Genomic DNA, 72,089 nt, shown 5'->3' with positions numbered 1-72,089 from the left:
GACACTGCTTTAGCCTGATATATCAGCGTCTTGATAAGAGAGGATGTCTGAGCTGGGTGATGATGTGATTCTGCATTCAAATAGCATCAGTGTGTGCGTTCGCTTTCTGTAAACGCTGTGTGCTATTTTACCATTTAGGCCATGTCCAAGCAAAATATCTAGGAACGGGAATGTGTTATTCACCTCCATTTCCATGGTGAACTGGATGGCCGGGTTTTGTGCATTGAGATGATTTAGAAAATCATTAAGTGTATCTTTACCATGTGGCCAGGCAACCAAAGTGTCATCCACATATCTAAACCAAAAACATGGTTTCAATGTGCTCGAGACAAGTGCTCTTGTTTCAGAGTTTTCCATGTGCATATTTGCTATAGCCGGAGATAAAGGAGAGCCCATTGCTGCTCCTTCCTTTTGTTTAAATAAATCACCTCCAAAAGAAGTAAGTGTTATTTAAACAATGATGAGCCAGTTTCAGAATATATTTTGGTAAACCTGTATTCTTTACTAGTGTATCAAGTAATTTAAGTGACTCGTTCACTGGAATCTTAGTGAATAGAGAAATCACATCAAAACTCACCAGAATATCATTAGGGTAAAGTTTAATATCTTTATTCACATTCACAAGATGTTCTGAATTTCTTATGTATGAAGATGTCCCCCGATGTAGGGATGTAATTGTTTAGTTATATATTTTGCTAATTTATATGTGGCAGAGCGAATTGTACTGACTATGGGTCGTAATGGGATGCCGATTTCATGAATCTTTGGTAGCCCATACAGTCTAGATGGTTTTGAGGCCCTTGGAATTATTCGGTATTGCTCATTCTTAGGGATTAATGAATTTGCAATTATTGCAGTAGTCTGACGTTCTAAAGTATTAATAGGATCTCGTTTAATTTTAATGTGGGTACTTTTCTCTAGTAAACCTTTAATTTTATTATCATAATTGGCTCGTGGCATCACCACAGTAGTGCGGCCTTCATCAGCTGCCAGGATTTTAAAATCTTTATTTAAATGAATCTCTCTTAAGGCTTTTGCTTCGTTCGAGGTAATATTTATTTTTGGTACTTTGCTATTTTCAATTATTTTGGCAACCTCGTGTCTAGTCATCTCTGCCTCATTATGTGGAAGGAGTCTAACTGCTGATTCTACCTCAGCAATTATCTCATCCACTGGAATTGTGCGTGGGGTAACGGCAAAGTTAAGGCCTTTAGAAAGGACAGAGATCATGTCACTGGTTAAAACAGTGTTAGTCAAGTTCATTACGGGTTTGTTTTTAAATTGTTCGTTTTTAGTGGGTATTTGTTTATTATGAAGTCTAGATAATGTATTCATTTGGCTAGTTTTGGTTAGATTAAACACATTATCAGCCGATTGTTGTGTTATGGTCTCGATTATATTCCAATAATGCATTGATCTACTTGCTGATATCTAAGTGCAACTGCCTTAGAGATTCTGAAATGTAAGATAATTCACTCCTGTTGTGCTGTATTCTCTCTATTAATAATCATTTGCTAGCTTTGTGTAGTATTTGGTTAGCTTTAGCAGACTTTGTGATGTGTTATTTTAACTGCGTTTGGTATTAACTTCGAATCTCTGCACCTTTTGAGGAACGTCAGTGAAGATATCAATTCCATCCGCTTGATGCGGAGCTTCTCCAACTTTCTGGTTTTAAGAAAAGTATCCTCCCCATAGAGGTTAGTCAGTTTAACACGTAGGCTTTCGCGACCAATATTATTCATAATAAACGTGTTTGGGTTAGATCGCGTTATTAATAAATGTGTCGTAACCCTCCACCACCCGACACGGCCAATCAGTAAAAAAGTGTCATGTTGACAAAAGACAAAATAGTTCACTACTTTAGCCCACTGGTGTGTTGAAGAGTGAATCCACAACATTTACAATTTTTTAGTATGACGTTTCGCTGGTAATTACATCCAGCATCATCGGGCAATTCGCCAGAATGGTGAAGCCCTCACTCACTCGCGGTCTTAAATAGAGCAGCAGGGTGACATCATTTAACTCATTCAGGTGCAGTGATTTGAGGCGGAGTGGGGGGTATTTTAATTATATAATAGATTAGTAATCAGTCAAATGTTATGATCAGTAATAAGTTGTAGATTAGTAATTAGGTGTAATGTGTATTATTGTAATTATATACTACGTTAGTAATCAGTTAATTAGTATGTTTCCCCACAACGAGGGTATACAGCTGCTCTGACATGGGACGACCCTGTCGTACACCTCTTCTGAAGCTGACAGGGGCAGTGAGCGTACCGTTGACTTTGATTAGACACTGGACTTCAGTGTAGAGCAGGCGGTTCAGTCCCAGGAAGCTGGTCCCAAAACCAAACGCCCTCGGTGGTCCCATTAGGTACCCGTGGTCAAACGCCTTCTCTTGGTCGAGGGAGAGAAGCGCGAGTGGGAGCCCCCTTTCTCTCGAAGAGGGTGCTGAGGTCTCTGACGAGGAAGACGCCATCATGAATTGTTCTCACTGGGACCGTGTGGGCCTGGTCACTGCCCACCACCTGAGCCAATACAGTCTTCATCTTGGAGAATAGCGCTTTGGCCAGAATTCTTCTCTCCTTATAAACGTCTATGCCTGCCCAAGATGAAATCTGGAGAGACCTACCGCGCAGTCAGGGCCGCAGTCGCGACAGCAGCTCCCTGCGTCCCGGGAGCCGGTGCGGGTTGCCGGACCGCGTCACCGGCGCCGTTCGGAGCGCCGCGGGCGCTGTGTCGGGCGGAGTGGCGCAGCGCGTGCCCGTGGTGCCGTCGCCGGGCATTGCGCGCAAGCAGCATCACGTGTCGTGCAGTCAGGGCGGCATGGGTCGGTGGGTGGGTGTGTGGGTCGGTTTGGGTGGGTGGGTCGGTTTGGGTGGGTGGGTCGGTTTGGGTCAGTGGGTGGATGGGTGGGTCGGTGTGGGTGGGTGGGTCGGTTTGGGTCGGTGGGTGGGTTGGTCGGTCGGTGTGTGGGTCGGTGGGTGGGTGGGTCGGTCGATGGGTGGGTGGCCACTCACATTGATTGACAAACATAGAAGCTGCAACCAATATCGGTGACTCTCATGTGGCCGGCCTGAGAGAGCATCACGTTGTCCTGGACGCACACGGGGAGGCAAGGGGAGGTCACGCTCAGAGGCTGCCCTGTGAGCGGTCAGCCAGCAGTGGATCGACCCACGAACAACGACAATTACAAAGGTCCCCTCGTGTAGCCGCTAGCAGGCTGTAGGGCCAAGTGCTGTTAGAAGTAGCTAGTAGCAGCACTGCCTATGCAAGCTGACAATGTGGCACACACAGAGGGAGTGGGTGGCCAGTACCACGGCCGGCCGCCTTTGTCTCCCCCATTGGGCGATGTTTACTACACACCACCGCTACAACAGGAGCGAGCGCGAGTGCGTCGTGGGGAGCGTGCGCGCCCCCAGAGTGCCCTCCGCTATCACCGGCTTTGATGACCGCGTGGACGATGCCGCGGGACTTGGTCTGGGCCAGGAAGCGGACGATTCCACTGGTGTATGACCTCAACGCGGCGTCGTTGATGCGCCAGATCACCGCTCGCTTGCTCAAGTCGTAGAGGCAATCCCGGCGGCGGCAGCAGCAGCAACGACGACGATAGCGATGATGACGGTAATGAAGATGATGATGACGATGATGATAATGACGATAATGATGACAATGACGATGGTGATAATCACGATGACGATGGTGATGATGACGATAGTGATAATGACGATAATGATGACGATAATAACAATGGTGATGATGCGTACTTCAACAGCTGCAGCACGAGGCAGTTGTGTCCGCGGAAGTGGAACGAGTGCAGGACGCGGATGACGCCGTGCAGCTCAGCACTGCCCTCCCCTGCAGCTCCGTGATCACCTTCAGCTCCATCCTCTGCATCTCCATCTTGGTAGGGCTGCGTGCACACAGCAAGTCTGTGGGTCTCTGGGTCTCTGTGGGTCTCTTTGGGTTTCTACGTGTGTCTATGGATCTCTATGGGTGTTTGGGGGTCATAGTAGTTTTACGGAGGTTATTATTATTTTTTACTATTTTACTCATTATTTTGTAACCATGTATTTACTTCCATTATCTATTATTTTCTTCATTTATAATTATTACGACTGCGGCCGCTTTGTTAAGACCACCACCACCCACACCATTTCCAACCACACCAAAACACCACCACCCACCCACACCACCATCCCCATCACCCCCGCAACAACCCACTTGATGGGCAGTGCCAGCATCTTCACAGCCACCAGGAATCCCATCTTGTGGTCCACACACCGCAGCACTACTCCCTGCCCTTCCTCGCCAAATTATTCTCTCGCACCTCGAAGTGGTATTGGAGCTGCTCCTGGGGAATATAAAATGGAGCAGATGAGGCAGCAGCGCCGCCACAAGCCAGTCAGTCACAATCACGATGTGAATGTTTAATGCTTAGTGGTAGGAGCAGCAGTGGTAGTAGTGGTTAGTAGTAGCAGTAGTGTGTGTGTGTCTGTATGTATGTGCGAGTCTCACAGGGATATAGTTGTGGGTCTCTGTGGGTGTCTCTGTGTCTGTGCGTCTCACTGGGATGTAGCTGTGGGTCTCTATTGGTGCCTCTTTGAGTCTCAATGGGTATCTGTAGATCTCTATGGGTGTCTGTGAGTCTCACAGGGATGTAGTTGTGGGTCGTTATGGGTGTATCTATGGGTGTCTCAATGGGTGTCTCAATGAGTGTGTCTATGAGTGTCTGTCTTTGTGAGCCTCACAGGAATATATTTGTGTTCTTGGTTGTCGTAGCCATCGTTGTTGATGCAACCGCGGGATTTGCCCTCGTCCATAGAGACAAAACAAACTTGACAGACGTCGGCCAGCTCCTCCTGTCGCTCGGTCAGGCGAGGCAGGAAGAGTGCCAGGATCACTGCACACCTGACAACAACTATGGGTTTTTTTTCTTTACCGACAGAACCAGAGTGTTTCTTACACACCAATAAGCCCAGTAAATTGGCACAGTAGGGGGCACAGGTGGTGCATCAGCCACTCGTCTCAGTCGGTCGACCCGTGGCACCTGTTGGGTCTGCCCCGTGACCTCCTGCCAGCGGGAGTTCGACACTTCACTTGGCTTAAAAGTGCACATAGCCTGGCACAAGCGTCGTTATGATGTCACCGCCACTTAGTGGCGAATGGCGGTTGTTGTGTGTGTGTGTATATTCAATCAGGCCAAGAATGTGTGCACCACAGAGTGAATCTCACTGCGGTACAGTGGACAGGCCATGCCGCGCCGCTGCAACTCGAAGATGCAGCGGCGGCACGTGGCAAGGTGGCCGCCGTCGCCGTGAACCAACGTGCAGCTACGCGGCTCACACTGGCACACCACGCACCCACCCACAACACCACCACTACCCACACCACAACCACCACCCACAACACCACCACCACCCACAACACCACGCACCCACCCACAAGACCACCACCATCAGCCACACCAACACCACCCACACCACCAACACCACCAACCACACTTCCAGCACCACCACCCATGCCACCACCACCTATACCAACACCCGCACCAAAACCACCCACACCACCAGCACCACCCACAACAACACCACCACCCACAACACCACCACCACCCACACCACCACCCACACCAACGCCACCCGCACCACCAACACCACCAACCACACTACCAGCAGCACTACCCAGGCCACAACCACCCATGCCACCACTACCTACATCACCACCACCCACACCACCACCACCAACCACACCACCACCACCACCCACACCACGCACCCACCCACAACACCACCACCCACACCATCACCACCACCCACACCACCACCGCTACCGGCTGGAGTGTAAGAAGGAGAGGCAGTGGTGGAGGTGGTGTTGACGCTGGCACCTGCTCGCCTGTTGTCGGCTGTCACTACGGAGAATATCTTCATGAGCAGCGCTAATACTGAGTGTCTGAGATCTCTGAGTGAGAATCCCTCCACACCAAACACCTCCCCCAGGGGGTCCCCCGCCACACCTCACCAGGTACTGCCTCTCTTCATCGTAAAGTCGCCTCCGCTTGATGTACTGTTCCACGTAGTGGAACACCTGCTCCACAGTGAATGTGTCGCCCTCGGCACCGACCGACTGCAGCAGTGGAAGCATCCGAGGCACCGGCTTCAGGAGTGTTCCTCCGAGCTTGTCAGAGACATGGACAATTCCATGCACTGTATGTGTTCTGTATTTGTACGTGGATAGTAACGACAGTGGATGTACATTCACTCCGAGTCTTTACTGGGTCGTTAAACAGCATGGGGTACACAATGACGTGAAACTTCACATCTACCCTACCTCCGTGCTCCATGCCGAAAAGCCACTGCAGTGGTAATAAAACTGCAACGTATTTTATTCATCAACCTGCATTTTCTTATTTTTCCCAAATTTTAACCCGGGTTGGGCTGTCGCCATCCTGCCCTGGAACCAATTATTCATTCGTGTCTCTAGCAGACCATTGCAAGCCTTGTGTTAGAGAATGGCTCACTGAAGCTGATATCACAGAGCTACTTCTGAGTACCCTTCAAGTGCCCTCTGGTCCACAGTAAAGAGCAGCACCCTCCCACCTGTCCTTTAAGTAGGAGTAACGTTGGTCATAACAATGTTCTTTTCGTTGAAATTTATCCAAATTAAGTGCAGAACCACATTGCAGCAATGTGATGGTTTATTTTGTGCTGTCAATGACGACAAGGCTGAGATCATTTACTCGCTAGACTTGAGAACCCGTTTTAATCACTTGCGGGTGCCTGTATTCAAACCCAAGTACTCCGTGGTGCCAGTTCCGTGCTATGACCTCTTGGCCACTGGGCCGCCTCTAAACACCCCCCATGTCAAATACATAAGCAGCAACCTGTACCGTGAGCAGCAGCATTCTTTGAATACTCTGCCAAAATAATTTTTATCGTGGAGTGCTGACACAATTCCTCTCCTCAGTGGGCGTCCCCAGCCCAAATGCTCGCAGGAAGCGTCCCCAGCCTCCCTGCTCGACGAGCCAGTTCCCGCACGCGTTCACCAGCAGGGCGGCCACCGCGTCCGTCACGGCCGACGTCTCCTCCGCGTTGCTCAGACGTACGCATTCCACCAGCCTCTTCGCGAGGGAGGAGCGAGCAGACCACCACCAGGACCACCACGCGGCCCCAGCTCGCGGAGCCATCGCGGAGGACCTCCCAGGCCACGTCCACGAGCAGCCGGCGGGGCCCTCGGTGCTCCACCCGCTCCTCCGTGTAGCTCACCAAGTCCAGAACGGAGTCTCTGAACCGCGCGAGGGACAGGTCTCCCAGGCAGTTGACCACCTCCTGCACCAGCTGCGTTGGCTGAACCTCCTGCAGCTGCTGAACCTTCTGCACCTTCTGCAGCTGCTCCTGCACCTGCAGCCACTCCGTCTGTGTCGCTAGGTGAGCCATGAAGCCGGCGACCAGATTCGCTGGCAAGACGGTCAGCAGCTGCAGCGCCTCCTTCTCTTCCTCCCCCTCGTCTTCCTCCTCCACCTCATCATCTTCCTCCTCCCCCTCCTTAGACTCCTTCTCCTCTGTCTCCCTCTAACTCCCTGTGTGACCCTCCTCCCCCGGTCTCCTTCCTCGTCCCCGTGCGTCCCTCCTCCTTCCCCCGTCTCCCTCTTCCCTGTGTCTCCCTCTTTTTTCTTTTTGCTGATGAAGTTTTTTTTTTATTTCCACAAGGTGTAAACGCCGTATCCCTTATTTTGTAATTGTAATTCTGGGCCAAAGAGGTCCCACAAACGTAAACGTTTTGTATTTAAAATATAACACAACAACAATGAATGGCTTAGTGGGTAAAGTAAGACGCACGCCAAAACGGGTGAGTTAAATAAATCCAATCTCTCCTACCGGATTATAGGACGCAAACCAAACTTTGTTGTAACAAGAACATAAAAAAACTGATTCTCTTAATCAGGTGAATACGGTAAAGGGGCTGAGTCTGTGGTTGCCGGTGTGGTGAGTCTGTGGGTCTCTGTGTGGTGACGATGTCTATGGGTCTCTGTGGTGATGGCAATGTCGGGTGGTGGCGGGTTTAACCACACAACATTTATATATTCACGCGATCTAACCCAAACAAAACCTGTACTACGGAGTCAACAACAACGACGTGAGGGCTCTCCGACGCGCGTCTCGGTTGGGGTGAGGGTGCTTTCTGTTGTATATGTAGGTTATGAAAATTTGATGTAAATAATAAAAATTAAATGAAATTTGCATAATAATCCGACATTATGCTAATTGATGTAAGTGCATAGACTATGCTAATTCGAGAGATAATCGTATTAATTTATGCTAGTGTATGTGTGATTATGCTACTGCGAGCCGTTATGATAATTAGGCCCCGCCTCGTTGACGAGGGTCGTTTATCAATCGGGATAATGCAATTAATCGTATGCAGTTATGCAGGTACTGTGAGCATGTCACATTAAACTCGGCTGTGTTGTTTAACTTCGTATTATCGATGGGTATAATACAATTATTCTCGCTTTACCATTTACTGAGTATGTGTTAGTGTGTTCAGCCAGGTCTCCAAGTTCAGATCTCAGCACAGAATACAGTTCTTATGCATAAATTTCAGGAAAGAACACACAACACTTCCGTGTTAATCAATTTTAATGACGATAGTGATAATGACGATAATGATGACGATGGTGATAATGATGACGATGGTGATAATGATGACGATAATAACAATGGTGATGATGCGTACTTCAACAGCTCCAGCACGAGACAGTTGTGTCCGCGGAAGTGGAACGAGTGCAGGACGCGGATGACGCCGTGCAGCTCAGCACTGCCCTCCCCCTGCAGCTCCGTGATCACCTTCAGCTCCATCCTCTGCATCTCCATCTTGGTAGGGCTGCGTGCACACAGCAATTCTTTGGGTCAGTTTAACACGTAGACTTTCGCGACCAATATCATTCATAATAAAGGTTTTTGGGTTAGATCGCGTTTATTTATAAATGTGTCGCAACCCTCCACCACCCGACACGGCCAATCAGCAAAAAAGTGTCACGTTGACAAAAGACAAACAATTCACTACTTCAGCCCACCGGTGTGTTGAAGAGTCAATCCACATTTACAGTTTGAGTACGACGTTTCGCTGGTAAATACATCCAGCATCATCAAGCAATTGATGATGCTGGATGTATTTACCATCATCAAGCAATTGATGATGCTGGATGTATTTACCAGCGAAACGTCGTACTCAAACTGTAAATGTGGATTGACTCTTCAACACACCGGTGGGCTGAAGTAGTGAATTGTTTGTCTTTTGTCAACGTGACACTTTTTTGCTGATTGGCCGTGTCGGGTGGTGGAGGGTTGCGACACATTTATAAATAAACGCGATCTAACCCAAACACCTTTATTATGAATTATTTGGGTCTCTGTGGGTCTCTATGAGTGTCTAAGGGTGTCTATGGATCTCTATGGTTGTCTCTAGTTTATAGTAGTCTTAAGAGGGTTATTATTTTAGTGAGATAGTTTCAGTTTATATTTAGAGAGTTTTACGGAGGTTATTATCATTGCTGTTTACTATTATACTCATTATTTTGTAACCATGTTGTATTTACTACCATTTATGATCTATTATTATTTTATTCATGTATAATTATTACGACTGCTCCCACTGTGTTAAGACCACCACCACCCACACCATTTCCAACCACGCCACATCACCACTACCCACCCACCCCCCCACCAACCCCATCACCCCTGCCCCAACCCACTTTCCGTGCAGTACCAGCATCTTGACAGCCACCAGGAATCCCATCTTGTGGTCCACGCACTGCAGCACCACACCCTGTCCTCTCTAGCCAATCTTCTCTTGCACCTCGAAGCCCTATTGGTGCTGATCCTGGGGTATCTAAAAAGCAGCCGAAGCAGCAGCAGCGCCGCCACAGCCAGTCAGAGTCACAATCACGATGGGAATATTTAACGCTTAGTGGTAGGAGCAGCAGTGGTCGTAGTGGTTAGTAGTTAGTAGTAGCAGTAGTGCCTGTGTGTCTGTGTGCCTTTGTGTGTGTGTGCCTGTGTTTGTGTGTCTGTCTGTGCGAGTCTCACAGGGACATAGTTGTGGGTCTCTGTGGGTATCTCTGTGTCTGTGCATCTCACTGATATATAGCTGTGGGTCTCGATTGGTGCCTCTGTGAGTCTCTATGAGTGTCTCTGTGGATCTCTATGGGTGTCTGAATGGGCTCTGTGGGTGTCTCTGTGAGCCTCACAGGGATGTAGTTGTGGGTCGTTATGGGTGTTATCTATGGGTCTCTATAGGTGTCTCAATGGGTGTATCTATGGATGTCTGGGTCTCTGTGAGCCTCACAGGGATGTATTTGTTTTCTTGGTCGTCGTAGCCATCGTTGCAGATGCCACCGCGGGATTTGCCCTCGTCCATAGAGAAAAACCAAACTTGACAGACGTCGGCCAGCTCCTCCTCCTGGCGCTCGGTCAGGCGAGGCTCGAAGAGAGCCAGGATCGCTGCAGACGTGACAACAACAACTTAAATCATTAACTATGTTTTTTTTCTTTACCGAAACAACCAAAGAGTGTTTTTACACACACCAAAAAGCCCAGCAAGTTGGCGGTTGTTGTGTGTCTGTGTGTGTGTCTGTGTGTGTGTTCTGTAGCGGTTAGCGCGCTGCGCTATGAACCTGGCGACCCGGGTTTGATTCCCGCTCACGGCCAACACCAGTGACGATTTTCTGAACCGGTCCCGGGCTTCCCCTAGGTCGACTCAGCCTCAAATGAGTACCTGGTGCGGTGTGTAAACATTGCCACTGGGGAGACAAAGGCGGTCGGGCGTGGTGCTGGCCACCCACCCCCTCGTGTACCGTTCCGGCCTTCATAGGTGCTCGCTAACAGCACTTGCCCCTACAGTCTGTTAAGGCTATATGGGGGATCTTTATCTTTGTGTTCTGTCAGACCAGGAATGTGTGCACCACAGAGTGAATCTCCCTGCGGCACAGGGGACAGGCCATGCCGCGCCGCTGCAACTCGAAGACGCAGTGGCGGCATGTGGCAAGGTTTTCGCTGTCGCCGTGAACCAACGTGCAGCTACGTGGCTCACACCGGCACACCACGCACCCACCCACAACACCACCACCACCCACAACACCACCCACAACACCACCAGCACCACCACCCATGCCACCACTACCTACACCACCACCAACCACACCACCCACACCATCACCATCCACCACCGCTACCGGCTGGAGTGTAAGAAGGAGAGGCAGTGGTGGAGGTGGTGTTGACGCTGGCACCGGCTCGCCTGTTGTCGGCCGTCACTACGGAGAATAACTTAATGAGCAGCGCTGCCACCGAGTGTCTGAGATCTCTGAGTGAGAATCCCTCCAGACAAAACACCTCCTCCAGGGGGTCCCTGCCACACCTCACCAGGTACTGCCTCTCTTCATCGTAAAGTCGCCTCCGCTTGATGTACTGTTCCACGTAGTGGAACACCTGTACCACCGTGAATGTGTCGCCCTAGGCACCGACCGAATGCAGCAGAGGAATCATCCGAGGCACCGGCTTCAGGAGAATGTTCCTGCGAGCTTGTCAGAGACATGGACAATTCCATGCACTGTATGTGTTCTGTATTTGTACGTGGATAGTAACGAGAGTGGATGTGCATTCACTCCGAGTCTTTACTGTGTCGTTAAACAGCATGGGGTACACAATGACGTGAAACTTTACATCTACCCTACCTCTGTGCTCCATGCCGAAAAGCCACTGCAGTGGTAATAAAACTGCAACGCATTTTATTCATCAACCTGCATTTTCTTATTTTTCCCAAATTTTAACCTGGGTTGGGCTGTCGCCATCCTGCCCTGGAACCAATTATTAATTCGTGTCTCTAGCAGACCATTGCAGGCCTTGTGTTAGAGAATGGCTCACTGAAGCTGATATCACAGAGCTACTTCTAATTACCCTTCAAACGCCCTCTGGTCCACAGTAAAGAGCAGCACCCTCCCACCTGTCCTTTAAGTAGGAGTAACGTTGGTCATAACAACGTTCTTTTCGATGAAATTTATCCAAATTAAGTGCAGAACCACATTGCAGCCATGTAATGGTTTATTTTGTGCTGTCAATGACGACTGGGCTGAGATCATTAGCTCGCTAGAATTGAGAACCTGCTTTGATCACAGGCGGTGTGGATTCAAACCCAAGTACTCCGTGGTGCCTGGTCAGTGCTATGACCTCTGGGTCACTTAGCCGCCTCCAAACACCCCCCATGTCAAATACATAAGCAGCAACCTGTATCGTGGGCAGCAGCATTCTTTGAATACTCTGTCAAAAAATGTTTATTGTGGAGTGGTGGCACAATTCCGCAATTGCTTTCTCATACCTCTGGTGACAGGAAGAATTTCTACAAGACGGAGTTCTAGAGAACCCCTTTACTCGATGTTTTGGTCTACTCTTCCACACTGGGCAGATGAAGAGGAAGTAGTACCTACACTTTAACACACCGCATCCGCAGCCCCTCTCCTAAGTGGGCGTCCCCAGCCCGAATGCTCGCAGGAAGCCCTCCTAGCCTCCCTGCTCGACGAGCCAGGCCCCGCACGCGTTCACCAGCAGGGCGTCCACCGCGTCCATCACGGCCGCCGTCTTCTCCGCGTCGCGCAGACGTATGCAGTCGACCAGCCTCTTTGCGAGGGAGGAGCGAGCAGAGCACCACCAGGACCACCACGCGGCTCCGGCTCGCAGAGCCGTCGTGGAGGACTTCCCAGGCCACGTCCACGAGCAGCCGGCGGGGCCCTCGGTGCTCCACCCGCTCCTCCGCGTGGCTCACCAGAACGGAGTTTCTGAACCGCGCGAGGAACAGGTCTCCCAGGCAGTTGACCACCTCCTGCGCCAGCTGTGCTGGCTGAACCTTCTGCAGCTGCTGGAGCTGCAGCTGCTCCTGCACCTGCAGCTACTCCTGCACCTACATCTACTCCGTCTGTGTCGCCATGTGAGCCATGTAGCCGGCGATCAGATTCGCTATCAAGACGCTCAACAGCTGCAGCGCCTCCTTCTTTTCCTCACCTTCCTCCTCCCCCTCGTTTTCCTCCTCCCCCGCCTCCTCCTCCTCCCCCTCCTCCTCCACTTTCAAAACAAAGAGTGAGGACATAATATCAATAACCCGGGAATTTTATAGTGACCTCTTCTTTCCTGATAAAACGTCTATGCCTGCCCAGAATTTCCTAAAGAGCTCGGTGAAAGTACTGTCCTCCAGCAGGGCGTTGTTGAAGTGCCAGTAGGCCTCACCACTTGGTGTTGCACGCAGCCTGAGGTCCAGCAGGATTAGGCTGTGGTCTGTTAGTGATGCAGCCCCTGATGTCAGCAGTCAGAATGCTCGAGACAAGACTTCTGGAGATGTAGAAACGGTCGATCCTGGACTGTGTAGCTGGTTCATTGCCCCGTGTCCGCGTGAAGGTGAAGCTTCGCCGCCTAGGGTGGTGAAGCCGCCACACGTCCACCAGATCGGAGGCGTCCAGAAGGGCTTGGAGCTCTCCCCGGAGATTGGCGTTGCAGTGCCCCTTCCCTGTGTGGTCGAGAGCATCCAGCGTGCAGTTGTAGTCACCTCCCGTGACCACAAACTTGTCCCCTGGAATGCCACCGAGGTGGTTCCGCAGAAGTTGCAGGAACCCGGGTCTCTCACTGTCAGTGGTGGGAGCGTACACGTTGACGAGGTGGATGGCGGTGACGCCGACCTGCACCGTGAGGTCCAGGATCCTCCCCTTGATCACCTCCACCTGGCTGACGGTGTCGGGGGAAAAGTTTGGTGACAGCACGGTTGCTACTCCTGAGGAGGTGTTGCTGAAGTGGCTGATGAAGGGCTTCGCTCTCCACTCCGTCCTCCAGGCAACGTCATTGTCCATGGCGAGATGGGTCTCCTGCACGAACAGCACGGAGACCTTATGCTGCTTTGCAAGGTATCCTACGTAGTATATTCTCAGCGCCCCTCTGCACCCATTCATGTTCAGGGAGGCGTTGCGCAACGTCATTGTGAGTGAGTCGCCCGCCTGTTCCAATGAGTCACCTTGCTGAGGAGGCTCCTTACCCTGGACGTCTCCAGGTCTCTCGATTGTTTTCCTTCCTGCTGGAGCTCTGTGAGGATGCGTCAGAGGGAGACCTCTATGGCGTCTGGCTCGCCATCTTGTCAAGGCCTCCATCACCTTGTTTGGTTTCCTGGGGGTCTCTTTGAAGAATCTCCACAGGTCTTCCTGGCAGAAGATGGGTGCCCGCGAAGATGACCTCTTTGAGACCTGGTTGGTTTCGCTACCCACACGGAGGTCATCATCCGAGTCCCCCTTCTTGCTTCCATGCCCTGCATGTGGGGGCCAAGAGTCGGGGGCCCATGGTTGGCTCCATGTGGCCTCCCCCAGGGGCCATGGCAGGTGGAATGCTACCGCACGCCTCTTCCACATTAGCAGGGCACTCTGCGAGGCTTGCAGGGTGTCCTTATTCTGTCTTTTTAATTCTGGGCCAAAGAGGTCCCATAAACGTAAACGTGTTGTATTTAAAATATAACACAAACAACAGCAATGAATGGCTTAGTGGGTAAAGTAAGACGGACCCCAAAACCGGTGAGTTAAATAAATCTGATCTTTCCTATTACCGGATGATAGGACGCAAACCAAACTTTGTTGTAACAAGAACATAGAAAAAACTGAGTCTCTTAATCAGGTGAATACGGTAAAGGGGCTGAGTCTGTGGGTGTCAGTGTGGTGAGTCTGTGGGTCTCTGTGTGGTGAGTCTGTGGGTCTCTGTGTGGTGATGGCCATGTCGGGTGGTGGCGGGTTTAACGACACAAAATTAATATATTCACGCGATCTAACCCAAACAAAGCCTGTACTACGGATTCAACAACAATGACATGAGGGTTCTCCGACGCGCGTCTCGGTTGGGGTGAGGGTGCGGTCGCGCCGTCTCCTCCGTACGGATTGTTTCTTCCTTTCCCAACTGCGATGTTCTCGCTCTCTCCTCTCTTTTTGTCTCCACCGTCGCCAACCGTCGGAGCTCGGCATCCGCGGCCCCTCTCCTAGGTGGGCGTCCCCAGCCCGAATTCTCGCAGGAAGCCCTCCCAGCCTCCCTGCTCGACGAACCAGGCCCAGCACGCGTTCACCAGCAGGGCGGCCACCACGTCCGTCACTGCCGCCGTCTTCTCCGCGTCACTCAGACGTACGCAGTCCACCAGCCTCTTCGCGAGGGAGGAGCGAGCAGAGCACCACCAGGACCACCACGCGGCCCCAGCTCGCGAAGACGTCACGGAGGACCTCCCAGGCCACGTCCACGAGCAGCCGGCGGGGCCCTCGGTGCTCCACGCGCTCCTCCGCGTGGCTCACCAGAACAGAGTCTCTGAACCGCGCGAGGAACAGGTCCCCAGGCAGTTGACCACCTCCTGCACCAGCTGTGCTGGCTGAACCTTCTGCAGCTGCTGGACCTGCAGCTGCTCCTGCACCTGCAGCTACTCTGTCTGTTTCGCTAGGTGAGCCATGAAGCCCGCGATCAGATTCGCTGTCAAGACAGTCAACAGCTGCAGCGCCTCCTTTTTCTTCCTCCCCCTCACCTTCTTCTTCCTCCTCCTCCACTCATAAAACAAAGAGTGAGGACATAATATCAATAACCTGGGAATTTTATAGTGACCTCTTCTCTCCTGATAAAACGTCTATGCCTGCCCAGAATTTCCTAAAGAGGTCGGTGAACGTACTGTCCTCCAGCAGGGCGTTGTTGAAGTGCCAGTAGGCCGCAGCACTTGGTGTTCCACGCAGCCTAAGGTCCAGCAGGATCAGGCTGTGGTCTGTTAGTGGTGCAGCCCTGATGTCAGCAGGCAGAATGCTCGAGACAAGACTTCTGGAGATATAGAAGCGGTCGATCCTGGACTGCGTAGCTGGTTCATTGCCCCTTGTCCTCGTGTAGGTGAAGCTTCGCCGCCTCGGGTGGTGAAGCTGCCACACGTCCACCAGATCGGAGGGGTCCAGAAGGGCTTGGAGCTCTCCCCAGAGCTTGGCGTTGCAGTGACCCTTCCCTGTACGGTCGAGAGCATCCAGCGTGCAGTTGTAGTCACCTCCCATGGCCACAAACTCGTCCTCTGGAATGCCACCGAGGTGGTTCCGCAGAAGTTGCAGGAACCCGGGTCTCTCACTGTCAGTGGTGGGAGCGTACACGTTGACGAGGTGGATGGCGGTGTTGCCGACCTGCGCCCGGACGTCCAGGACCCTCCCCTTGATCACCTCCACCTGGCTGACGGTGTCAGGAGTGAAGTTTGGTGACAGCACGGTTGCTACTCCTGAGGAGGTGTTGCTGAAGTGGCTGAAAAAAGGCTCCCATTTTCCACTCCGTCCTCCAGGCAACCTCATCGTCCATGGCGAGATGGGTCTCCTGCACGAACAGCACAGAGACATTATGCTGCTTTGCAAGGGACGCTGCGTAGTATCTTCTCAGCGCCTCTCGGCACCCATTCATGTTCAGGGAGGCGATGCGCAGTGTCATTGTGAGCGAGTGGCCCGCCTGTTCCAATCAGTCACCTTGCTGAGAAGGCTCCTTACCCTGGACCTCTCCAGGTCTCTCGATTGTTGTCCTTCCTGCTGGAGCTCCCCTAGGATGCGTCTGAGGGAGACTTCTATGGCGTCTGGCTCGCCATCCTGACAAGGCCTCCATCACCTTGTTTGGTTTCCTGTGGGTCTCTTCGAAGAATCTCCACAGGTCTTCCTGGCAGAAGATGGTGCCGGCGAAGATGACCTCTTTGAGACCTGGCTGGTTTCGCTACCCACACGGAGGTCATAATCCGAGTCCCCCTTCTTGCTTCCATGCCCTGCATGTGGGGGCCAAGAGTCGGGTGCCCATGGTTGGCTCCATGTGGCCTCTGTTGTATATGTGGGTGTGTGAAAATTGATGAAAAATAATTAAAATTAAATGAAATTCGAAATTTGCATAATTAATCCGAAATTATGCTAATTTGTGTACTTATGCGTGTAACTATGCTAATTAGAGAGGTAATCGTATTAATTTATACGAGTGGGTGTGGCTGTGTTAATGATAGCCTTGATGATAATCAGGCCCCGCCTTCTTGACGAGGTTGGGTTATCAATCAGGATAACGCAATCAATCGTGTGCCGTTACGCTAGTGTCAATTCGGCCTCGTTGTCTAACTTCGTATTATTGATCAGCATAATACAATGATTCTCGCTTTAACAATCCCCGAGTGTTCATATTTTAGGTCCCATGTTCACATCGTTCGTTTTAGTTTAATGAGTGTGGATTGGTGTGTTTATAGTTTAGGTTCCCGAGTTCATATATCGTCGCAGGATACAGATCTTATGCAAAAACTTCAGGAAAGAATCACACGACCACTTCTGTATTAATCAATTTATTTTCTAATTAAACCTTAACTATAATATGTATGTGACTCTCAATCTCGGAACTTCAAAACGGTATCCACAAGGTATCAAGACAGTATCATCAACGACTGTACGATTTCACTTTGATAACACATGGACCCCGCATAAAGCGATTGCTGTTAGTGAGAGAGAGAGTCAGAATATGCAAATGCTATGTTACACAAAAGCTTATACATTATAATATGAACGATCATTATGCTTGAAATGGTCAGCACATTATGACAGGCGACTGATTAACATGCAACGGTATTCATATAAAAAAGACAATCAAACAGTTATTATTTCCAAAGGCATGAATGTAACAACAGATCCACCGGACAGACTATAAGATTATCGAAATGGCTTAGTGTGAGGGTATGCGGCGGAATGTGTTATCTCACGGGAGATTAATTAATTAATTCGTGAATAAGAATGTATGATCAGAAAATCGGTTTAGCACGATTCCTCCCCGGGAGCGTAGCTCCGTGGCGAAGGTGCCAAGGGATAATTCGTATTGATGGATCGGTTGGTAACTTATGCGATTAGAAGTACAGTCCAAAACAAAATATTAAAGAGGGAAATTATGAATATACTTATAAATGACGGACTGTTATCACACGATCGATGCTTCCACAGCCAGATGGTTCACGGACTTGAGTGTTCGCTTCTGGTTAAGGACCTGTGTATGTTTGAGTGATATGAATTGTTTTGAATAGTCAGTGTTTGGAATTAATTATTTGCGTTGCCATATGCTGAAGTTGGCATCGCTTGTAGGAGAAGTAGCCTCGCTCCCTTTAGAGCGGTGAGGTGTGTGGGAGTGCATCATACGAATCGCCGCCCTCCTCCACGCAGCAGCCAGCCTCTGTCCACGGGGGAGAGTTGCTTGATCGCTCTCAGTTCTGCTCAGTGGACACCTCTCTCCACTGCTGGATGAGCTGCGCGATCACGCTCGTGCTGGTTCGCTGACAGCAGTTTCTCTCCGCTGTTGGATGAGCTGCATCGGCACGCTCCCTCTCTCTGGGTGGAGAACTCGAACGTGCTCGTTGCTGGTTTGCTGAAAGCAGGTTTTTCTCCACTGCTGGATGACTCAAGTCGCACGTGCTCTTGCTCTGGTTTGCAGAAGCTCTTGCTTGGTGCGTCGGTCGCTCTGCAGCTGGACTCAATGTAGAATAATCTTTCAGCAATACTCTGTCTTTCAGCTCTTGGAAATCACACTAGGTGACGCCTCACTACCTTGCGAGTCTTGCCAACGTCAGTGGGTAGCGACGGGGCCACTTTGGCTTCTGCTCGCCGCCTCCTGCTCTGCAGCTCGCCGGCTGGCGACCTGTTGCTTTCGTTCCCGATTGGAACTGCTCCTGAGCCGGCCCACTGGTCGAACTCCCCGCGTTCCGACCTCCTCCGATTCGAACTCCCCGAGTTCCGATCCCCCTGGTAGAACTCCCCGAGTTCCGACCCCTCCGAGTCGAACTGTCTCCCGAGAGTCGACCCCCCCCGGTCGAACTCTGGTGAGCCGACCCCCCCCGGGTCGAACTCTTCCGAGTTGCTCCTCCGAGGCGAACTGTCTCCCGAGAGTCGACCCCCCGGTCGAACTCTGGTGAGCCGACCCCCCCCCCACCCCCCCCCCCAGTCGAACTGAGGTTTCAATGCTCAGGATCCTCTTTTTATGCCCAAAAATCCTGCCCACAAGGCGAGGTTTCTTTCGATTTTTGCTGTGTCAGGGTTTGTCCGTATGTATCTGCGTCCGTGTGTGTGTCCGTACATGTGTCAGTGTGTGTCCTTGTGTGGATCACCCACGGTATATTCCGTTGTCATACTCCTACCATAAAACCCACAATTAAAACAATCAAATGTTATAAATTGTCTCGAAGGCGCCTCTCTGTCTGGGTGCACAACCTGAGGGAGGGGCGATATTCCCTCCGACTTTCACCGACGCACAAAGAAATGGTTAAAAAGTGTTAAGTTAACATTTCATTTCATCAGAGTTCCATAGTTATGATTCTGTATTAATCCAAGGTCTGAGTCAGCTTCTCGTTGTGGTGTTTGACTCGTGTTTCCCCAAGCGTATACACACTCCTACCCCGCGCTGCAGGGATACAAAGACGGTCGGGATTTGTCTTTCTCTCCGACCCTGGGTTTAACATCACCCTTTGCTTACGTTGCAGTTTTGCTGTGCGCTTGCATTTCTTTTCCTCTCTACTCTTACTTTAACCCTGCATATTATTTGCGTATGGGTGGAGGCTAGAGCATTTATGTTGACTTAGGAAAACCTGATTGTTATAGGCTTCGGGTCAAGTCGTATAGACATTATTAAAATATGGAAATACATTTCATATTAAATTAATAGACGGGTGATGGTTACATTGACGTAGCTTGTGGCAGGGTTCAATTGAAGTGGGTGTGAAGATCAATAACTTTAGCCTACCCTGTCGTTAAATTCCGACTTTAAGTTACTTTAATAGTAATGCAGAACCAATTAGCTTTTTTTGACTTAACTAGATCTAGGCTAACGCAACCTCCCAGTGACCCTGGCTTTGTGTTTACGTCAGCCCTTTGCAATCCACTGCGCTCTGCTCTCTATCTGCTCCCTCTGACCCTGGGAGGGCTCTGAACGTCAAAATTGTGTTAGTGGGTCAAGGTAAATATGACCCCACATGCCATGCTGAGGCCTGGTTTGGTGTTTTTATTCATTATTAAAATTAAAAGAAACAATAGAAATATGTATCTATATGTATTGAAAAATTACTTGTTAATATTAAGATGGAAAAGGTGCCTAGATACAACATTCCGCCCTTTTAAAAATGATCGGTGGTCAATTGGCCACGGGTCATTTTTAAAACAAAGAATCTATGCACTTTTCCATCATGAATCATCAATATTACTCAAGTAATTTTTCCTTACAACGCGCGCACGTCACAACTTATGATTACATTTGAAATAAGAAAAGAAATACTAAAAGGAAGGTAAAACAAGGGGAAATTGTTTAACTGGCTACATGTTATAGGAGATGTCGTTATTCCATGTACCCACGTTCAATACTGTCCGCAATCGAAATACATTTTCGGGTTTGACCAGTGGGAAATTCAACAAAAATCCCACCTGTCCGGTCTGGGAGTCCCCATGTATGGGTGTGGCTGTACCCATTTTAAAGTCAATTTGTACCTGTGTTGTACTGATTGTTTCCAGGGATGCTAATGGTATCACATTTTTTTTTAGTGTTGGGGTTACCAGATATGAAGGAAATTGTCCTTGGAGAAGATCACTGATGCTGCCGCTGGTGCAATGCAACAAGTCTTTGGATCAACTATTGAATTTGCTGTCGAGTATTCTCTTCTTCGTACAGATCTCGGATTGCGAAACCCAATTCTTGGATTGTTAAGTTAACCATGGCGGAGTGCAGGTTAACGAGAACCACGGTGTCTCTCTGACTTTCTCATGTTACCTCTCTGCCACCTTGTACCAAGTCATTGATAACCTGACTGACTCTTTTAGTCACGAGTGTATCATATCTCTCATGGCCAGGTATCTTAGAGTTACCGATGACCCTTCCATGCAACATCATCACATCATCGTCCCGGCTCATCGTCGTGATGGCTTTGGCCTAATGAACATGGCTCACTGGTTCGTATCGGTAATTTATTTTATCACTCCCTTTCCATGTGAGATTGTGTGGCGTGAAGTTATGCTGTGCGTAACCAGGATCAACATACACCACGAGTTTCCGTACTCGACTGTTGGGGTCATTTGTATTCTCCGCAGCCCTGTGCACATCTGCTGCCTCTGGGAGTCGATTTGACTCTGGGCCACGATTCCCTTCTGCGCTACGATTCGATTCCGTGCCACGATTCGATTCTGGGTCACGATTCGATTCCGTGCTTTTGAGTATGCTGTGTTTCAACACAATTCCCGATCCGTCACGGATATTCTTCTCCTCCACTTCAACACTCTGATCTCCATCCCTCCTTAGTGTGCCCGAGCACAATTTAACATCCAAAGGCTGATGTCTGCATTCATCTGCCTCTTCCACAGTACACTCACGCACTTCCGCGACACAAGGGATGGCATTTATATTTACCAGACAATCAGGTTTTCCTTCCCCTCCCTGCGGTTGGTTATCATCTCCTGTAGGATCACACTTTAATGCAGTTATGTTTCCCTGCTCGATAGGTGTGTCAATTACGGGAGCAACACTTGCGCTCTCCACCACATTATCAGAACTGGTGCCCGACGCATTTATTGTTTCCCAATCATTGGGACCCTCCTGGTTTACCTTGTCAACCGCAGCCTGCTTAATTTTTTTAACGGGTCCATAATTTCCCTGCAGCTCCACGGACACCACTCTCACTGAAAGCTCCCTCTCAACCAATGTGATTGATTCATCACGTGCCCGTGTCATTTTTTGTGTCTCAGCCAAGCTCACGCCTGTCTCCCTATTCCTCATGCCTCTGCTCTCTCCTGGTAAAACTGGTGGGGGAATCGATCGGAAGTGGGCCGATTGTGTTTGATCCCTCGTGTGTCGTGGCATTGGGACCCGGCATGATTCTGCTCTTGGTCTACACACACCGCGATTCTCGCAAATATGCGTCCCTGCACACTGCGATCGCTCCCAGCCTGCGGGCCATTGCCTCGCTGGTGGTGCTGTGTTTCTGCTCACGTGATTTTTATTTCCCTCTGAAACGCTGGTTACATCATCCCTCTCTCTGGGTGTCGTAGAACTATTGTCTTTAGCTCTGTACAGCCAAGCTCTGTGCGCCTTATCCTCTATATGGTGTAAGGAGGCTGTTTCTGGATTCAATACCATTCCCACAATTTCTGTAATCTCTGGACTCAAAGACCCGAAAAACATAACTTTGAACCTTTTGTCACCTTCGTGATACTGATCCACATCACCCGCGTAGTACGCTCTTTTAAACCGTAGGAGGTAATCTCGCGGATCCTCGTCTGCGCACTGGGTCATAGATTTTGCAGCATTAAATCCCTCAGACCATGTTAAATATTCTCCAAACTTCCGGCTCACTGCCAGGCTCAGCTTTTTGAAATCGTTCCGAACCTTGTATGAAAGCGACTTTACCCATGGTATAGACTGCTCGTGCAAGCTTCGTCTCAGTAAACTGGCTTTCTCATTCGTTTTCCTCAAACCCCTGATCACTGCTTCTGCTTCTGCTTCTACCGTTGCGATGTGAGCGTGTATGTCTCTGTTCCTATCGTGTGGATCAAAGTAGGGAATTCTGACGAGAGCCTTGTCCATCAATTTCAGAGTTTTACTACTGAATGAGTATTCGGACAGTTGATCATCGTCAGAGGCGTCTGTTCCTGAGGAGTGCTCACTCGAGCTGTCACCATCACGGTGGCGCTGCTTAACATAACTTTTGTAGTGCCTTTTGCACCTGTAACGTGAGTCAACTTTGCTCGGTGACTCCTGCTTATCCCATGGCTCATGCTTGTGTGATGTGCGTCTTTCTGGAAAGTAATCTCTGCCATAGGTTCCACGTCGGTCGTGCTTGCGTGGAATGTGTCTACCAAATGAGCTGTCTCTGTCATGTCGCTCGTCTTGCCCCAGCTCCGCCCTTTTTTGCTCGATCAGTACAGAATATCCTGCTGACTTAGTGTTAATATTTTTTTCCTCTCTACCCTCGAAGTTGTCAGTCCTATGTTTTCCTATTTTCATCCGTATCTCTCCCTCCCCTCTCTCGAGTCGCGAGGGGGAATCTCTGTCAAAACCACTTTGATTGGTAGCCACACCTCCTGTGTGACCTGTCTCTGGTTTACGTCCGCGTGGCTCGGAGTGTGGTAAACTGTTACTCCCGTATGTGTTATGTGTATCAACATCTGGGGGTTTCGCTGGTGCATTCAGCGCCGACTCTTTTTCTCTCACGAGGGCGTGCAGACGCTCAACATCCTCTATTAGGGACAGTTTCTCCTTCCTTTCCCTGTCAAATTTTTCCCCAGTCCATAATCTTTCTCTGTATGTCTGTGTGAGGAGATACGAGCCTAACCTTGCTATTTCTGCAATTTTTACGTCACGTTTGTCTTTGCTACATTTCATCACATCCTTAAGTAGTTTCCTCCTATGTGCCTTAACATCTTCTATATGTCTCCCCTCCCATACGTCTCTCTGCTCTGTCTGCTGTCTAGCAGTCCGTCCAGTACGTTTTAACACAAATTCACGATATTGTTTTTCCATAGATTCTATCTCCTCCTCGGAGGTCCATTCTGTATCAGTGTTATGTGTTGGGATGTCACCCTCAGAACGTTGCGGGTCATGTGCCATCTCTATTACGTAGTGTAGTTAATAGACCTAAGAGTGTATCTTAACTCTAGTCTCTTATGTGTGGCGTGAGTTACTCTGGAATTCCACTTCAGAGTACATATAAAAACATTCGTATCACAGGATGTGTTGGTTCAACTCGAGCAAATAATCTTACCCCCACTGTCTTTGTTATCCACTGCTACTCTGGTATTTTCCTTCAGAGTGCGTTTTTTTGTTTGTTTACACCGTTTACAGTCACAGGGCAATGTTAGTTCACAATACCTTGATTAATACAACAGTGATTCGTTCCTTAATTTAAGCATAAACTGTCTGCGAGAGATCCCGGATACGAGCCCCCAATTTGTTGTATATGTGGGTGTGTGAAAATTGATGAAAAATAATTAAAATTAAATGAAATTCGAAATTTGCATAATGAATCCGAAATTATGCTAATTTGTGTACTTATGCGTGTAACTATGCTAATTAGAGAGGTAATCGTATTAATTTATACGAGTGGGTGTGGTTGTGTTAATGATAGCCTTTATGATAATCAGGCCCCGTCTCGTTGACGAGGTGGGGTTATCAATCAGGATAACGCAATCAATCGTGTGCCGTTACGCTAGTGTCAATTCGGCCTCGTTGTCTAACTTCGTATTATTGATCAGCATAATACAATGATTCTCGCTTTAACACTCCCCGAGTGTTCATATTTTAGGTCCCATGTTCACATCGTTCGCATTAGTTTAATGAGTGTGGATTGGTGTGTTTATAGTTTAGGTTCCCGAGTTCATATCTCGTCGCAGGATACAGATCTTATGCAAAAACTTCAGGAAAGAATCACACGACCACTTCTGTATTAATCAATTTATTTTCTAATTAAACCTTAACTATAATATGTATGTGACTCTCAATCTCGGAACTTCAACACGGTATCCACACGGTATCAAGACAGTATCATCAACGACTGTACGATTTCACTTTGATAACACATGGACCCCGCATAAAGCGATTGCTGTTAGTGAGAGAGAGAGTCAGAACATGCAAATGCTATGTTACACAAAAGCTTATACATTATAATATGAACGATCATTATGCTTGAAATGGTCAGCACATTATCACAGGCGACTGATTAACATGCAACGGTATTCATATAAAAAGACAATCAAACAGTTATTATTTCCAAAGGCATAAATGTAACAACAGATCCACCGGACAGACTATAAGATTACCGAAATGGCTTAGTGTGAGGGTATGCGGCGGAACGTGTTATCTCACGGGAGATTAATTAATTAATTAATTCGTGAATAAGAATGTATGATCAGAAAATCGGTTTAGCACGATTCCTCCCCGGGACCGTAGCTCCGTGGCGAAGGTGCCAAGGGTTAATTCGTATTGATAGATCGGTTGGTAACTTATGCGATTAGAAGTACAGTCCAAAACAAAATATTAAAGAGGGAAATTATGAATATACTTATAAATGACGGACTGTTATCACACGATCGATGCTTCCACAGCCAGATGGTTCACGGACTTGAGTGTTCGCTTCTGGTTAAGGACCTGTGTATGTTTGAGTGATATGAATTGTTTTGAATAGTCAGTGTTTGGAATTAATTATTTGCGTTGCCATATGCTGAAGTTGGCATCGCTTGTAGGAGAAGTAGCCTCGCTCCCTTTAGAGCGGTGAGGTGTGTGGGAGTGCATCATACGAATCGCCGCCCTCCTCCACGCAGCAGCCAGCCTCTGTCCACGGGGGAGAGTTGCTTGATCGCTCTCAGTTCTGCTCAGTGGACACCTCTCTCCACTGCTGGATGAGCTGCGCGATCACGCTCGTGCTGGTTCGCTGACAGCAGTTTCTCTCCGCTGTTGGATGAGCTGCATCGGCACGCTCCCTCTCTCTGGGTGGAGAACTCGAACGTGCTCGTTGCTGGTTTGCTGAAAGCAGGTTTTTCTCCACTGCTCGATGACTCAAGTCGCACGTGCTCTTGCTCTGGTTTGCAGAAGCTCTTGCTTGGTGCGTCGGTCGCTCTGCAGCTGGACTCAATGTAGAATAATCTTTCAGCAATACTCTGTCTTTCAGCTCTTGGAAATCACACTAGGTGACGCCTCACTACCTTGCGAGTCTTGCCAACGTCAGTGGGTAGCGACGGGGCCACTTTGGCTTCTGCTCGCCGCCTCCTGCTCTGCAGCTCGCCGGCTGGCGACCTGTTGCTCTCGTTCCCGATTGGAACTGCTCCTGAGCCGGCCCACTGGTCGAACTCCCCGCGTTCCGACCTCCTCCGATTCGAACTCCCCGAGTTCCGATCCCCCTGGTAGAACTCCCCGAGTTCCGACCCCTCCGAGTCGAACTGTCTCCCGAGAGTCGACCCCCCCCGGTCGAACTCTGCGTGACTCACGTACGTAAACAAATGGGTACGGTGCGCCGACGCGTGATTTCAGTTCGTAAACAAATGGGTACGGTATGCTGACACATGACTCCCTCACACACACGCTCTACGCGCCTAGGCAATAACAAACCCAACACCGCTACCTGCCCAGCCCCATACACCAATCACACGCGAGGGAGTTGGGTTCGGGGGTGAGAGGGCAGGGGTGTCTGCCGTGCGCGCGCCGCTTATTGGAGGGAGTCACTCCGCTCTGATTTAAAAGGGCCGTTTAAACAGCCGCGCGTGTACGCGCACACCAGGCGCTTAGCTCTCTGCTTCGCTAGAAACAACCGCGCATGCACGCGACCGCAAGACACTCCCGTAAATAGTCGCCCAGGTATGCGAACGCTAAGCACTCCCGTAAACAGTCGCACAGGTACGCAAGCGCTAAGCACTCCCGTAAACAATCGCCCAGGTACGTGAACGCTAAGCGCTCCCGTAAACAGCCGCACGGGCACGCGAATGCTAAGCACTCCCGTAAACAGTCGCCCAGGTACGCGAACGATAAGCACTCCCGTAAACAGTCGCCCAGGCACGCGAACGCTAAGCACTCCCGTAAACAGTCGCCCAGGTACGCGAACGCTAAGCACTCCGGTAAACAGTCGCCCAGGTACGCAAACGCTAAGCACTCCCGTAAACAGTCGCCCAGGTACGCAAACGCTAAGCACTCCGGTAAACAGCCGCACGGGCACGCGAACGCTAAGCACTCCCGTAAACAGTCGCCCAGGTACGCAAACGCTAAGCACTCCGGTAAACAGCCGCACGGGCACGCGAATGCTAAGCACTCCGCCTTCCTCTTCACACTCACAAAGACCACACGACACAGTTTATCCCCCTACTAGCTATTTTATTCACCGCGAGTAACCCGCTAAACTACTCGTGATTGTGTGGGTCAGCAGACTTTAGCTTATCCCTCGGGGATCCTGGGCTGAACTTATCCTGCCTGCCTCTCCGCTTTCTTCCCTCTGATCAATTAGCCCGCACTCACCTTAGTCCCAATCTGATGCTGCAGAAGCTGTGGAACGGTGATGTTCCCGCACCCCGTGCCCCCCTGTCCAATCAGAGGTCTGGATTTTCCCGCCCTCGGATCACCGCTCTGGTGACGTCACCGCAGTGGTTTATTGGACGTCCGCTTTCCGTTCTTCCCGCTATCCGCCCACTGACTCGTGTTTGTGTGTGTGTGGTTCCACTCGCGGTGGCTAAACAGCCCCTGCCATGACCATGCCATTACAATCCCAGGTCACAGCACCGCGGTGCTCTTCAGCCTCGGGGGTAGGTCGCCCAATTTCCCGGCTGCAGGAAACCATGAAGCTTGATCTCATTAGGGGCTTCTGGATAAAAACCTGTTGGCCAGGTGACCTTCCCTCCCGGCTCTACGTGGGGTGTGTGTGCATTCGTGTGATGGGCGCGCCACGTCGGCGCCGTCACTCCCCGGTGGCTGCGTCACGGCGGTGGGCACGGCCCCGATGGAGCGGCTCCGCTGCCGCGGCACCACAACCTCTGGGTCACTGAGCCGCTTCCAAACACCCCCCATGTCAAATACATAAGCAGGAACCTGTATCGTGAGCAGCAGCATTATTTGAATACTCTGCCAAAACAATTTGAATTGTGGAGTGGTGGCACAATTCCGCAATAGCTTTATCATATCTCTGGTGATAGGAAGAATTTCTACAAGACCGAGTTCTAGAGAACCCCTTTACGCGATGTTTTGGTCTACTCTTCCACACTGGGCAGATATTTCAGTAGAGGAAGGAGTACCCACAATTTAACACACCGCATCCACGGCCCCTCTCCTAAGTGGGCGTCCCCAGCCCGAATGCTCGCAGGAAGCCCTCCCAGCCTCCCTGCTCGACGAACCAGGCCCCGCACACGTTCACCAACAAGGCGGCCACCACGTCCTTCACGGCCGACTTCTCCGCGTCGCTCAGACGTACGCAGTCCACCAGCCTCTTCGCGAGGGAGGAGCGAGCAGAGCACCACCAGGACCACCACGCGGCCCCAGCTCGCAGAGCCATCGCGGATGACTTCCCAGGCCACGTCCATGAGCAGCCGGCGGTGCCCTCGGTGCTCCACCCACTCCGTGTGAGGAACAGGTCCCCCAGGCAGTTGACCACCTCCTGCACCAGCTGTGCTGGCTAAACCTTCTGCAGCTGCTGGACCTGCAGCTGCTCCTGCACCTGCAGCTACTCCGTCTGTGTCACCAGGTGAGCCATGTAGCCGACGATCAGATCCGCTGTCAAGACGGTCAGCAGCTGCAGCACCTCCTTTTCCTCCCCCTCATCTTCTTCCTCCTCCTGCCCGTGTCTCATTCCTCCTCCCCGTGTCCCACTCCCTCCCCCTGTCTCCCTCCACCTCCCTGTGTCTCCCTCCTACTGTAATGTTTTGCTTTTGCAAAACACGTACTAATTTGTCAGTTACTCCCGAGATATATGGTATTTTAATTGTTTTAACAATCTTATCGATTTCAGCATTGTTGCTTTGCCATCGTGATTTGGCATTCAATGCTCTGTTAATTTGAGCATTATTGTAGCCATTCTGTCGTAGTGCTTCTTTAACGTGTTTAATCTCTCTCACGAGACTTTCACCATCTGACACTGCTTTAGCCTGATATATCAGCGTCTTGATAAGAGAGGATGTCTGAGCTGGGTGATGATGTGATTCTGCATTCAAATAGCATCAGTGTGTGCGTTCGCTTTCTGTAAACGCTGTGTGCTATTTTACCATTTAGGCCATGTCCAAGCAAAATATCTAGGAACGGGAATGTGTTATTCACCTCCATTTCCATGGTGAACTGGATGGCCGGGTTTTGTGCATTGAGATGATTTAGAAAATCATTAAGTGTATCTTTACCATGTGGCCAGGCAACCAAAGTGTCATCCACATATCTAAACCAAAAACATGGTTTCAATGTGCTCGAGACAAGTGCTCTTGTTTCAGAGTTTTCCATGTGCATATTTGCTATAGCCGGAGATAAAGGAGAGCCCATTGCTGCTCCTTCCTTTTGTTTAAATAAATCACCTCCAAAAGAAGTAAGTGTTATTTAAACAATGATGAGCCAGTTTCAGAATATATTTTGGTAAACCTGTATTCTTTACTAGTGTATCAAGTAATTTAAGTGACTCGTTCACTGGAACCTTAGTGAATAGAGAAATCACATCAAAACTCACCAGAATATCATTAGGGTAAAGTTTAATATCTTTATTCACATTCACAAGATGTTCTGAATTTCTTATGTATGAAGATGTCCTCCCGATGTAGGGATGTAATTGTTTAGTTATATATTTTGCTAATTTATATGTGGCAGAGCGAATTGTACTGACTATGGGTCATAATGGGATGCCGATTTCATGAATCTTTGGTAGCCCATACAGTCTAGATGGTTTTGAGGCCCTTGGAATTATTCGGTATTGCTCATTCTTAGGGATTAATGAATTTGCAATTATTGCAGTAGTCTGACGTTCTAAAGTATTAATAGGATCTCGTTTAATTTTAATGTGGGTACTTTTCTCTAGTAAACCTTTAATTTTATTATCATAATTGGCTCGTGGCATCACCACAGTAGTGCGGCCTTCATCAGCTGCCAGGATTTTAAAATCTTTATTTAAATGAATCTCTCTTAAGGCTTTTGCTTCGTTCGAGCTAATATTTATTTTTGGTACTTTGCTATTTTCAATTATTTTGGCAACCTCGTGTCTAGTCATCTCTGCCTCATTATGTGGAAGGAGTCTAACTGCTGATTCTACCTCAGCAATTATCTCATCCACTGGAATTGTGCGTGGGGTAACGGCAAAGTTAAGGCCTTTAGAAAGGACAGAGATCATGTCACTGGTTAAAACAGTGTTAGTCAAGTTCATTACGGGTTTGTTTTTAAATTGTTCGTTTTTAGTGGGTATTTGTTTATTATGAAGTCTAGATAATTTATTCATTTGGCTAGTTTTGGTTAGATTAAACACATTATCAGCCGATTGTTGTGTTATGGTCTCGATTATATTCCAATAATGCATTGATCTACTTGCTTATATCTAAGTGCAACTGCCTTAGAGATTCTGAAATGTAAGATAATTCACTCCTGTTGTGCTGTATTCTCTCTATTAATAATCATTTGCTAGCTTTGTGTAGTATTTGGTTAGCTTTAGCAGACTTTGTGATGTGTTATTTTAACTGCGTTTGGTATTAACTTCGAATCTCTGCACCTTTTGAGGAACGTCAGTGAAGATATCAATTCCATCCGCTTGATGCGGAGCTTCTCCAACTTTCTGGTTTTAAGAAAAGTATCCTCCCCATAGAGGTTAGTCAGTTTAACACGTAGGCTTTCGCGACCAATATTATTCATAATAAACGTGTTTGGGTTAGATCGCGTTATTAATAAATGTGTCGTAACCCTCCACCACCCGACACGGCCAATCAGTAAAAAAGTGTCATGTTGACAAAAGACAAAATAGTTCACTACTTTAGCCCACTGGTGTGTTGAAGAGTGAATCCACAACATTTACAATTTTTTAGTATGACGTTTCGCTGGTAATTACATCCAGCATCATCGGGCAATTCGCCAGAATGGTGAAGCCCTCACTCACTCGCGGTCTTAAATAGAGCAGCAGGGTGACATCATTTAACTCATTCAGGTGCAGTGATTTGAGGCGGAGTGGGGGGTATTTTAATTATATAATAGATTAGTAATCAGTCAAATGTTATGATCAGTAATAAGTTGTAGATTAGTAATTAGGTGTAATGTGTATTATTGTAATTATATACTACGTTAGTAATCAGTTAATTAGTATGTTTCCCCACAACGAGGGTATACAGCTGCTCTGACATGGGACGACCCTGTCGTACACCTCTTCTGAAGCTGACAGGGGCAGTGAGCGTACCGTTGACTTTGATTAGACACTGGACTTCAGTGTAGAGCAGGCGGTTCAGTCCCAGGAAGCTGGTCCCAAAACCAAACGCCCTCGGTGGTCCCATTAGGTACCCGTGGTCAAACGCCTTCTCTTGGTCGAGGGAGAGAAGCGCGAGTGGGAGCCCCCTTTCTCTCGAAGAGGGTGCTGAGGTCTCTGACGAGGAAGACGCCATCATGAATTGTTCTCACTGGGACCGTGTGGGCCTGGTCACTGCCCACCACCTGAGCCAATACAGTCTTCATCTTGGAGAATAGCGCTTTGGCCAGAATTCTTCTCTCCTTATAAACGTCTATGCCTGCCCAAGATGAAATCTGGAGAGACCTACCGCGCAGTCAGGGCCGCAGTCGCGACAGCAGCTCCCTGCGTCCCGGGAGCCGGTGCGGGTTGCCGGACCGCGTCACCGGCGCCGTTCGGAGCGCCGCGGGCGCTGTGTCGGGCGGAGTGGCGCAGCGCGTGCCCGTGGTGCCGTCGCCGGGCATTGCGCGCAAGCAGCATCACGTGTCGTGCAGTCAGGGCGGCATGGGTCGGTGGGTGGGTGTGTGGGTCGGTTTGGGTGGGTGGGTCGGTTTGGGTGGGTGGGTCGGTTTGGGTCAGTGGGTGGATGGGTGGGTCGGTGTGGGTGGGTGGGTCGGTTTGGGTCGGTGGGTGGGTTGGTCGGTCGGTGTGTGGGTCGGTGGGTGGGTGGGTCGGTCGATGGGTGGGTGGCCACTCACATTGATTGACAAACATAGAAGCTGCAACCAATATCGGTGACTCTCATGTGGCCGGCCTGAGAGAGCATCACGTTGTCCTGGACGTACACGGGGAGGCAAGGGGAGGTCACGCTCAGAGGCTGCCCTGTGAGCGGTCAGCCAGCAGTGGATCGACCCACGAACAACGACAATTACAAAGGTCCCCTCGTGTAGCCGCTAGCAGGCTGTAGGGCCAAGTGCTGTTAGAAGTAGCTAGTAGCAGCACTGCCTATGCAAGCTGACAATGTGGCACACACAGAGGGAGTGGGTGGCCAGTACCACGGCCGGCCGCCTTTGTCTCCCCCATTGGGCGATGTTTACTACACACCACCGCTACAACAGGAGCGAGCGCGAGTGCGTCGTGGGGAGCGTGCGCGCCCCCAGAGTGCCCTCCGCTATCACCGGCTTTGATGACCGCGTGGACGATGCCGCGGGACTTGGTCTGGGCCAGGAAGCGGACGATTCCACTGGTGTATGACCTCAACGCGGCGTCGTTGATGCGCCAGATCACCGCTCGCTTGCTCAAGTCGTAGAGGCAATCCCGGCGGCGGCAGCAGCAGCAACGACGACGATAGCGATGATGACGGTAATGAAGATGATGATGACGATGATGATAATGACGATAATGATGACAATGACGATGGTGATAATCACGATGACGATGGTGATGATGACGATAGTGATAATGACGATAATGATGACGATAATAACAATGGTGATGATGCGTACTTCAACAGCTGCAGCACGAGGCAGTTGTGTCCGCGGAAGTGGAACGAGTGCAGGACGCGGATGACGCCGTGCAGCTCAGCACTGCCCTCCCCTGCAGCTCCGTGATCACCTTCAGCTCCATCCTCTGCATCTCCATCTTGGTAGGGCTGCGTGCACACAGCAAGTCTGTGGGTCTCTGGGTCTCTGTGGGTCTCTGTGGGTTTCTACGTGTGTCTATGGATCTCTATGGGTGTTTGGGGGTCATAGTAGTTTTACGGAGGTTATTATTATTTTTTACTATTTTACTCATTATTTTGTAACCATGTATTTACTTCCATTATCTATTATTTTCTTCATTTATAATTATTACGACTGCGGCCGCTTTGTTAAGACCACCACCACCCACACCATTTCCAACCACACCAAAACACCACCACCCACCCACACCACCATCCCCATCACCCCCGCAACAACCCACTTGATGGGCAGTGCCAGCATCTTCACAGCCACCAGGAATCCCATCTTGTGGTCCACACACCGCAGCACTACTCCCTGCCCTTCCTCGCCAAATTATTCTCTCGCACCTCGAAGTGGTATTGGAGCTGCTCCTGGGGAATATAAAATGGAGCAGATGAGGCAGCAGCGCCGCCACAAGCCAGTCAGTCACAATCACGATGTGAATGTTTAACGCTTAGTGGTAGGAGCAGCAGTGGTAGTAGTGGTTAGTAGTAGCAGTAGTGTGTGTGTGTCTGTATGTATGTGCGAGTCTCACAGGGATATAGTTGTGGGTCTCTGTGGGTGTCTCTGTGTCTGTGCGTCTCACTGGGATGTAGCTGTGGGTCTCTATTGGTGCCTCTTTGAGTCTCAATGGGTATCTGTAGATCTCTATGGGTGTCTGTGAGTCTCACAGGGATGTAGTTGTGGGTCGTTATGGGTGTATCTATGGGTGTCTCAATGGGTGTCTCAATGAGTGTGTCTATGAGTGTCTGTCTTTGTGAGCCTCACAGGAATATATTTGTGTTCTTGGTTGTCGTAGCCATCGTTGTTGATGCAACCGCGGGATTTGCCCTCGTCCATAGAGACAAAACAAACTTGACAGACGTCGGCCAGCTCCTCCTGTCGCTCGGTCAGGCGAGGCAGGAAGAGTGCCAGGATCACTGCACACCTGACAACAACTATGGGTTTTTTTTCTTTACCGACAGAACCAGAGTGTTTCTTACACACCAATAAGCCCAGTAAATTGGCACAGTAGGGGGCACAGGTGGTGCATCAGCCACTCGTCTCAGTCGGTCGACCCGTGGCACCTGTTGGGTCTGCCCCGTGACCTCCTGCCAGCGGGAGTTCGACACTTCACTTGGCTTAAAAGTGCACATAGCCTGGCACAAGCGTCGTTATGATGTCACCGCCACTTAGTGGCGAATGGCGGTTGTTGTGTGTGTGTGTATATTCAATCAGGCCAAGAATGTGTGCACCACAGAGTGAATCTCACTGCGGTACAGTGGACAGGCCATGCCGCGCCGCTGCAACTCGAAGATGCAGCGGCGGCACGTGGCAAGGTGGCCGCCGTCGCCGTGAACCAACGTGCAGCTACGCGGCTCACACTGGCACACCACGCACCCACCCACAACACCACCACTACCCACACCACAACCACCACCCACAACACCACCACCACCCACAACACCACGCACCCACCCACAAGACCACCACCATCAGCCACACCAACACCACCCACACCACCAACACCACCAACCACACTTCCAGCACCACCACCCATGCCACCACCACCTATACCAACACCCGCACCAAAACCACCCACACCACCAGCACCACCCACAACAACACCACCACCCACAACACCACCACCACCCACACCACCACCCACACCAACGCCACCCGCACCACCAACACCACCAACCACACTACCAGCAGCACTACCCAGGCCACAACCACCCATGCCACCACTACCTACATCACCACCACCCACACCACCACCACCAACCACACCACCACCACCACCCACACCACGCACCCACCCACAACACCACCACCCACACCATCACCACCACCCACACCACCACCGCTACCGGCTGGAGTGTAAGAAGGAGAGGCAGTGGTGGAGGTGGTGTTGACGCTGGCACCTGCTCGCCTGTTGTCGGCTGTCACTACGGAGAATATCTTCATGAGCAGCGCTAATACTGAGTGTCTGAGATCTCTGAGTGAGAATCCCTCCACACCAAACACCTCCCCCAGGGGGTCCCCCGCCACACCTCACCAGGTACTGCCTCTCTTCATCGTAAAGTCGCCTCCGCTTGATGTACTGTTCCACGTAGTGGAACACCTGCTCCACAGTGAATGTGTCGCCCTCGGCACCGACCGACTGCAGCAGTGGAAGCATCCGAGGCACCGGCTTCAGGAGTGTTCCTCCGAGCTTGTCAGAGACATGGACAATTCCATGCACTGTATGTGTTCTGTATTTGTACGTGGATAGTAACGACAGTGGATGTACATTCACTCCGAGTCTTTACTGGGTCGTTAAACAGCATGGGGTACACAATGACGTGAAACTTCACATCTACCCTACCTCCGTGCTCCATGCCGAAAAGCCACTGCAGTGGTAATAAAACTGCAACGTATTTTATTCATCAACCTGCATTTTCTTATTTTTCCCAAATTTTAACCCGGGTTGGGCTGTCGCCATCCTGCCCTGGAACCAATTATTCATTCGTGTCTCTAGCAGACCATTGCAAGCCTTGTGTTAGAGAATGGCTCACTGAAGCTGATATCACAGAGCTACTTCTGAGTACCCTTCAAGTGCCCTCTGGTCCACAGTAAAGAGCAGCACCCTCCCACCTGTCCTTTAAGTAGGAGTAACGTTGGTCATAACAATGTTCTTTTCGTTGAAATTTATCCAAATTAAGTGCAGAACCACATTGCAGCAATGTGATGGTTTATTTTGTGCTGTCAATGACGACAAGGCTGAGATCATTTACTCGCTAGACTTGAGAACCCGTTTTAATCACTTGCGGGTGCCTGTATTCAAACCCAAGTACTCCGTGGTGCCAGTTCCGTGCTATGACCTCTTGGCCACTGGGCCGCCTCTAAACACCCCCCATGTCAAATACATAAGCAGCAACCTGTACCGTGAGCAGCAGCATTCTTTGAATACTCTGCCAAAATAATTTTTATCGTGGAGTGCTGACACAATTCCTCTCCTCAGTGGGCGTCCCCAGCCCAAATGCTCGCAGGAAGCGTCCCCAGCCTCCCTGCTCGACGAGCCAGTTCCCGCACGCGTTCACCAGCAGGGCGGCCACCGCGTCCGTCACGGCCGACGTCTCCTCCGCGTTGCTCAGACGTACGCATTCCACCAGCCTCTTCGCGAGGGAGGAGCGAGCAGACCACCACCAGGACCACCACGCGGCCCCAGCTCGCGGAGCCATCGCGGAGGACCTCCCAGGCCACGTCCACGAGCAGCCGGCGGGGCCCTCGGTGCTCCACCCGCTCCTCCGTGTAGCTCACCAAGTCCAGAACGGAGTCTCTGAACCGCGCGAGGGACAGGTCTCCCAGGCAGTTGACCACCTCCTGCACCAGCTGCGTTGGCTGAACCTCCTGCAGCTGCTGAACCTTCTGCACCTTCTGCAGCTGCTCCTGCACCTGCAGCCACTCCGTCTGTGTCGCTAGGTGAGCCATGAAGCCGGCGACCAGATTCGCTGGCAAGACGGTCAGCAGCTGCAGCGCCTCCTTCTCTTCCTCCCCCTCGTCTTCCTCCTCCACCTCATCATCTTCCTCCTCCCCCTCCTTAGACTCCTTCTCCTCTGTCTCCCTCTAACTCCCTGTGTGACCCTCCTCCCCCGGTCTCCTTCCTCGTCCCCGTGCGTCCCTCCTCCTTCCCCCGTCTCCCTCTTCCCTGTGTCTCCCTCTTTTTTCTTTTTGCTGATGAAGTTTTTTTTTTTATTTCCACAAGGTGTAAACGCCGTATCCCTTATTTTGTAATTGTAATTCTGGGCCAAAGAGGTCCCACAAACGTAAACGTTTTGTATTTAAAATATAACACAACAACAATGAATGGCTTAGTGGGTAAAGTAAGACGCACGCCAAAACGGGTGAGTTAAATAAATCCAATCTCTCCTACCGGATTATAGGACGCAAACCAAACTTTGTTGTAACAAGAACATAAAAAAACTGATTCTCTTAATCAGGTGAATACGGTAAAGGGGCTGAGTCTGTGGTTGCCGGTGTGGTGAGTCTGTGGGTCTCTGTGTGGTGACGATGTCTATGGGTCTCTGTGGTGATGGCAATGTCGGGTGGTGGCGGGTTTAACCACACAACATTTATATATTCACGCGATCTAACCCAAACAAAACCTGTACTACGGAGTCAACAACAACGACGTGAGGGCTCTCCGACGCGCGTCTCGGTTGGGGTGAGGGTGCTTTCTGTTGTATATGTAGGTTATGAAAATTTGATGTAAATAATAAAAATTAAATGAAATTTGCATAATAATCCGACATTATGCTAATTGATGTAAGTGCATAGACTATGCTAATTCGAGAGATAATCGTATTAATTTATGCTAGTGTATGTGTGATTATGCTACTGCGAGCCGTTATGATAATTAGGCCCCGCCTCGTTGACGAGGGTCGTTTATCAATCGGGATAATGCAATTAATCGTATGCAGTTATGCAGGTACTGTGAGCATGTCACATTAAACTCGGCTGTGTTGTTTAACTTCGTATTATCGATGGGTATAATACAATTATTCTCGCTTTACCATTTACTGAGTATGTGTTAGTGTGTTCAGCCAGGTCTCCAAGTTCAGATCTCAGCACAGAATACAGTTCTTATGCATAAATTTCAGGAAAGAACACACAACACTTCCGTGTTAATCAATTTTAATGACGATAGTGATAATGACGATAATGATGACGATGGTGATAATGATGACGATGGTGATAATGATGACGATAATAACAATGGTGATGATGCGTACTTCAACAGCTCCAGCACGAGACAGTTGTGTCCGCGGAAGTGGAACGAGTGCAGGACGCGGATGACGCCGTGCAGCTCAGCACTGCCCTCCCCCTGCAGCTCCGTGATCACCTTCAGCTCCATCCTCTGCATCTCCATCTTGGTAGGGCTGCGTGCACACAGCAATTCTTTGGGTCAGTTTAACACGTAGACTTTCGCGACCAATATCATTCATAATAAAGGTTTTTGGGTTAGATCGCGTTTATTTATAAATGTGTCGCAACCCTCCACCACCCGACACGGCCAATCAGCAAAAAAGTGTCACGTTGACAAAAGACAAACAATTCACTACTTCAGCCCACCGGTGTGTTGAAGAGTCAATCCACATTTACAGTTTGAGTACGACGTTTCGCTGGTAAATACATCCAGCATCATCAATTGCTTGATGATGGTAAATACATCCAGCATCATCAATTGCTTGATGATGCTGGATGTATTTACCAGCGAAACGTCGTACTCAAACTGTAAATGTGGATTGACTCTTCAACACACCGGTGGGCTGAAGTAGTGAATTGTTTGTCTTTTGTCAACGTGACACTTTTTTGCTGATTGACCGTGTCGGGTGGTGGAGGGTTGCGACACATTTATAAATAAACGCGATCTAACCCAAACACCTTTATTATGAATTATTTGGGTCTCTGTGGGTCTCTATGAGTGTCTAAGGGTGTCTATGGATCTCTATGGTTGTCTCTAGTTTATAGTAGTCTTAAGAGGGTTATTATTTTAGTGAGATAGTTTCAGTTTATATTTAGAGAGTTTTACGGAGGTTATTATCATTGCTGTTTACTATTATACTCATTATTTTGTAACCATGTTGTATTTACTACCATTTATGATCTATTATTATTTTATTCATGTATAATTATTACGACTGCTCCCACTGTGTTAAGACCACCACCACCCACACCATTTCCAACCACGCCACATCACCACTACCCACCCACCCCCCCACCAACCCCATCACCCCTGCCCCAACCCACTTTCCGTGCAGTACCAGCATCTTGACAGCCACCAGGAATCCCATCTTGTGGTCCACGCACTGCAGCACCACACCCTGTCCTCTCTAGCCAATCTTCTCTTGCACCTCGAAGCCCTATTGGTGCTGATCCTGGGGTATCTAAAAAGCAGCCGAAGCAGCAGCAGCGCCGCCACAGCCAGTCAGAGTCACAATCACGATGGGAATATTTAACGCTTAGTGGTAGGAGCAGCAGTGGTCGTAGTGGTTAGTAGTTAGTAGTAGCAGTAGTGCCTGTGTGTCTGTGTGCCTTTGTGTGTGTGTGCCTGTGTTTGTGTGTCTGTCTGTGCGAGTCTCACAGGGACATAGTTGTGGGTCTCTGTGGGTATCTCTGTGTCTGTGCATCTCACTGATATATAGCTGTGGGTCTCGATTGGTGCCTCTGTGAGTCTCTATGAGTGTCTCTGTGGATCTCTATGGGTGTCTGAATGGGCTCTGTGGGTGTCTCTGTGAGCCTCACAGGGATGTAGTTGTGGGTCGTTATGGGTGTTATCTATGGGTCTCTATAGGTGTCTCAATGGGTGTATCTATGGATGTCTGGGTCTCTGTGAGCCTCACAGGGATGTATTTGTTTTCTTGGTCGTCGTAGCCATCGTTGCAGATGCCACCGCGGGATTTGCCCTCGTCCATAGAGAAAAACCAAACTTGACAGACGTCGGCCAGCTCCTCCTCCTGGCGCTCGGTCAGGCGAGGCTCGAAGAGAGCCAGGATCGCTGCAGACGTGACAACAACAACTTAAATCATTAACTATGTTTTTTTTCTTTACCGAAACAACCAAAGAGTGTTTTTACACACACCAAAAAGCCCAGCAAGTTGGCGGTTGTTGTGTGTCTGTGTGTGTGTCTGTGTGTGTGTTCTGTAGCGGTTAGCGCGCTGCGCTATGAACCTGGCGACCCGGGTTTGATTCCCGCTCACGGCCAACACCAGTGACGATTTTCTGAACCGGTCCCGGGCTTCCCCTAGGTCGACTCAGCCTCAAATGAGTACCTGGTGCGGTGTGTAAACATTGCCACTGGGGAGACAAAGGCGGTCGGGCGTGGTGCTGGCCACCCACCCCCTCGTGTACCGTTCCGGCCTTCATAGGTGCTCGCTAACAGCACTTGCCCCTACAGTCTGTTAAGGCTATATGGGGGATCTTTATCTTTGTGTTCTGTCAGACCAGGAATGTGTGCACCACAGAGTGAATCTCCCTGCGGCACAGGGGACAGGCCATGCCGCGCCGCTGCAACTCGAAGACGCAGTGGCGGCATGTGGCAAGGTTTTCGCTGTCGCCGTGAACCAACGTGCAGCTACGTGGCTCACACCGGCACACCACGCACCCACCCACAACACCACCACCACCCACAACACCACCCACAACACCACCAGCACCACCACCCATGCCACCACTACCTACACCACCACCAACCACACCACCCACACCATCACCATCCACCACCGCTACCGGCTGGAGTGTAAGAAGGAGAGGCAGTGGTGGAGGTGGTGTTGACGCTGGCACCGGCTCGCCTGTTGTCGGCCGTCACTACGGAGAATAACTTAATGAGCAGCGCTGCCACCGAGTGTCTGAGATCTCTGAGTGAGAATCCCTCCAGACAAAACACCTCCTCCAGGGGGTCCCTGCCACACCTCACCAGGTACTGCCTCTCTTCATCGTAAAGTCGCCTCCGCTTGATGTACTGTTCCACGTAGTGGAACACCTGTACCACCGTGAATGTGTCGCCCTAGGCACCGACCGAATGCAGCAGAGGAATCATCCGAGGCACCGGCTTCAGGAGAATGTTCCTGCGAGCTTGTCAGAGACATGGACAATTCCATGCACTGTATGTGTTCTGTATTTGTACGTGGATAGTAACGAGAGTGGATGTGCATTCACTCCGAGTCTTTACTGTGTCGTTAAACAGCATGGGGTACACAATGACGTGAAACTTTACATCTACCCTACCTCTGTGCTCCATGCCGAAAAGCCACTGCAGTGGTAATAAAACTGCAACGCATTTTATTCATCAACCTGCATTTTCTTATTTTTCCCAAATTTTAACCTGGGTTGGGCTGTCGCCATCCTGCCCTGGAACCAATTATTAATTCGTGTCTCTAGCAGACCATTGCAGGCCTTGTGTTAGAGAATGGCTCACTGAAGCTGATATCACAGAGCTACTTCTAATTACCCTTCAAACGCCCTCTGGTCCACAGTAAAGAGCAGCACCCTCCCACCTGTCCTTTAAGTAGGAGTAACGTTGGTCATAACAACGTTCTTTTCGATGAAATTTATCCAAATTAAGTGCAGAACCACATTGCAGCCATGTAATGGTTTATTTTGTGCTGTCAATGACGACTGGGCTGAGATCATTAGCTCGCTAGAATTGAGAACCTGCTTTGATCACAGGCGGTGTGGATTCAAACCCAAGTACTCCGTGGTGCCTGGTCAGTGCTATGACCTCTGGGTCACTTAGCCGCCTCCAAACACCCCCCATGTCAAATACATAAGCAGCAACCTGTATCGTGGGCAGCAGCATTCTTTGAATACTCTGTCAAAAAATGTTTATTGTGGAGTGGTGGCACAATTCCGCAATTGCTTTCTCATACCTCTGGTGACAGGAAGAATTTCTACAAGACGGAGTTCTAGAGAACCCCTTTACTCGATGTTTTGGTCTACTCTTCCACACTGGGCAGATGAAGAGGAAGTAGTACCTACACTTTAACACACCGCATCCGCAGCCCCTCTCCTAAGTGGGCGTCCCCAGCCCGAATGCTCGCAGGAAGCCCTCCTAGCCTCCCTGCTCGACGAGCCAGGCCCCGCACGCGTTCACCAGCAGGGCGTCCACCGCGTCCATCACGGCCGCCGTCTTCTCCGCGTCGCGCAGACGTATGCAGTCGACCAGCCTCTTTGCGAGGGAGGAGCGAGCAGAGCACCACCAGGACCACCACGCGGCTCCGGCTCGCAGAGCCGTCGTGGAGGACTTCCCAGGCCACGTCCACGAGCAGCCGGCGGGGCCCTCGGTGCTCCACCCGCTCCTCCGCGTGGCTCACCAGAACGGAGTTTCTGAACCGCGCGAGGAACAGGTCTCCCAGGCAGTTGACCACCTCCTGCGCCAGCTGTGCTGGCTGAACCTTCTGCAGCTGCTGGAGCTGCAGCTGCTCCTGCACCTGCAGCTACTCCTGCACCTACATCTACTCCGTCTGTGTCGCCATGTGAGCCATGTAGCCGGCGATCAGATTCGCTATCAAGACGCTCAACAGCTGCAGCGCCTCCTTCTTTTCCTCACCTTCCTCCTCCCGCTCGTTTTCCTCCTCCCCGTCCTCCTCCTCCTCCCCCTCCTCCTCCACTTTCAAAACAAAGAGTGAGGACATAATATCAATAACCCGGGAATTTTATAGTGACCTCTTCTTTCCTGATAAAACGTCTATGCCTGCCCAGAATTTCCTAAAGAGCTCGGTGAAAGTACTGTCCTCCAGCAGGGCGTTGTTGAAGTGCCAGTAGGCCTCACCACTTGGTGTTCCACGCAGCCTGAGGTCCAGCAGGATCAGGCTGTGGTCTGTTAGTGATGCAGCCCCTGATGTCAGCAGTCAGAATGCTCGAGACAAGACTTCTGGAGATGTAGAAACGGTCGATCCTGGACTGTGTAGCTGGTTCATTGCCCCGTGTCCGCGTGAAGGTGAAGCTTCGCCGCCTAGGGTGGTGAAGCCGCCACACGTCCACCAGATCGGAGGCGTCCAGAAGGGCTTGGAGCTCTCCCCGGAGATTGGCGTTGCAGTGCCCCTTCCCTGTGTGGTCGAGAGCATCCAGCGTGCAGTTGTAGTCACCTCCCGTGACCACAAACTCGTCCCCTGGAATGCCACCGAGGTGGTTCCGCAGAAGTTGCAGGAACCCGGGTCTCTCACTGTCAGTGGTGGGAGCGTACACGTTGACGAGGTGGATGGCGGTGACGCCGACCTGCACCGTGAGGTCCAGGATCCTCCCCTTGATCACCTCCACCTGGCTGACGGTGTCGGGGGAAAAGTTTGGTGACAGCACGGTTGCTACTCCTGAGGAGGTGTTGCTGAAGTGGCTGATGAAGGGCTTCGCTCTCCACTCCGTCCTCCAGGCAACGTCATTGTCCATGGCGAGATGGGTCTCCTGCACGAACAGCACGGAGACCTTATGCTGCTTTGCAAGGTATCCTACGTAGTATATTCTCAGCGCCCCTCTGCACCCATTCATGTTCAGGGAGGCGTTGCGCAACGTCATTGTGAGTGAGTCGCCCGCCTGTTCCAATGAGTCACCTTGCTGAGGAGGCTCCTTACCCTGGACGTCTCCAGGTCTCTCGATTGTTTTCCTTCCTGCTGGAGCTCTGTGAGGATGCGTCAGAGGGAGACCTCTATGGCGTCTGGCTCGCCATCTTGTCAAGGCCTCCATCACCTTGTTTGGTTTCCTGGGGGTCTCTTTGAAGAATCTCCACAGGTCTTCCTGGCAGAAGATGGGTGCCCGCGAAGATGACCTCTTTGAGACCTGGTTGGTTTCGCTACCCACACGGAGGTCATCATCCGAGTCCCCCTTCTTGCTTCCATGCCCTGCATGTGGGGGCCAAGAGTCGGGGGCCCATGGTTGGCTCCATGTGGCCTCCCCCAGGGGCCGTGGCAGGTGGAATGCTACCGCACGCCTCTTCCACATTAGCAGGGCACTCTGCGAGGCTTGCAGGGTGTCCTTATTCTGTCTTTTTAATTCTGGGCCAAAGAGGTCCCATAAACGTAAACGTGTTGTATTTAAAATATAACACAAACAACAGCAATGAATGGCTTAGTGGGTAAAGTAAGACGGACCCCAAAACCGGTGAGTTAAATACATCTGATCTTTCCTATTACCGGATGATAGGACGCAAACCAAACTTTGTTGTAACAAGAACATAGAAAAAACTGAGTCTCTTAATCAGGTGAATACGGTAAAGGGGCTGAGTCTGTGGGTGTCAGTGTGGTGAGTCTGTGGGTCTCTGTGTGGTGAGTCTGTGGGTCTCTGTGTGGTGATGGCCATGTCGGGTGGTGGCGGGTTTAACGACACAAAATTAATATATTCACGCGATCTAACCCAAACAAAGCCTGTACTACGGATTCAACAACAATGACATGAGGGTTCTCCGACGCGCGTCTCGGTTGGGGTGAGGGTGCGGTCGCGCCGTCTCCTCCGTACGGATTGTTTCTTCCTTTCCCAACTGCGATGTTCTCGCTCTCTCCTCTCTTTTTGTCTCCACCGTCGCCAACCGTCGGAGCTCGGCATCCGCGGCCCCTCTCCTAGGTGGGCGTCCCCAGCCCGAATTCTCGCAGGAAGCCCTCCCAGCCTCCCTGCTCGACGAACCAGGCCCAGCACGCGTTCACCAGCAGGGCGGCCACCACGTCCGTCACTGCCGCCGTCTTCTCCGCGTCACTCAGACGTACGCAGTCCACCAGCCTCTTCGCGAGGGAGGAGCGAGCAGAGCACCACCAGGACCACCACGCGGCCCCAGCTCGCGAAGACGTCACGGAGGACCTCCCAGGCCACGTCCACGAGCAGCCGGCGGGGCCCTCGGTGCTCCACGCGCTCCTCCGCGTGGCTCACCAGAACAGAGTCTCTGAACCGCGCGAGGAACAGGTCCCCAGGCAGTTGACCACCTCCTGCACCAGCTGTGCTGGCTGAACCTTCTGCAGCTGCTGGACCTGCAGCTGCTCCTGCACCTGCAGCTACTCTGTCTGTTTCGCTAGGTGAGCCATGAAGCCCGCGATCAGATTCGCTGTCAAGACAGTCAACAGCTGCAGCGCCTCCTTTTTCTTCCTCCCCCTCACCTTCTTCTTCCTCCTCCTCCACTCATAAAACAAAGAGTGAGGACATAATATCAATAACCTGGGAATTTTATAGTGACCTCTTCTCTCCTGATAAAACGTCTATGCCTGCCCAGAATTTCCTAAAGAGGTCGGTGAACGTACTGTCCTCCAGCAGGGCGTTGTTGAAGTGCCAGTAGGCCGCAGCACTTGGTGTTCCACGCAGCCTAAGGTCCAGCAGGATCAGGCTGTGGTCTGTTAGTGGTGCAGCCCTGATGTCAGCAGGCAGAATGCTCGAGACAAGACTTCTGGAGATATAGAAGCGGTCGATCCTGGACTGGGTAGCTGGTTCATTGCCCCTTGTCCTCGTGTAGGTGAAGCTTCGCCGCCTCGGGTGGTGAAGCTGCCACACGTCCACCAGATCGGAGGGGTCCAGAAGGGCTTGGAGCTCTCCCCAGAGCTTGGCGTTGCAGTGACCCTTCCCTGTACGGTCGAGAGCATCCAGCGTGCAGTTGTAGTCACCTCCCATGGCCACAAACTCGTCCTCTGGAATGCCACCGAGGTGGTTCCGCAGAAGTTGCAGGAACCCGGGTCTCTCACTGTCAGTGGTGGGAGCGTACACGTTGACGAGGTGGATGACGGTGTTGCCGACCTGCGCCCGGACGTCCAGGACCCTCCCCTTGATCACCTCCACCTGGCTGACGGTGTCAGGAGTGAAGTTTGGTGACAGCACGGTTGCTACTCCTGAGGAGGTGTTGCTGAAGTGGCTGAAAAAAGGCTCCCATTTTCCACTCCGTCCTCCAGGCAACCTCATCGTCCATGGCGAGATGGGTCTCCTGCACGAACAGCACAGAGACATTATGCTGCTTTGCAAGGGACGCTGCGTAGTATCTTCTCAGCGCCTCTCGGCACCCATTCATGTTCAGGGAGGCGATGCGCAGTGTCATTGTGAGCGAGTGGCCCGCCTGTTCCAATCAGTCACCTTGCTGAGAAGGCTCCTTACCCTGGACCTCTCCAGGTCTCTCGATTGTTGTCCTTCCTGCTGGAGCTCCCCTAGGATGCGTCTGAGGGAGACTTCTATGGCGTCTGGCTCGCCATCCTGACAAGGCCTCCATCACCTTGTTTGGTTTCCTGTGGGTCTCTTCGAAGAATCTCCACAGGTCTTCCTGGCAGAAGATGGTGCCGGCGAAGATGACCTCTTTGAGACCTGGCTGGTTTCGCTACCCACACGGAGGTCATAATCCGAGTCCCCCTTCTTGCTTCCATGCCCTGCATGTGGGGGCCAAGAGTCGGGTGCCCATGGTTGGCTCCATGTGGCCTCTGTTGTATATGTGGGTGTGTGAAAATTGATGAAAAATAATTAAAATTAAATGAAATTCGAAATTTGCATAATTAATCCGAAATTATGCTAATTTGTGTACTTATGCGTGTAACTATGCTAATTAGAGAGGTAATCGTATTAATTTATACGAGTGGGTGTGGCTGTGTTAATGATAGCCTTCATGATAATCAGGCCCCGCCTTCTTGACGAGGTTGGGTTATCAATCAGGATAACGCAATCAATCGTGTGCCGTTACGCTAGTGTCAATTCGGCCTCGTTGTCTAACTTCGTATTATTGATCAGCATAATACAATGATTCTCGCTTTAACACTCCCCGAGTGTTCATATTTTAGGTCCCATGTTCACATCGTTCGTTTTAGTTTAATGAGTGTGGATTGGTGTGTTTATAGTTTAGGTTCCCGAGTTCATATATCGTCGCAGGATACAGATCTTATGCAAAAACTTCAGGAAAGAATCACACGACCACTTCTGTATTAATCAATTTATTTTCTAATTAAACCTTAACTATAATATGTATGTGACTCTCAATCTCGGAACTTCAAAACGGTATCCACAAGGTATCAAGACAGTATCATCAACGACTGTACGATTTCACTTTGATAACACATGGACCCCGCATAAAGCGATTGCTGTTAGTGAGAGAGAGAGTCAGAATATGCAAATGCTATGTTACACAAAAGCTTATACATTATAATATGAACGATCATTATGCTTGAAATGGTCAGCACATTATGACAGGCGACTGATTAACATGCAACGGTATTCATATAAAAAAGACAATCAAACAGTTATTATTTCCAAAGGCATGAATGTAACAACAGATCCACCGGACAGACTATAAGATTATCGAAATGGCTTAGTGTGAGGGTATGCGGCGGAATGTGTTATCTCACGGGAGATTAATTAATTAATTCGTGAATAAGAATGTATGATCAGAAAATCGGTTTAGCACGATTCCTCCCCGGGAGCATAGCTCCGTGGCGAAGGTGCCAAGGGTTAATTCGTATTGATGGATCGGTTGGTAACTTATGCGATTAGAAGTACAGTCCAAAACAAAATATTAAAGAGGGAAATTATGAATATACTTATAAATGACGGACTGTTATCACACGATCGATGCTTCCACAGCCAGATGGTTCACGGACTTGAGTGTTCGCTTCTGGTTAAGGACCTGTGTATGTTTGAGTGATATGAATTGTTTTGAATAGTCAGTGTTTGGAATTAATTATTTGCGTTGCCATATGCTGAAGTTGGCATCGCTTGTAGGAGAAGTAGCCTCGCTCCCTTTAGAGCGGTGAGGTGTGTGGGAGTGCATCATACGAATCGCCGCCCTCCTCCACGCAGCAGCCAGCCTCTGTCCACGGGGGAGAGTTGCTTGATCGCTCTCAGTTCTGCTCAGTGGACACCTCTCTCCACTGCTGGATGAGCTGCGCGATCACGCTCGTGCTGGTTCGCTGACAGCAGTTTCTCTCCGCTGTTGGATGAGCTGCATCGGCACGCTCCCTCTCTCTGGGTGGAGAACTCGAACGTGCTCGTTGCTGGTTTGCTGAAAGCAGGTTTTTCTCCACTGCTGGATGACTCAAGTCGCACGTGCTCTTGCTCTGGTTTGCAGAAGCTCTTGCTTGGTGCGTCGGTCGCTCTGCAGCTGGACTCAATGTAGAATAATCTTTCAGCAATACTCTGTCTTTCAGCTCTTGGAAATCACACTAGGTGACGCCTCACTACCTTGCGAGTCTTGCCAACGTCAGTGGGTAGCGACGGGGCCACTTTGGCTTCTGCTCGCCGCCTCCTGCTCTGCAGCTCGCCGGCTGGCGACCTGTTGCTCTCGTTCCCGATTGGAACTGCTCCTGAGCCGGCCCACTGGTCGAACTCCCCGCGTTCCGACCTCCTCCGATTCGAACTCCCCGAGTTCCGATCCCCCTGGTAGAACTCACCGAGTTCCGACCCCTCCGAGTCGAACTGTCTCCCGAGAGTCGACCCCCCCCGGTCGAACTCTGGTGAGCCGACCCCCCCCGGGTCGAACTCTTCCGAGTTGCTCCTCCGAGGCGAACTGTCTCCCGAGAGTCGACCCCCCGGTCGAACTCTGGTGAGCCGACCCCCCCCCCCCCCCCAGTCGAACTGAGGTTTCAATGCTCAGGATCCTCTTTTTATGCCCAAAAATCCTGCCCACAAGGCGAGGTTTCTTTCGATTTTTGCTGTGTCAGGGTTTGTCCGTATGTATCTGCGTCCGTGTGTGTGTCCGTACATGTGTCAGTGTGTGTCCTTGTGTGGATCACCCACGGTATATTCCGTTGTCATACTCCTACCATAAAACCCACAATTAAAACAATCAAATGTTATAAATTGTCTCGAAGGCGCCTCTCTGTCTGGGTGCACAACCTGAGGGAGGGGCGATATTCCCTCCGACTTTCACCGACGCACAAAGAAATGGTTAAAAAGTGTTAAGTTAACATTTCATTTCATCAGAGTTCCATAGTTATGATTCTGTATTAATCCAAGGTCTGAGTCAGCTTCTCGTTGTGGTGTTTGACTCGTGTTTCCCCAAGCGTATACACACTCCTACCCCGCGCTGCAGGGATACAAAGACGGTCGGGATTTGTCTTTCTCTCCGACCCTGGGTTTAACATCACCCTTTGCTTACGTTGCAGTTTTGCTGTGCGCTTGCATTTCTTTTCCTCTCTACTCTTACTTTAACCCTGCATATTATTTGCGTATGGGTGGAGGCTAGAGCATTTATGTTGACTTAGGAAAACCTGATTGTTATAGGCTTCGGGTCAAGTCGTATAGACATTATTAAAATATGGAAATACATTTCATATTAAATTAATAGACGGGTGATGGTTACATTGACGTAGCTTGTGGCAGGGTTCAATTGAAGTGGGTGTGAAGATCAATAACTTTAGCCTACCCTGTCGTTAAATTCCGACTTTAAGTTACTTTAATAGTAATGCAGAACCAATTAGCTTTTTTTGACTTAACTAGATCTAGGCTAACGCAACCTCCCAGTGACCCTGGCTTTGTGTTTACGTCAGCCCTTTGCAATCCACTGCGCTCTGCTCTCTATCTGCTCCCTCTGACCCTGGGAGGGCTCTGAACGTCAAAATCGTGTTAGTGGGTCAAGGTAAATATGACCCCACATGCCATGCTGAGGCCTGGTTTGGTGTTTTTATTCATTATTAAAATTAAAAGAAACAATAGAAATATGTATCTATATGTATTGAAAAATTACTTGTTAATATTAAGATGGAAAAGGTGCCTAGATACAACATTCCGCCCTTTTAAAAATGATCGGTGGTCAATTGGCCACGGGTCATTTTTAAAACAAAGAATCTATGCACTTTTCCATCATGAATCATCAATATTACTCAAGTAATTTTTCCTTACAACGCGCGCACGTCACAACTTATGATTACATTTGAAATAAGAAAAGAAATACTAAAAGGAAGGTAAAACAAGGGGAAATTGTTTAACTGGCTACATGTTATAGGAGATGTCGTTATTCCATGTACCCACGTTCAATACTGTCCGCAATCGAAATACATTTTCGGGTTTGACCAGTGGGAAATTCAACAAAAATCCCACCTGTCCGGTCTGGGAGTCCCCATGTATGGGTGTGGCTGTACCCATTTTAAAGTCAATTTGTACCTGTGTTGTACTGATTGTTTCCAGGGATGCTAATGGTATCACATTTTTTTTTAGTGTTGGGGTTACCAGATATGAAGGAAATTGTCCTTGGAGAAGATCACTGATGCTGCCGCTGGTGCAATGCAACAAGTCTTTGGATCAACTATTGAATTTGCTGTCGAGTATTCTCTTCTTCGTACAGATCTCGGATTGCGAAACCCAATTCTTGGATTGTTAAGTTAACCATGGCGGAGTGCAGGTTAACGAGAACCACGGTGTCTCTCTGACTTTCTCATGTTACCTCTCTGCCACCTTGTACCAAGTCATTGATAACCTGACTGACTCTTTTAGTCACGAGTGTATCATATCTCTCATGGCCAGGTATCTTAGAGTTACCGATGACCCTTCCATGCAACATCATCACATCATCGTCCCGGCTCATCGTCGTGATGGCTTTGGCCTAATGAACATGGCTCACTGGTTCGTATCGGTAATTTATTTTATCACTCCCTTTCCATGTGAGATTGTGTGGCGTGAAGTTATGCTGTGCGTAACCAGGATCAACATACACCACGAGTTTCCGTACTCGACTGTTGGGGTCATTTGTATTCTCCGCAGCCCTGTGCACATCTGCTGCCTCTGGGAGTCGATTTGACTCTGGGCCACGATTCCCTTCTGCGCTACGATTCGATTCCGTTCCACGATTCGATTCTGGGTCACGATTCGATTCCGTGCTTTTGAGTATGCTGTGTTTCAACACAATTCCCGATCCGTCACGGATATTCTTCTCCTCCACTTCAACACTCTGATCTCCATCCCTCCTTAGTGTGCCCGAGCACAATTTAACATCCAAAGGCTGATGTCTGCATTCATCTGCCTCTTCCACAGTACACTCACGCACTTCCGCGACACAAGGGATGGCATTTATATTTACCAGACAATCAGGTTTTCCTTCCCCTCCCTGCGGTTGGTTATCATCTCCTGTAGGATCACACTTTAATGCAGTTATGTTTCCCTGCTCGATAGGTGTGTCAATTACGGGAGCAACACTTGCGCTCTCCACCACATTATCAGAACTGGTGCCCGACGCATTTATTGTTTCCCAATCATTGGGACCCTCCTGGTTTACCTTGTCAACCGCAGCCTGCTTAATTTTTTTAACGGGTCCATAATTTCCCTGCAGCTCCACGGACACCACTCTCACTGAAAGCTCCCTCTCAACCAATGTGATTGATTCATCACGTGCCCGTGTCATTTTTTGTGTCTCAGCCAAGCTCACGCCTGTCTCCCTATTCCTCATGCCTCTGCTCTCTCCTGGTAAAACTGGTGGGGGAATCGATCGGAAGTGGGCCGATTGTGTTTGATCCCTCGTGTGTCGTGGCATTGGGACCCGGCATGATTCTGCTCTTGGTCTACACACACCGCGATTCTCGCAAATATGCGTCCCTGCACACTGCGATCGCTCCCAGCCTGCGGGCCATTGCCTCGCTGGTGGTGCTGTGTTTCTGCTCACGTGATTTTTATTTCCCTCTGAAACGCTGGTTACATCATCCCTCTCTCTGGGTGTCGTAGAACTATTGTCTTTAGCTCTGTACAGCCAAGCTCTGTGCGCCTTATCCTCTATATGGTGTAAGGAGGCTGTTTCTGGATTCAATACCATTCCCACAATTTCTGTAATCTCTGGACTCAAAGACCCGAAAAACATAACTTTGAACCTTTTGTCACCTTCGTGATACTGATCCACATCACCCGCGTAGTACGGTCTTTTAAACCGTAGGAGGTAATCTCGCGGATCCTCGTCTGCGCACTGGGTCATAGATTTTGCAGCATTAAATCCCTCAGACCATGTTAAATATTCTCCAAACTTCCGGCTCACTGCCAGGCTCAGCTTTTTGAAATCGTTCCGAACCTTGTATGAAAGCGACTTTACCCATGGTATAGACTGCTCGTGCAAGCTTCGTCTCAGTAAACTGGCTTTCTCATTCGTTTTCCTCAAACCCCTGATCACTGCTTCTGCTTCTACCGTTGCGATGTGAGCGTGTATGTCTCTGTTCCTATCGTGTGGATCAAAGTAGGGAATTCTGACGAGAGCCTTGTCCATCAATTTCAGAGTTTTACTACTGAATGAGTATTCGGACAGTTGATCATCGTCAGAGGCGTCTGTTCCTGAGGAGTGCTCACTCGAGCTGTCACCATCACGGTGGCGCTGCTTAACATAACTTTTGTAGTGCCTTTTGCACCTGTAACGTGAGTCAACTTTGCTCGGTGACTCCTGCTTATCCCATGGCTCATGCTTGTGTGATGTGCGTCTTTCTGGAAAGTAATCTCTGCCATAGGTTCCACGTCGGTCGTGCTTGCGTGGAATGTGTCTACCAAATGAGCTGTCTCTGTCATGTCGCTCGTCTTGCCCCAGCTCCGCCCTTTTTTGCTCGATCAGTACAGAATATCCTGCTGACTTAGTGTTAATATTTTTTTCCTCTCTACCCTCGAAGTTGTCAGTCCTATGTTTTCCTATTTTCATCCGTATCTCTCCCTCCCCTCTCTCGAGTCGCGAGGGGGAATCTCTGTCAAAACCACTTTGATTGGTAGCCACACCTCCTGTGTGACCTGTCTCTGGTTTACGTCCGCGTGGCTCGGAGTGTGGTAAACTGTTACTCCCGTATGTGTTATGTGTATCAACATCTGGGGGTTTCGCTGGTGCATTCAGCGCCGACTCTTTTTCTCTCACGAGGGCGTGCAGACGCTCAACATCCTCTATTAGGGACAGTTTCTCCTTCCTTTCCCTGTCAAATTTTTCCCCAGTCCATAATCTTTCTCTGTATGTCTGTGTGAGGAGATACGAGTCTAACCTTGCTATTTCTGCAATTTTTACGTCACGTTTGGCTTTGCTACATTTCATCACATCCTTAAGTAGTTTCCTCCTATGTGCCTTAACATCTTCTATATGTCTCCCCTCCCATACGTCTCTCTGCTCTGTCTGCTGTCTAGCAGTCCGTCCAGTACGTTTTAACACAAATTCACGATATTGTTTTTCCATAGATTCTATCTCCTCCTCGGAGGTCCATTCTGTATCAGTGTTATGCATTGGGATGTCACCCTCAGAACGTTGCGGGTCATGTGCCATCTCTATTACGTAGTGTAGTTAATAGACCTAAGAGTGTATCTTAACTCTAGTCTCTTATGTGTGGCGTGAGTTACTCTGGAATTCCACTTCAGAGTACATATAAAAACATTCGTATCACAGGATGTGTTGGTTCAACTCGAGCAAATAATCTTACCCCCACTGTCTTTGTTATCCACTGCTACTCTGGTATTTTCCTTCAGAGTGCGTTTTTTTGTTTGTTTACACCGTTTACAGTCACAGGGCAATGTTAGTTCACAATACCTTGATTAATACAACAGTGATTCGTTCCTTAATTTAAGCATAAACTGTCTGCGAGAGATCCCGGATACGAGCCCCCAATTTGTTGTATATGTGGGTGTGTGAAAATTGATGAAAAATAATTAAAATTAAATGAAATTCGAAATTTGCATAATTAATCCGAAATTATGCTAATTTGTGTACTTATGCGTGTAACTATGCTAATTAGAGAGGTAATCGTATTAATTTATACGAGTGGGTGTGGTTGTGTTAATGATAGCCTTTATGATAATCAGGCCCCGTCTCGTTGACGAGGTGGGGTTATCAATCAGGATAACGCAATCAATCGTGTGCCGTTACGCTAGTGTCAATTCGGCCTCGTTGTCTAACTTCGTATTATTGATCAGCATAATACAATGATTCTCGCTTTAACACTCCCCGAGTGTTCATATTTTAGGTTCCATGTTCACATCGTTCGCATTAGTTTAATGAGTGTGGATTGGTGTGTTTATAGTTTAGGTTCCCGAGTTCATATCTCGTCGCAGGATACAGATCTTATGCAAAAACTTCAGGAAAGAATCACACGACCACTTCTGTATTAATCAATTTATTTTCTAATTAAACCTTAACTATAATATGTATGTGACTCTCAATCTCGGAACTTCAACACGGTATCCACACGGTATCAAGACAGTATCATCAACGACTGTACGATTTCACTTTGATAACACATGGACCCCGCATAAAGCGATTGCTGTTAGTGAGAGAGAGAGTCAGAACATGCAAATGCTATGTTACACAAAAGCTTATACATTATAATATGAACGATCATTATGCTTGAAATGGTCAGCACATTATCACAGGCGACTGATTAACATGCAACGGTATTCATATAAAAAGACAATCAAACAGTTATTATTTCCAAAGGCATAAATGTAACAACAGATCCACCGGACAGACTATAAGATTACCGAAATGGCTTAGTGTGAGGGTATGCGGCGGAACGTGTTATCTCACGGGAGATTAATTAATTAATTAATTCGTGAATAAGAATGTATGATCAGAAAATCGGTTTAGCACGATTCCTCCCCGGGACCGTAGCTCCGTGGCGAAGGTGCCAAGGGTTAATTCGTATTGATAGATCGGTTGGTAACTTATGCGATTAGAAGTACAGTCCAAAACAAAATATTAAAGAGGGAAATTATGAATATACTTATAAATGACGGACTGTTATCACACGATCGATGCTTCCACAGCCAGATGGTTCACGGACTTGAGTGTTCGCTTCTGGTTAAGGACCTGTGTATGTTTGAGTGATATGAATTGTTTTGAATAGTCAGTGTTTGGAATTAATTATTTGCGTTGCCATATGCTGAAGTTGGCATCGCTTGTAGGAGAAGTAGCCTCGCTCCCTTTAGAGCGGTGAGGTGTGTGGGAGTGCATCATACGAATCGCCGCCCTCCTCCACGCAGCAGCCAGCCTCTGTCCACGGGGGAGAGTTGCTTGATCGCTCTCAGTTCTGCTCAGTGGACACCTCTCTCCACTGCTGGATGAGCTGCGCGATCACGCTCGTGCTGGTTCGCTGACAGCAGTTTCTCTCCGCTGTTGGATGAGCTGCATCGGCACGCTCCCCCTCTCTGGGTGGAGAACTCGAACGTGCTCGTTGCTGGTTTGCTGAAAGCAGGTTTTTCTCCACTGCTGGATGACTCAAGTCGCACGTGCTCTTGCTCTGGTTTGCAGAAGCTCTTGCTTGGTGCGTCGGTCGCTCTGCAGCTGGACTCAATGTAGAATAATCTTTCAGCAATACTCTGTCTTTCAGCTCTTGGAAATCACACTAGGTGACGCCTCACTACCTTGCGAGTCTTGCCAACGTCAGTGGGTAGCGACGGGGCCACTTTGGCTTCTGCTCGCCGCCCCCTGCTCTGCAGCTCGCCGGCTGGCGACCTGTTGCTCTCGTTCCCGATTGGAACTGCTCCTGAGCCGGCCCACTGGTCGAACTCCCCGCGTTCCGACCACCTCCGATTCGAACTCCCCGAGTTCCGACCCCCCTGGTAGAACTCCCCGAGTTCCGACCCCTCCGAGTCGAACTGTCTCCCGAGAGTCGACCCCCCCCGGTCGAACTCTGGTGAGCCGACCCCCCCCGGGTCGAACTCTTCCGAGTTGCTCCTCCGAGTCGAACTGTCTCCCGAGAGTCGACCCCCCGGTCGAACTCTGGTGAGCCGACCCCCCCCCCCCCCAAGTCGAACTGAGGTTTCAATGCTCAGGATCCTCTTTTTATGCCCAAAAATCCCTTCACTCGGATCCTGCCCACAAGGCGAGGTTTCTTTCGATTTTTGCTGTGTAAGGATTTGTCCGTATGTATCTGCGTCCGTGTGTGTGTGTCCGTACATGTGTCAGTGTGTGTTCTTGTGTAGATCACCCACGGTATATTCCGTTGTCATACTCCTACCATAAAACCCACAAGTAAAACAATCAAATGTTATAAATTGTCTCGAAGGCGCCTCTCTGTCTGGGTGCACAACCTGGAGGGAGGGGTGATATTCCCTCCGACTTTCACCGACGCACAAAGAAATGGTTAAAAAGTTTTAAGTTAACATTTCATTTCATCAGAGTTCCATAGTTATGATTCTGTATTAATCCAAGGTCTGAGTCAGCTTCTCGTTGTGGTGTTTGACTCGTGTTTCCCCAAGCGTATACACACTCCTACCCCGCGCTGTAGGGATACAAAGACGGCCGGGATTTGTCTTTCTCTCCGACCCTGGGTTTAACATCGCCCTTTGCTTACGTTGCAGTTTTGCTGTGCGCTTGCATTTCTTTTCCTCTCTACTCTTACTTTAACCCTGCTTATTATTTGCGTATGGGTGGAGGCTAGAGCATTTATGTTGACTTAGGAAAACCTGATTGTTATAGGCTTCGGGTCAAGTCGTATAGACATTATTAAAATATGGAAATACATTTCATATTAAATTAATAGACGGGTGATGGTTACATTGACGTAGCTTGTGGCAGGGTTCAATTGAAGTGGGTGTGAAGATCAATAACTTTAGCCTACCCTGTCGTTAAATTCCGACTTTAAGTTGCTTTAATAGTAATGCAGCACCAATTAGCTTTTTTGACTTAACTAGATCTAGGCTAACGCAACCTCCCAGTGACCCTGGCTTTGTGTTTACGTCAGCCCTTTGCAATCCACTGCGCTCTGCTCTCTATCTGCTCCCTCTGACCCTGGGAGGGCTCTGAACGTCAAAATCGTGTTAGTGGGTCAAGGTAAATATGACCCCCACATGCCATGCTGAGGCCTGGTTTGGTGTTTTTATTCATTATTAAAATTAAAAGAAACAATAGAAATATGTATCTATATGTATTGAAAAATTACTTGTTAATATTAAGATGGAAAAGGGGCCTAGATACAACACCTCCCCCAGGGGCCGTGGCAGGTGGAAAGCTACCACACGCCTCTTCCACAGTAGCAGAGCACTCTGCGAGGCATGCAGTGTGTCCTTATTCTGTCTTTTTAATTCTGGGCCAAAGAGGTCCCATAAACGTAAACGTGTTGTATTTAAAATATAACACAAACATAACAACAATGATGAATGGCTTAGTGGGTAAAGTAAGACGCACCCCAAAACGGGTGAGCTTAATAAATCCGATCTCTCCTATTACCGGATTATAGGATGCAAACCAAACTTTGTTGTATCAGTGTGGTGAGTCTGTGGGTCTTTGTGTGGTGACGATCTCTCTGGGTCTCTGTGTGATGATGGCCGTGTCGGGTGGTGGCGGGTTTAACAACACAACATTATGAGATTCACGAGATCTAACCCAAACAAGACCTGTACTACGGAGTCAACAACAACGACATGAGGGCTCTCCGACGCGCGTCGCGGTTGGGGTGAGGGTGAGGTCGCGCCGTCTCCTCCGTACGGATTGTTTCTTCTTTTCCCAACTGCGACGTTCTCGCTCTCTCCTCTCTTTTTGTCTCCACCGTCGCCAATCGTCGGAGCTCGGCATCCGCGGCCGCTCTCCTAGGTGGGCGACCCCAGCCCGATTTCTCGCCTGAAGCCCTCCCAGCCTCCCTGCTCAACGAGCCAGGCCCCGCACGCGTTCACCAGCAGGGCGGCCACCACGTCCGTCACGGCCACCGTCTTCTCCGCGTCGCTCAGACGTAAGCAGTCCACCAGCCTCTTCGCGAGGGAGGAGCGAGCAGAGCACCACCAGGACCACCACGCGGCCCCAGCTCGCGGAGCCATCGCGGAGGACCTCCCAGGCCACGTCCACGAGCAGCCGGAGGAGCCCTCGGTGCACCACCCGCTCCTCCGTGTGGCTCACCAAGTCCAGAACGGAGTCTCTGAACCGCACGAGGAACAGGTCTGCCAGGCAGTTGACCACCTCCTGCACCAGCTGTGCTGGCTGAACCTCCTGCAGCTGCTGAACCTTCTGCACCTTCTGCAGCTGCTCCTGCAACTGCAGCCACTCCGTCTGTGTCGCTAGGTGAGCCATGAAACCGGCGATCAGATTCGCTGTCAAGAAGGTCAGCAGCTGCAGCACCTCCTTCTCTTCCTCCCCCTCATTTCCCTCCTCGTCCTCCTCCTCCTCCCCCTGTCTCCCTCCACCTCCTTGTGTCTCCCTCCTCCCCCGGTCTCCTTCCTGCTCCCCGTGTTTCCCTCCTTCCCCCGTCTCCCTCCTCCCTGTGTCTCCCTCCTCCTTTTCCTTTTTTGCTGATGAAGTTTTTCTATTTCCACGAGGTGGTAACACCATATCCCTTATTCTGTAATTGTAATTCTGGGCCAAAGAGGTCCCACAAATGTAAACATTTTGTATTTAAAATATAACACAAACATAACAACAATGAATAGCTTAGTGGGTAAAGTAAGACGCACCCCAAAACGGGTGAGTTAAATCAATCCGATCTATCCTACTACCGGATTATAGGACGCAAACCATACTTTGTTGTAACAAGAACATAAAAAAACTGAGTCTCTTAATCAGGTGAATACGGTAAAGGGGCTGAGTCTGTGGTTGACAGTGTGGTGAGTCTGTGGGTCTCTGTGTGGTGACGATGTCTATGGGTCTCTGTGTGGTGATGGCCGTGTCGGGTGGTGGCGAGGTATAACAACACAACATTTATATATTCACGCGATCTAACCCAAACAAAACCTGTACTACGGAGTCAACAACAACGACATGAGGGCTCTCCGACACGCGTCACGGTTGGGGTGAGGTTGCGGTCTGTTGTATATGTAGGTTATGAAAATTTGATGAAAATAATAAAAATTAAATCAAATTTGAAATTTGCATAATTATCCGAAAAAATGTTAATTTGCTGTAATTTTTGCGCATAAACTATGCGAATGCGAGAGATAATCGTATTAATTTATGCTAGTGTATGTGTGATTATGCTACTGCGAGCCGTTATGATAATTAGGCCCCGCCTCGTTGACGAGGGTCGGTTTTCAATCGGGATAATGCAATTAATCATATGCAGTTATGCAGGTACTTGAGCATGTCAGATTAAACTCGGCTGTGTTGTTTAACTTTGTACTATCGATCAGTATAATACAATTATTCCCGCTTTAACATATACTGAGTATGTGGTAGTGTGTTCAGCCAGGTCTCCAAGTTCAGATCTCAGCACAGAATACAGTTCTTATGCATAAATGTCACGAAAGAACACAACACTTCTGTGTTAATCAATTTTAATGACGATAGTGATAATGACGATAATGATGACGATGGTGATAATGATGATAATGATGACAATAATAACAATGGTGATGATGCGTACTTCAACAGCTCCAGCACGAGACAGTTGTGTCCGCGGAAGTGGAACGAGTGCAGGACGCGGATGACGCCGTGCAGCTCAGCACTGCCCTCCCCCTGCAGCTCCGTGATCACCTTCAACTCCATCCTCTACATCTCCATTTTGGTAGGGCTGTGTGCACACAGCAAGTCTGTGGGTCTCTGTGGGTCTCTAGTTCATAGTAGTTTTACGACGGTTAATTTTTTAGTGAGATAGTTTCAGTTTATAGTTAGAGATAGTTTTGCAGAGGTTATTATCATTGTTGTTTACTATTATACTCATTATTTTGTAACCATGTTGTATTTACTTGCATTTATTATCTATTATTGTATTCATTTATAATTATGACCATGGCCGCTGTGTTAAGACCACCAGCACCCACCCACACCACCACCACCACCAACCCCATCACCCCTGCCCCAACCTACTGGATGGGCAGTGCCAGCATCTTGACAGCCACCAGGAATCCCATATTGTGGTCCACGCACCGCAGCACCACTCCCTGCCCTCCCTCGCCAATCTTCTCTCGCACCTCAAAGCGGCATTGGAGCTGCTCCTGGGGTATCTAAGAAGCAGCAGCAGCAGCGCCGCAACGGCCAGTCAGAGTCACAATCACGATGGGAATGTTTTACGCTTAGTGGTAGCAGCAGTGGTAGTACTGAGTAGTAGTTAGTAGCAGTAGTGTCTGTGTGCGCCTGTGTGCCTGTTTGTGTGCGCATCTGCGTGTGTGTGTGTCTGTCTGTGCGAGTTTCACAGGGATATTTCTGCTTGCAAGCTTTGACTTTAACATAGCCATTTCTGTGACCAGACACAAGCTAATCACTCAGCAATTTCAATGCTAAATTATCCTGTTTGATTTGTACTAGGTGCCTCTGTGGATGTGTAGGCTTTGACTTTAACATAGCCATTTCTGTGACCAGTCACAAGCTAATCACTCAGCTCTTTCAATGCTAAATTTTATGCTAATTCGTTTGTCAAGGCGCTCTGTTTCTTCTCACACAGCTTAAAGGTCGCGGTCTGAGCTTGGCTGTGTTCACTCCAGCGCTTTCCTCCAGACAGTCTCGTCCCTTCACCTGATGAAGGCCGCTTGTGTTGTGGCCGAAACGTCGTGAGAATTTTATTGTGTTATTTTATTTGATCAATGTATTATTTTATTCTCATTCTACGCTACTTTACCGAAAGCACCAAAGAAGATGAATCCTTGCAGCCAAGATAGCTTTAAATCGAAATTTAACAGAATGGTATTGAACCTTTTTCTTTACAGGGTGGCCCTGGGGCTTGCCACGTGGCAGGTGTCGTCCATTGTCCATACCAGACCCCTCCAGCTCTCTCACCCTGGGTCAGCTGCCCCTTCCATGTCCTGGAAACCATGGCAAGGTCATCCTATGAGGACTGCCTGGATGAAAACCAGCATGGAAGGGGCCCAGGGTGGGACCGGCTATGCTTTTGGGCTAGTCCCGTTTGTGTGTGGTGTGCGGTGTCTTCGTAGCAATCGTTCTCCACTGTAGTCCTGGCATCTGCTGCTCAGCTTCATTCCACAGCTGTGGTTCCAGTGGCGCGGTCTCTCCGGGGACCCATGTGGTGTGTGTGTGGGTGTGACATGTATCACGGGGTGGGTGGATAGTATCGTGATAGTGGTCATGGTAGGCACCGATCCACGACCTCCATCACCCCTACTGAGTGGTGGACATGCCACCACAAAGCAGCATGCGGCGGAGGAGTGAGGTGACCGCTCTCGCCTCACGAGCGAGGCCCTCTCGCTTCCTCTTCATTCCCTGCATCACCACCTCCATCTCCTCCTTTGTCTCATCCTCCTCCACCTCCTCTTAATCCTCCACCACCATCTTCTCCCCCTCTTCTGTTTTCTCCATTCTCTCTTCATGCTCCTCAACCTCCGAGGTGGCGTCGGTGGCATCGGTGGTGGCAGCGGAGGTGCTGGAGGTGATGGCCGTGGTGGCGGTGGCAATGGTGGTGATGGTGGCAGCGGAGGTGGCGGTGGCGGCAGCGGTAATGGCGGTGGCGCCAGCGGTGGTGGGGCGGAGGTGGCAGCGTTGGTGGTGGTGATGGTAGTAGTCCTGGCGAGGCACCGCTCTTCCTCCATGAGGCGCTTCTCCTCCTCGACGCTCTTCACGTTGGCGAGACACTTCTCCTCCACCAGACGCTTCTCTTCCGTGAAGCACTTCACTTTAACGAGGCGCTTCTTGAGGAAATAGTCTCTGAAGCAGTTCTCCTCTGTGCGGCGCTTCACCCTGGCAAGGCGCTGCACCTCAAAGAGGTGCTCCTCTACCATGTGGCGTTTCTCTGTCGCATGGTCATTCTCCTCCTGGAGATGCTTCACCCCGCTGAGATCCTTCAACTCCCCAATTATCCTCTGTTCAAGCAAAGATAATCACATGAATATACAGACATGCAAGCAGAAATTCATTTAAGTTTTTCAGATTCATTTATTTGGTATAACCCTGTGAGCTATGTTGCTCTTGACTCGGGTGCAACCGCAACAAACAAAAACATGATCAAGGAATATCTTAAAGCGACTACACGCAACAGAAAAATCCAGGAAAAGACAGCAAAGTCTTCCAGAAAAGCACCGTATATCAACACTGTGTGCAAAAATCCCGGTGGGATGCAAGTCGAATAATAACAATCATAAGACAATTTAGATTAAAGTTATCAGGCTAACTCTGTACTACAAAAAACAAACATGGCTAAACCAAAACGTTTTCAAAATCACCAAAATAAAGCTATAAAAACAATGTAACAGTGATCATAGGAACTGTGATTCAAATTTAACAATTAACGATATATACATAACATGCACGACCAAACTTTGCAGCCATAGCTGGCTGTATGAGTCACTCCATAACAGCAGGATTATGAGTCGCAGTATGTAAAAAAATATTCAATACACCTTTAAAGATCAGCACACTATTCAAGTGTACATCTATGGTACAATTTATTGAAAATAAGTTTTGGGAACAGAAACTTATTTCTTTTAAACAACAGACAAATATTAACAAGCACTGTTTATTACATTAACTTTGTTTAACTTTTTTGGTCCCAGTTGAGACATTCAGAACTATGACAAAACAAATAATTGTGCTCTGATCTAATGTGCAATCTGTGGCATATGAATTTGTTAAGGTGATGTTGTCCGGTCCTGTACATATCAAGTACAGTGAGGGAAAAAAATATTTGATCCCCTGCTGATTTTGTACATTTGCCCACTGACAAAGAAATGAACAGAATATAATTTTAATGGTAGGTTTATTTGAACAGTGAGAGGCAGAATAACAACAAAAACATCCAGAAAAACATGTCAAAAATGTTATAATTTGATTTCCATTATCCTCCTAGCGAGGCCACGCTAGGAGGATAAAAGGGGACCCCGGGCAAAGGTTTGGGGCTGTTGCTTGGAGTGGAATCTCGTCGGACTGCTGGAGTCATCGTCACCATCTGCATTTTCTCGGCGGTGTCAGACAGGCAGTCTGTTAGCTCTCTTGACTGAAAGTGTAGTGACCCCTTGTACCCTGTGAAGGCTATAATAAATAGAGTACCTCCTGCTCCTCGTGTCTCTGCGTGTATCGCTAGACGTGGATCATAACGACAGTAGATGTACACTCACTCTGAGTTTTTACTCAATGACGTTAAACTTCACATCTACCCTACCTCCATGCTACATGCCGACAACCCACTGCTTTGGTAACCAAACTGCAACGTATTTTATTAGTAAACCTGCATTTTCTAATTTTACCCAAATCTTAACCTCGGTTGGATGTTGCCATCCTGCCGTGGAAACAACGAATCATTCGTGTCTCGAGCAGAAGATTGCAAGCCTTGTGTTAGAGAATGGCCCACTGAAGCTGTAATCACGGAGCTACTTCTGAGTACATTTCAAGTGCCCTCTCATCCACGTAATAAAGAGCAGGATCCTCCCTCCTGTAACGTTGGTCGTAACAATGTTCTTACTTCTTTGTGCTGTCAAGGACAACCGGGCTCACCTTGGTCTGTCTCACTGTCACACTCACCTCTATTCGTACACTCACTCATCTGGGTCTGTCTCACTGTCATACTCACCTCATCCACACGCACTGACGTAGGTCTGTCTCACTGTCACACTCACATCACTAGTCACACTCACCCACCTGGGTCTGTCTCACTGTTACACTCACCTCTCTACCACACTCACCTGGGTTTGTCTTACTTTAACACCACATTCCACAGACACTTACATTGGTCTGTCTCAATGTCACACTCACCTCTACCCACACACACTCACCAGAGTCTGTTTCACTCTCTCACTCATTTGTCTTCCTACACTCACTCACTTGGGTCTGTCTTACTGTCACACTCACCACTCTACCCACACTAACCTGGGTCTCACTGTCTCACCTCTCTTCAAAAACACTGAATTCCTGCTGAACAACACGCGGTTCAACCCACAAGCACTTGGGAGAGCTACAGGGCTCACATGCCATGTCCTTCACAGTCCTGTAATTCGTTTTATTATTATTGCCATAATTGAGTTTGGCAAAAGCCTGTGCGAGACTTTGAACAATGTACACACAGGACCGTCCATAAGGGTGCTAGGCCAGGGGAAAATCCCAGCATGTGGGCCTCCGACGCGTTCAAATTCCACCGCAAGTATTACATCTGACACCCCCGTGACATTGAAGCGCAGGGCCCCCCCAATGCCCGCGGACCTGGGCGGTCGCTCCGATTCTCCGTATCCAAGGGGCGATTCTATGTGCACAATGCAGACCTTCTTGTAAAAACATGGTTTTACGAGGGCCTCCTCACGCAAATTAAGTAGAGAACCACATTACTGCCATGTGATGGTTTATGTTTCGCAGTCATTGACGACCAGGCTGAGATCATGAACTCGCTAGACTTGACAATCCACTTTGATCACAGGCGGGTGCCTGGATTCAGACCCAGTTACTCCGTGGTCCCACTTCAGTGCTCTGACCTCTCGGTCACTGGGCCGCCTCTAAACACCCCCCATGTTAAATACATAAGTAGCAACCTGTATCGTGAGCAGCAGCATTCTTTGAATACTCTGCCAAAACAATTTGAATTGTGGAGTGTTGACCCAATTTCGCAATTGCTTTATCATACCTCTGGTTGCAGGAATAATTTCTACAAGACCGAGTTCTAGAGAGCCCCTTTACACGATGTTTTGTTCTACTCTTCCACACTGAGCAGATATTTTAGAAGATGGAGTACCCACACTTTAACACACCACATGCACCTTGCTGCTCGATTGTGGCTTACCCATTTCTACTTATTGGTGGACAGAGGCAGGGGGGGTTAAGAAACTCAAACGTTTGTTTCAACTGCTGTTACAGAAGGGGAACAGATGGGCAGTGGAGCAGGGAGGTAGAGGGGCAGTGGAGTAGAAGGGCAGTGGAGCATTGGAGTAGTTGAGCAGTAGGGCAATTGAGCAGATGGGCAGTGGGACAGCGGAGCAGAAGAGCAGTGGGCCAAATGGGTAGTAGGGCAGTGGAGTAGTGGAGCAAAGGGACAGTTGGGCAGAGGGGCAATGGATCAATTGAGCAGTGGGACAGTGGGACAGTGGGGCAGTGGAGCAGTGGATCAGTGGGGCAGTGGAGTAGAGTGGCAGTGTTGTGAAGGAGGCGAATCACCTGAATATCTTTTCCCACCGACATTTGTATGTGCTCTAAAGAAGGACCATCTCTCAAAACGGCGATCATTCTATATTTGTCCTTGTACCTCCACACACAGCTGGAAAACCGCACACCTGAGCCAAGGCACATTTAACCAACTCAGGCAGCACTTGCAAGCAATTCAAATATATTTTTGTCATCATGGGTTTATTTCAAAGAGTTTATAGTACCAATAAGAACAATGGTATTTAACCGTATTATTTGCAGGGTGGCCCTGGGGCTTGCCATGTGGCAGGTGTCGTCCATTGTCCGATCCAGACCCCTCCAGCTCTCTCACCCTGGCTTTTCTGCCCCTTCCATGTCCTGGAAACCATAGCAAGGTCATCCCATGAGGACTGCCTGGATAAAAACCAGCATGGAAGGGGCCCAGAGTGGGGCCGGCTATGCTTTTGGGCTAGTCCCGTGTGTGTGTGGTGTGCGTGGTGTCTTGGTAGCAATCGTTCTCCACTTCAACAGCTGTGGTCCCAGTGGCAACGTTTCTCTGGGGAACCGTGTGGTAAGTGTGTTTCATGTATCACGGGGTGGGTGGGTGTGGCATGTATCACAGGGTGGGTGGGTAGTATGGTGATAGTGGTCATGGTTGGCACCAATCCACGACCACCACCATCACCCCTACTGAGTGGTTGACATGCTACCACAAAGCAGCACGCGGCGGAGGAGTGAGGTGATCGCTCTTGCAACGCGAGCGAGGCCCCCTCGCTTCCTCTTCTTTCCCTGCATCACCACCTCCACCACCTGCACCTCTTCCATCTCCTGCTCCTTTGTCTCGTCCTCCATTTCATCTTCATCCTCCACCACCATCGTATCCCCCTTCTCTGTTTTCTCAATTCTCTCCTCATCCTCCTCAACCTCCTCGTCCTCGGAGGTGGCAGAAGTGGTGGCAGTGGTGTCGGTGGTGGTGGTGTTGGCTGAGGTGGCAGTGCTGGTGGTGTCAGTGGCGGTGGTGGTGGTGGTGGCGGTAGTGGTGGTGTTGGTTGCGTTGGTAGCGGCAGAGGTGGTGGTTGCCATGGTGGTGGCAGTGGTGGTGGCGTTAGCGGCAGGGCGGTCGGTGGTGATGATGGCGGTGGACGTGGTGGAGTTGGTGGAGGTGGTTGCGGTAGCGTCAAAGGTGTCGGTGGTGGCGGTGGCAGCAGTGGTGGTGGCGCTGGCAGTGGAGTAAGTTGTGGTGGTGGCAGAGGTGGTGGTTGCCGCGGTGGTGGCGGTGACGGTGACGGTGGCGGTGGTGGCAGTCATGTCAGTGGTGGCAGTGATGGCGGGGGTGGCAGCGGTGGTGGTGGTTGCAGCGTTGCTGGCAGTGGTGGTGATGGCAGCGGTCCTGACGGGGCACTGCTCCTCCTCAAGGTACTTCTCCTCATCCTCCTCCAGACGCTTCTCCTCAAGATGCTTCATCTCACGAAGTCGCTTCTCCTCCGCGAAGCACTGCACTATAACGAGTCGCTTCTTGAGGAGATGGTCTCTGAAGCAATGCTCCTCTGTGCGGCACTTTTCCCTGGCCAGGCGCTGCACCTCAAAGAGGCGCTCCTCTACCAGGAGGCGTTTCAGCGTCCCAAGGTCCTTCTCCTGAAGACGCTTCACCCCGCTGAAGTCTTTTAACTCCCCAATTATCCTCTGTTCAAGCAAAGATCACCACATTAATATTCAGACATGCACATGCAAACAAAAATTAATACCCACATGCATGCAAACATAAACGTGCACATAAACCCAACACAAATGCATACTCACACATCTTTGTACAGATGCAGACATCCACGTTCACTCATTCAAACTCGCTTTTTACACTCGCATGAATATACACAGTCAAGAAAATTTCAAATCAAGATTGAATATATAAAATCACCTGATAACATAACACCTTATCCATCAATACTTTTATCACATTGTACGTGTAGCCCTAACCCTTAATAATCCCAACCCCTACATAATCAAAATACATGTTACATCCTCATATATCCTCACACACCCCATACATGCACTTAAGTCTGTGATCGACTGGGAATATTTCATAGCAATTGTTGGCAACAATCATCACTGGCAATAGTTTCCACAGAATGTTACATTATAAAGATCTCGTAGCCCATAATCTCGACAAATTTCACGCAGTGCCCATAGTGGGCAACTGGAATGGCTACTTCCAATCAACTGAACTAGCAGACGTAATTAATGTGACTGATTTATATCATTTCGTCCTCAATGGTAATAAATGACCAATGCATGAGTGGGATGGTGGAGAGATTGGCTGATGGTGTCTGGAGCTGGTTTTGATATACAGAGAGGTGAAGCAGAGGAATGTTCCAGAGAGATGGTGTCTTGTGATGTTATAGATTCATGATAAGGCTATATGATGGTCTATTTAATTGGTGGTGGTGTGGTGAGAAAGGTAATGTGGAGAGATGGTGTGCCAGTTTTGTAGATAATGTGTATTTGACCCCCACAGACCCCATACACACCTTTGGGGAGCGATGCTTGTAACCTTGGCCTGGGAAAGGGTCCACTTTATCCATAATGTCACCCCAGGTGGTCGACTGGCGCGACGATTCCCGGCCTGCGAAGAGCAGACAGGTAATTCAAAGGACGAGTAATGAATTAGAGAACGAAGAACATGGAGTTTCACAGAACGAATTTTAAGATCCCTGTAATTAGCTCTTTCCACACAACAGGAGCTGCTATTGAGAAATATTCATCACATGGCAGTAAAACTTTACAAGTCATGTTTTTGTGGGCATGCTGAGACCATTAATTCCATAAGCTTGAGACCCCAGTTTAAACAAAAATGGCTGAAATTCAGATATAAACCCATCGTTTCTGGAACACTCGATCATTACGTCTTCCCATCACAACCAAGCCATGTCTTCTCAAAGTAATTGATAAAGGAGCCTCCTTCTCTGTATATAAGCCACGTGATGCAGGTATCTGGGACTTACCCTCATAGTCATCCACAATCTCAGCCCACTTGATATGGCTATCCATGTTGTTGGGAAAGAGTAGATTCTGCGTGAAGTTGGATGGCCTGTGGAGTTTGGAACAACGCTAAGATTTAGCAACAATTTGAATCACTCATCCTCTAAAATATTACATATTTGGCCACTCACTGTACCAATCCCATCACTTCCATGCCTGTTGCTTTCAAGCCAACGCCCGCACTTGTTTGCCACTCATACGTGCTTCTGATCACTCACTCATCGATCCACACAAACATGTTTATTCCACCAGCCTATTACATTAAACATAATCGCCAAACTTAATGATATTTAATCCACACATGCATGTTAATGTACAGCCCATTTGCATTAATCGAATTCTTGATAAACCCCCCCCCCCCCCCTATGCCTTGTAGGTCATGAGGGTCATATGACCTTACTTAAATTATTTGTTATAAACCGAGCATGACGTCGTGGGTCACGTGATGTCAGAGACACCACCCATGTGGCTGTGACATCACAGATTAGAGACAACTATGGCAGCAGCTGGGGTCTGAACAAGAAGGCAGACTCCTCCCCAATGTTGAATAACATTCAATACATAAAATGTAGGGCACAATTGTGCCAGCAATCAGAAAACAATAATTGGAGACATGTTATTCATACACTGAGATTTAAACAAGTTAGTTATTAATTTTAAAATGCTGACTCGCTTATGTCTAAACAGTGACAGTAAAAGCAACATATCAGGGCATGCCAAGTAACCTATCTAGCAGTCCTAATTTGATTGCAGAAAATAAAAATACCAACATATCAACAATAATGAGGCTTTAATTTGCGGTCAAAATGTAAAATAAAGATAAACAACACTCATAGTCAACAGGGACGCTCACCTCGTTGAGGATTCGCTCTCCAACGTCGTCTGCAGCTGCTCCCTCGTGCGCATTCCTCTCGACTGGCGGTGGAGGCGTGGCTATGACGTACCAGAAATGACGTCACTTCCGCTAGGCTCCGCCCCCACGCGCACAGCTGCCGCACCACGTGGTGCAGTGCGGGTGGTGGCCGTGGGTGGTGATGATGATGGGTGATGATGATGGGTGGTGGTGGTTGATGATGGTGGGTGGTGATGATGGTTATAGATGACGATGGGTGGTGATTATGATGGGTGCTGATGGCTGTTGATGATGATGGTTGATGGGTGATGATGTGTGTTGATGATGGTCGGTGGTGGTGGTGTTGATAGGTGGTTGATGATGATCGGTGGTGATGATTGTGATAGATGGTGATAATGATGGTTGGTGATGATGGTGGGTGTTCATGCTGATAATTGGTGTTAATGATGTAAGGTGGTGATCACGATGGGTGGTGATTATGATGGGTGATGATGCTGATTTGTGGTGAGGATAATGATGGGTGATGGTGATGTTGGGTGGTTGGTGGCAATGATGATGATGGTGGTCCGTGATAATGGGTGGTGGTGATGATTAGTCATGGTGATGATCATGGTTTATGGGTGGTGGTTATGATAGGTAAAAGTGATGATGGGTGGTGCTGATGATTGGTCATGGTGATAATGATGGTTGATTGGTGGTGGTTTTGATAGTTGGAAGTGATGAAGGGTGGTAGTGATGAAGGGTGGTGAGCATGATGGGTGGTGATGATGGGTGATGATGATGATTGGTGGTGATTGGTGGTGATTGGAGATTGGTGGTGATTGGAGATTGGTGGTGATTGGAGATTGGTGGTGATTAGTGGTGATTGGTGATTGTTGTGATTGGTGGTGATTGGTGATGATTGGTGATTGGTGGTGATTTGTGATTGGTGGTGATTGGTGATTGGTGGTGAAAGGTGATTGGAGATTGGTGGTTATGGATGGTGTTTGGTGGTGATTGATGGTGATTGGTGATTCATGGTGATTGGTGGTGATTGATGGTGATTGGTGATTCATGATGAGTGGTGGTGATTGGTGATTGTTTTTGATTGGTGATTCGTGGTGAATGTTTGTTATTGGTGTTTGGAGATTGGTGTTGTTTGGTGGTGATTGGTGATTAACAGTGATTGGTGGTGATTGGTGTTTGGCGGTTGGTGGTTATTGGTTGTGATTGGTGATTAACGGTGATTGGTAATTTGTGGTATTTAGCGATTAGTGGTGATTGGTGGTTCTTGGGTGGCGGTTGTGGTTGCTTGGGGGTGGTGGTGGGTGGTGGTGGTTGGAGGGTGGTGGTGGGTGGGTGGTTGTGGGTGAGTGGTTGTGGGTGGTGGTGGTGGTTGGTGGTGGTGGTGGTTGGTGATATTGGGTGATTGATCATGATGGGTGGTGGTGATGATGGGTCTGTGGTGGTGGTGATGATAGGTGATGGGTGGTTGTGATGAAGGATGCTGGTCATGATGGGTGGTGATGTGTGACGATGATGTTGGGTGGCGATGATGATGGATGATGATGATGGATGATGATTATGTGATGATGAGGGGAGGTGGTGGTTGTGGTTGGTGGTGGTTGTAGTTGCTGGTGGTTGTGGTTGGATGAGTTGGTCGTTGGTTGTGGATGGTGGTGGTTGGTGGTGATTGGTTGTGGGTGGTGGCTGGGGGTGGGTGGTGGTGGGGATAGGTGGTGGTGGGTGGTGGTGGGTGGTGGTGGTTGGTGGGTGGGGATGGGTGGTGGTGGGTGGTGGTGGTTGGTGGGTGGTGGTGGTAGTGTTTGGTGGGTGGTGGTGGTTGGTGGTAGGTGGTAGTTGGTGGGTGTTTGTGGGTAGTGGTGGTTATGGTGGTTGGTGGGTGGTGGTTTGTGGGTGGTGGTTTGTGGGTGGTGTTGGTGGATGGTAGTGGTTGGTGGGTGGTGGTGGTGGGTGGTGGTGGTTGGTGGTAGGTGGTAGTTGGTGGGTGTTTGTGGGTAGTGGTGGTTATGGTGGTTGGTGGGTGGTGGTTTGTGGGTGGTGGTTTGTGGGTGGTGGTTGGTGGATGGTAGTGGTTGGTGGGTGGTGGTGGTGGTTGGTGGGTGATGTAGGTGGTTGGAGGGTGGTGGTGGTGGTTTGTGGGTGGTGGTTGGTGGATGGTAGTGGTTAGTGGGTGGTTGTGGTGGTTGGTGGGTGGTGGAGGTGGTAGTGGGTGGTGGTGGGTGGTTGGTGGATGTGGGTGGTTGGTGGTTTGGTGGTGGTGGGCGGTGGGTGGTTGGTGGAGATCGGTGGTGGGTGATGGTGGGTGGTGGGTGATGGTGGGTGGTGGGTGGTGATGCGTGGTGGTGGGTGGTGCTGGGTGGTGCGTGGTGCTAGGTGGTGGTGGATGGTGGTGGGTAGTGGTGGGTGGTGGGTGGTCGTGGGTGGTGGTTAGTGGTGATGGGTGGTGGGTGGCGGGTGGTGGTGGAGGTGCGTGGTTGGTAGTGGGTTGTCGTGGCTCGTGGTTGGTGGTGGGTGGTGGTGGGTGGTGGCTAGTGGTTGGTGGGTAGTGGGTGGTGGTTGGTGGTGAGTGGTGGATGGTGGAGGTGAGTGGTGGTGGGTGGTGTTGGGTGGTGGTGGGTGGTTGGTGATGATGATTTATAATTTGTGCTGTTGATGATAATGATGATTGGTGCTGGTGATGATGATTGCTGCTGGTGATGATGATGATTGGTGCTGGTGCTGGTCATAACGCTGATTCGTGCTGGTGCTGGTGATAATGATGATGATTGGTGCTGGTGATGACGACTGATGATTGGTGATGACAATGATGATTATTGGTGATGCTGGTGATGATGATTGGTGCTGGTGATGATGATTGGTAATGAAGATGATGATTGTTGCTGGTGATGATGATTGGTGCTGGTGATGAGCATGATGATGAGTGCTGGTGCTGGTTATGATGATGATGATGATGATGATTCGTGCTGGTGAAGATGATCATGATTGGTGCTGGTGATGATGATTATTTGTGCTGGTCATGATGATGATGGTTCGTGCTGGTCATGGTGATGATGATGATTGGTCCTGGTGCTGGGGATGATGATGATGATTGGTGCTGGCCATGATGATGATTATTGGTGCTGGTTATGATGATAATGGTTCGTGCTGGTGCTGGTGATGATTATTGGTGCTGGTGATAATGAAAGGTTGGGTTCATAATTGCCCGGTAGAATGAGTATATAATGGCCAGGTAGGGTGGGGTCACTCACCAACTCATCCACTCATCTTGTGTGTGGTGATCCACCAACCCCCGCCTAGATTTCAGGCGCCTTCCCAAAACCGCAATTCAATCACTCACGCACCCACTCCTTTACTCACCCACCCCCTCATTCACTCACCCACGCACTCATTCACTCGCCCATGCACTCATCAACGTACACACCCACTCATTCACTCACCCATACACTCATCAACTTACAGACCCACTCATTCACTCGCCCACGAACTCATTCACTCACTCACCCACTCATTAACTCACCCACCCACTCATTCACTCACCCACCCACTCACTCATTCACTCACCCATACACTCATCAACTTATCCACCTACTATTTCACTCACCCACTACTCATCCACTCACTCACCAACTCGTTCACTCACCCATTAATCATTAACTCACCCACCCACTCATTCACCCCCCCCCCCCACTCATTCGCTCACCCACCCACCCACACATTCACTCACCCAACTATTCATTCACTCACCTACCCACTAATTCACTAACTCAACCACTCACCCACCCACTCATTCACTCACCCACCCACTCACTTATTCACCAACCCATCCACTCATTCACACAACTGCCCTTCTGTTCACTAACCCACCCTATCCACTCATTCACTCACCCACCCATTCACTCACCCACCCTTTCACTCACACACCCATCTACTCATTCACCATCACATCTACTCATTAACTCAACCACCCACCCATTCACTCACCCAACCACTCATCCACTCACTTATTCACCCACCCACTCATTCCTCGACATCAGGAGGAAACAAGGAGGTGGAAAGGTGCTGATGCAGGCCGTTTTAAAAGTCTTTGACGACCGCTTTTGTTGCAATCGAAACGTCGTAGTTTTTTGTTATTTTTTGCTACTTTCTCTGAACCTATCTACGTGGTGACTTTACCGAAAGACCCAAGAATACAAATACAACTTATTGGGTAGTCAGAATTCATCAGCACCAACCTGTATGTTGAACCTCTTTCGCACCGTAC

The sequence above is a fragment of the Petromyzon marinus genome, chromosome 79 (genome assembly GCF_048934315.1).
Source record: "Petromyzon marinus isolate PM22_M1 ecotype Great Lakes invasive population chromosome 79, UKy_Petmar_22M1.pri1.0, whole genome shotgun sequence".
Taxonomy (NCBI): domain Eukaryota; kingdom Metazoa; phylum Chordata; class Hyperoartia; order Petromyzontiformes; family Petromyzontidae; genus Petromyzon; species Petromyzon marinus.
This window is presented reverse-complemented; position numbering follows the sequence as displayed.